Source organism: Opisthocomus hoazin, chromosome Z (assembly GCF_030867145.1).
Source record: "Opisthocomus hoazin isolate bOpiHoa1 chromosome Z, bOpiHoa1.hap1, whole genome shotgun sequence".
Taxonomy (NCBI): Eukaryota; Metazoa; Chordata; class Aves; order Opisthocomiformes; family Opisthocomidae; genus Opisthocomus; species Opisthocomus hoazin.
The window spans coordinates 71,331,239-71,403,327 of NC_134454.1; the positions used below are offsets into that span (position 1 = coordinate 71,331,239).

General features: G+C 37.8%; 1 protein-coding gene across 1 annotated transcript; it reads right to left on the bottom strand.

Annotated features, from left to right (window-relative positions):
- Positions 1-10,637: 10,637 nt before the first annotated feature.
- Positions 10,638-59,500, bottom strand: NDUFS4 (NADH:ubiquinone oxidoreductase subunit S4). Its single transcript, XM_075410988.1, has 5 exons — positions 59,115-59,500; positions 39,085-39,163; positions 19,256-19,428; positions 14,232-14,305; positions 10,638-10,848 (listed from the first exon to the last, which is right to left on the bottom strand). The coding sequence occupies exons 1-5, from the start codon at positions 59,483-59,485 to the stop codon at positions 10,745-10,747; spliced, it is 801 nt and encodes a 266-aa protein (XP_075267103.1). The 5' UTR covers positions 59,486-59,500; the 3' UTR covers positions 10,638-10,744.
- Positions 59,501-72,089: the final 12,589 nt, after the last annotated feature.

Below are 72,089 nucleotides of genomic sequence, written 5' to 3' on the forward strand. Positions count from 1 at the left end.
CATAGCGCATAGTCCAAAGATGGGAATATTTCCAAAAGAAGTTACAGAAGCTTTTATGAAGTAAATCTTTATCTGACTGGGGAGAAGGTTCTCATTTAGCTATCTGTTAACATAGAGTATTTGAGTTAGCAATCCATATGGATTTGTTTTGGGAGAAAATCTGCCACACTGCTTGCAAAATGGTGTGTTCTTTTACTCTTTCAACAAAGCCAGTCACCTCAATCAGGTTGTGAATGTTTTGGTAAGATGCGAGTCATCACAGTGTTCCAAAATATACAGTATGTGAAGACTCTTTTTTATGGTAATTAAGTGATGTGGAAAGCTAAAACTATTTTAAGGAGAAATTTTGCTTGGGGATTAAGGTAAGGTGGATGTCTATTGGTTCTGAAGAAGCAGAATTAAAATGATCACAAAAGGTCCTATATTCACACAAAGATAATTTAAGAAACAAAACTAAGGAGTCAAAACCCAGTCCCTCTTCATTTCACCTATGATGCTAGAAAGGAAGGGCTAAATAACTGCAGAGTACACATGCACAGCAATTTTTTGAGACTGTAACAAGCTGGGTGCATTGCTGCTAAGTTAAGTACAAAGAAATCTTGATACTTGATCAGTCTCCCCAGGTCTCAGGGAAGCAGGAGGAGAGCTTATTTGGATGAATGTAAGATTGCAAATTTTTTTATCAGCGTCACTGCAGGTGAAGGCTGTGAGAACAGCCTTACATATACTGTAACAGGATCCTTCCACCAGACACACTAGAATGTTTTAGTCTCTGAACCAGGATGCCAGGCCAGAAATTCTTGCATATGACACAGGTGAAATCTGGCTTCAAGAGAAATGGACATGCCCAATGGCACATGGCTAAGTATTCTGAGACTCACAGTTATTAATACCCAGGGATTTCTCTAAAATTGAAGCAAGCTTTACTGATTCCTGTTGATGCTCTGAAATCCAAAGTTTGCAAATTCTGTTCTGTACGATGGCATTAGAAATTATATTTCTTTGTCATTCTAAGCCAAAATTTGGCAGAGATTTGAGAGGCAGCATATTCTGTCTGTGCTTTGGCAAAGAAGATACTCTAAATTAACTAGAAGTGGGTGAGGAAATATTATCCCTGAGCATCTTGCTGGGAAATAAGACCTGGAGCTTTTGAAGTTCCTTGCAAAGAAAAACAGAAAAGAGCAACACAGAGCAAGTAACAGTCATAGCAGCTACCTAGGAGATGCAAGATCCAGACTGAAGTTCTCGTTCCAAACCAGACATCAGGGCCTGGGTGATTCGCACAAAAGATAAGCACCCTAACAGTTTCTGGAGTCCTTGCTTCAGTCACTTCTTTGGAGCAGTCCTATTCTGTGCAGATAACTGGGTATTGGTTGGGTCAGCAAAAAGGAGAGGAATTCCTTAGCCTAACAGTTAGAGGATTCACCTGGGATGTAGCAGCAGCAGGTGCCAGTCCCTCGACTGTGCTGTTCCAGACATCATACTTTCCTGCCATTAGCTACTCTCATGCAAGTTCAGTGGTTTTGATCTGAAGTTATGCCTGGCTGCAAAACACTTCAAAACTAATGTTTACTTAAGCCAGAATTTTCCCACAAATCACAATTATTCCAACAACTCAACATTTCCCAGTATTACTTCATTGTTTTAGAGAGTATTTGCAAGCTGCCAAGATTCAGAGAACTTTTTATGTTGCTGACAACTCAAACAGCAGGACACTAATAGGTTAAAAAAATTCAAAATGAAGCCTAAAAATAAAACCTTTTTGAGCTAGCATAGTACTAGATTAATGATATGCCACAGATAAAAAGAGTTAAGCACCTAGACACCACTAGTAATTCTAATCATAGATGAGACAGTTGGCTACACTCTACCACTTTACGCCCTCAGGAGATGGTGAAGGTCATTTAAGTGCACAGATGTAAGATGCTGAGCCTAGTGGCCAAAAAAGAAATTCCAAACTCCAGAAAATGTAGCACAAGGATGGAGCACACTTAACCACATCACTCAAAGACTGACTGTGAATCTTTAAGGCAATGCCTATGGAAAAGAATAAAAGGTCCAACAGGCGCCAGTAAGAACTGGATCTTTGTTGCTGTGACACCATTTGTTTTCTATTATGGATATTTGCGTCTTACGTTAACATTCCTCTGAGATAAGACCTCATACCTGATAACATTCATCCCCAGGCCAGGCCACGGATCTATGTCCCTGGCACCACAGAACTGTTTCTGTCTGGAATCCAAAATACTCCCAAGAACCACATCACTGTGTATTTAAGTTGGGTTTTTTTGTATAGAGACATGGTCAGAAAAATTGTCCAGGAAGAGAAAAATGAATCGTGATCCTGGAAAGAGACCCTGAGCACGTATGAAAGACCATATGGTAGCGATCAAAGTTGAGGAAAAACAAAAAGCTGCCTTCCACCTGCAAAACAGAATTGTCTGAAGATAGTGAAATGGGAATGCTTTGAAGATAAGCCATCATGTAGTGTGGGAAAAGGAGGCAAGAAGCGAAACCTGGTATTGAGACAATTTCCTAAGGTGCACTCTGTGATTGGTGAGTGGGGGAGCCAGGTGCTGAGTATTTTCTACCCTGTTCTAACATGTAAAAGTCATCAGAAGAAGTGCTAATTGCATTTGTTACCTGCTTTTCCTCATAACCTGCCTTCCAGTGGATAGAAAGCAGACAGGGGAGGAACTGAAAATTATCTCAGCTCGCTCTTTCAAAATACTTCAAGTATTCATCTGCCCTTCCTCAAATGGGATTCCTATATTGTCTTCCATGCTCTTCTCCCGGCTTTCTTCAGGAAGATAAAGGCTTAAGTTCAAACACGGGCTCTTCAATTTCTCTCTTCTGTGCTTCTAAATCAGTCTGAAATTGGAAGGTAGGCACTGTGAGGATGCCATTTTTGAGTTCACAGCAAGAGAAGTGAGTATACCTCTCTCTCTCCACTCATCTATTGCAGTCGCTGGTAGCATCTATGCCTCCTTTAGAAAGCATACGGAATCCCGAGACATAGGCAGGACTTTGATACTGAACCAAACTACTAGTCTGGAGAAAAGAAAAAGGCATTTCCTCATCATTCTTTGTAGCAGAGGTGGATGCTTCAGCCATCATTTTTAAAGGAGGCAGAAAGAAAAAACCTGAAGGAAGTTCAGATAACGTACCAAAATAAAAATCTGCAATTCCATCCTAAACTGTGCAAAGGAGACTCAAATACAGAGATATAAATGTAACAGTTTTAACATCCCTCAGTTAGATGATATTTTACTGACCATAAATTAATTCTCTCAGACATGAAGAGTACTATTGGTATTGAACTTCAGGTGTTTACAGTGGAGATGGCAGTAGCTCAACTAGCATCTGCTTACAGTTATATAAGTGGTTATACGAACTTTAAGGTGGTTATGGTGGCTCCGTCTGGCCCAGGTCCTGTTTCTGATGGGGAGCAAATGCAGACAGCTGTCTAGCTCTGTAGGGATGCCTGCCGCCTCATATACCTTTGAGTATTCTCACAGCCTCCAGCCATTTGTGCTTCAGGGACTTCTGCACTGGAGGTGGCTTCTCTATGTTTAATATCCCTTAATGATTTTTTTTCCCCAATAACTTGCTTAGTCTCTCTTTCGAGACATGAACATTTAGCATTCACATCACACCCACGGCAACAGACAAAAAAGTACTTCTACAGATCAGTGTATCTCACCTCTTCAGATTTCTCCACTAGCTAAATTAATCAAAATCCACCAGCTATTAAAGGAATCCAGTTTAAGTGTGGATATCCACGTTGACGACAGGTGGGTAGTTCTCACATCTGTCCACTTCAAAGCAGATCCTGCAAGATGTTGGCATTTGCAGCTTTACACCAAGTTACAGTGATGGGCTGCAGCAACATTGTTCCCAATTTAATGTTATTTTAAAAATTTCGATTATATTCACAGTGGCAGGTTTTGCTTTTTTATAGTCTAGTTATTTACAGTCATTTTGTTTAAATCATTTCATTTACATAGTTACTACACTTGTGCAAATGCAGCTCGTGAAATCTAGCTACCGCACATTCTCAGTGCTGTGGTTCAGTACTCCCTGTTGAGGCAAACGTACCTTTTGCTCCCAACCTCTGTTTTATGTGTCGCTCCAAAAAGCAGTTGCAAACTAAGGACTGTGAAAGTGGATATTAAGGAAACGTTATTTAGCTGAAGTGGTAAAATATTTAGTAATTTCCTTCACAGTGTCTCAATGAAGCTTCTTTTCTGTTATAAATGAGATTATCTGTTCTAGATATTGGTATTTTATACAGTTGAAGGCTATACTTTAGGATGTTGACTGGTAAATGAACTTTGCTATCAGTACCCCAATAACAAACTAGAACTGCCAGAGAGAGCGAAAATATGCGCTACCGGAAAGCTAAAACTTGAATGACCCATGCAATAGATTACTTAATAAGACAGTCTGGAATGTAAAGGACACTGTAACTGCAGCATTTCCCTCTCCATGTGTATCCTTCAAAAATATTTTCTCAAGCGCAGTGCAGACATCCGAAGTGAAGCAATAAGAGTGGTCAGGTGGGGGGAAGGGAAGGAAAGCAAAAATTAACTTCATTTCTGAGCAGCTTTGTAATTTTGACAAAACACCTATTTGGCAATAACATCAGATCCTATATAAACCAAAACAATGAAACATCCAAGAACTGATCAAAAGAGGTGCTGTAATAAGCAGAGAATTTATTAGGCACTGCTTGTAATAAGCTGTATGCTCTGGTTTTAAATTTACAGTATTTCTCAATTTGATGTTTTACTTCCCTTAGCTGGTTAAGGCAGAAGGTGGCAATGACAAGCTTGCATTCGATTAGAAAAATCATCTCAGTAGACTGACTACAACTGTGCATACATATTCCTGTAACAGACAACCAAGGCATGCTAAAAGACAACTGCTCTACTTGATAGACACGCTAAGAATTTTCTCATCCTCCCTACCTAACACAGAGATATTAAAATATCTTCCAGTATTTATAGGCACAATACCAGAATGGACAGTTTTCTTCAGTTCTTCTGACTCAGGGATACCTTTTTAAGAATAATTGTACTTATTTATTAAGGCAAACCATTGTTCTACTGGGATGTTTCAGGAGGGTAAACTATACATATAATACGGAAGTATTTGTTCTTCATTTAAATATTTCTGCAATCTTAGACGATAATTTTGAATCTGTGGAATTTAGCCATGTGTAGGCATACGAGTGTAATAACATGTTTTGAAAACATCCAATGGTCCGTGAAGGTCATCATGGTCTGTAGTGAATCTCCATCAGCTTCGAAGTGGAAATTGTGGTCATTTCTTCACTCTAAAGATCTATTCAATTAATCACAAAACAGTGACAAACATAACAGCATGAAATGATACTAAGAACAGCCATTCTGTGCCTGATCAGGCTATCCACCTGAACAAACCCAGCTTTGGCAGTGGCTAATAGTGACTGCCAAAGAACATAAAAACAAGGCTACTCCAAGGATATCCTTTCCCAGCTGTCAGCAGCCTTTAGCTCAGGGATTTTTCTAAACAGGATACTATTTCATGTTCAGTGAAAGCTTTTATTGTATGCATTTCTTGTGTTGAAATTGAGCAAGTGTATAGTTAGTTTAGGTAGCAAAATAGTTGCCAAAGAATTTCAAAATCTGTTACGTGAAAATGAACTCGTTTATTTTTAAGCTGCATCCTCATGAGTTTGTTGATCTGCCCCTGTATGAACAGTGAATAATTACACAGTATTCTCTGCACCACTTGTGATGTTAAAGGCCACTCCTGTAGACTGAACAGCTAATTCCACCCTACAGGTTTGCCCTCAGACAAAAGATACTTATGTCTAAGTATGCTGTTACATGTCTCTATGACTTGGTAGGAGACCTTTTTGAAAGCTCTGTAAATCCAAATGGACTACTCGAATCACCTTGTCCCCATATTCACCAACACCTCTGAAGAACACAAAAGTGAATGAAGTCTAAAATAGTATGACTTATCGTTTTCGTATCATAGCTGTTCACAGCAGTATTTACAGAGACTTTTTTTTTTTTTGCGGGGGGAAAAACCCCCCAGTAAACAAAAACCCAAAACCTGTTACTCAGGTATAGAGAGTTTCAAGCAAAATGCTTAAGCCACAGATAACATTTACGAAGTTTCAAATTTGAATTCCTTCAGGACTCTCACAAGACTACTGTCTGACCTTTGTATTTATTCTCATCAACTTGTCCAAAAAGGTTTTCATTCACATTTTCTCTGCAGGAAGGATTCAAGACAGGGACCTTTCTACCTTCCCTCATGATGAATGTGGATGTGAAGAATCAGTATTTTAAATCCAAATGAAATCCACATTTTAATAGCATTTCAAAATAATGTGCCTTTCTTTTCTATTAAGTTGCTGTAGGCACATTTATTTCAGCAGTCTTGTGATGTTGGTGATATACTCCAGCAGCTATCAAGTATACCAATTAAAAATAAATCCCTCTGAGGATGTAGGAATAAGAACAAGGACTTATCAAAGCAAGCTGTCTTACCAGACGTACCATAACTTACTATACAACCATCTAAATATTTTTGGTTTTTTTCAGGTTATATCAGGTTTATTTGCACTTTTTTTCTTTTTGGAATAACAAAATATGTTTGTATGCCCAGTAACCAATATAAGGTCAGATAACTGTATCTCTGGCAAAACCAAACTACACACGTTCCTGGTGTGAAATTACAAGCAGAAGCTAAAATTAGTCCAAATTGGATTCTTCTTTTCTACCATGACAAAACTTTGCAGATAAGGGTAATTAAGTTTTAGATTTCATAGTATCACTTAATAATCTGAATTGTTTTAAATTATCCATCAAACTGCAGTTAAGGAATATACTGCCAGAAGTCTGAAACTGTGCTTTCAGTTTCCTGACAGTCTTTAGGTTACATTACAACATCATGCTTTTGAGAGTTGCAGGGCCTTTGTTATAACACCCAAATTTTCGTTTTTTGTTGGAATTATGAATGCTGACAATCTTCAAAATAACCTGATATCCTGCAAATGTCATTTTATCACAACAGAACTATGCAAAATATATCCCAGTATTTGCAGGTATGCACCCACGTTTTGTAGGGAGTCCTATACTGCAAAGTAGATAGTGTTATCTGTAGTCAGCAACAGAATGGGGAACATTTATTCCCAGCATTTCAATTTGGCTTAGGTAAAAGAAATGCCATAAAATGTAACATTTATGACATTCTGAGCATTGAGAAGACAGCTAAACAGGGCTGGTTTGTGTTTTGTTTTTCGGTGGCTTATGACTGAATTGATGTAAGCGGGCATACAGTTAACAGAATAGGATTCATTGCAAAGAATTTGTCAAAAAAAGTATCAGGAAGGGGAAAATGCAAATGTGGGGTAAAATAAAAAAAAGGGGGTTTATCAGTAAAGTTAAAGTTTCACCAAAACATTGTTGGTTTTAAACCAGAGTGGCCAACCTTTCCAAACTCATGTACAAAAATTTTCGTGGAGGGACATTAAAAAAAAAAGAAAAAAAAAAGATCTGTGCCACACACCTTGTAGAACTGATGGGAGCAAAACTAGTAGCATATGGGAGGACAAAGATTATGATGTTGCTTCTTTCTTATAGGAAGGAACTTTCACCCGGACTTGACAGAAATAATCCAAATCTGAAGTTCTGGAGGCAGAACCCTGCTACTGGACAAAGTCCTTTCCCAGTTCTGGCAAATTAGATATGACATTGTGACCTGTAGCTGGCTGAGACAGCAATGACAGCTGATAAGCCTTTTTCAGAAAACTGGTGATACTGTGGACTAATTTGCTAGAACTGCGAAAGGACTTTGTCCATTAGCAGAGCTGTGCCTCCAGAACTTCACACAATGTATCCACACAAGTCCAACTGCAAACTACTTCAGATCAGCCCGTTGCTTATTTGCATTAAGACTTTTCACAACAATGGAAGCTGCAAAACTGTAAAGAAAGCCTCTCTTTACCTACACAGCTCAATGAAAGAATGTAAATATAACTTCTATGTAATGCTCCTCTGCAATGCTGGCATGCAACTGTCTTGTAATTCTTTAATACTCTCTTGGTTGTTATTGCCATGTAAGGCAGCAAGATACCTCAGTTGCAAGCAAATCGCACTAGGTAAAGAACATGTTCTATTTGGGGGCTTTAAACTTTTTCTTCTCCCACTAATGATTTTGATACTTCCAGAGGTTTGAAATATCACTGCCACAAAAAGCTTCGATTAGTTAGATGCAGCACAGCTACACCTATCACCAAGACGAATCTCTAATCTCATTCAGCATTTGTATTAGCCTTGAGCCCTCAAAAGCTCTTTACATTTCCATTTTCAGATCAATGGTTGAGGACACTAAAAAAACTAATTATGGTAGTTTACCTGTTATGCCTTTTGTTTTCACATATTCTGGATCTGGGAGCAATTTTACCTGTCATAACACACTGCAGAGCAGGTAGAAGCTGGAGTTCACCAATGAAACATTCACTTCTGAAGGTACTTAATTGAAGTCAGTCAGATCATCTTGTACAATTTCAGTTCCAGCCTAGTGCTGCAGTATTCTGCCAAGTTAATGGAAAGCGTAATGAAGTTTAGTATCTAGCAGATTTTTTGATCTCTAAAATATATTCCTGTTGGCATTGGTCATCTGCAAGGTCTTGCGCTCAACTTCACTTCTAGGGTTTGAAGACTATAACGATGACAATGAACTGTCTTCTACTGTCAGCATGCTCATTCCTAAGAAGCCATCCAACAGGAGGGAAAAAAAAACAAACCCCAAGTCCTAAGAGAGTGATCGCAGGAAAAGAAGGTCTGGGCTCAAACACAACTTAAAGACTTCAAGGTGGGGCACACAATACAGAATCATAATGCACATATGCATTTGAAAAAAAAAAAAAGCTTTCTTCCTTGTGAAGGAGACTTAACGAATTCTCCTTTGAATGTTTCCACTGTCTTAGAATGAAAAGAAACTGTGCTCTACGTGAAACTGATCCTAGTCATGAGAATGCAGCAATTTCATATATTAAGTGTCCAAGGATAATGTTAGGTGTCTAACATTTAACAGTTATTTCCCTGGACTATGTAATTTCAAAAACCAAGCTGTACACCTGCTGCATTAGATATTCAAGCACTTTTCAATTTTAATGTTGACAATCTTATAAAGCTTGAAGACCATTAAATTCAGAACTTGCTGCTCGTTACTTGTAAAAGACAGAAGAAAAAAACCTCAGTGAATGGCTTTTCTTATTACTAACTCCTTAGTAAGATCAGTGTGTTAAGCTTAGCCAAAAAAAAGAAAAAAAAAAAAAAAGAGGAGATGCAGTAGATTCTGGAGTGTTAAGATTCCAGTTTGGTGCGCTTTGGCATTCCTGGAGGACTTCAGGCTGCACTGCACAACACAGTGTTCAAAATTCAATAGAAAGATGAATTGGAGAACAGTTGTCTGTGATAGGAAAATAGCAACATCAGCCAACTGGTAGATTATAGTGAAACTGGGTCAAAACCAATGCTTTAAACAAGTGTTAGCCAGTTTATAGGGCAGCTGGTTAAAACTGCAACAAGAATATAATCAGATCTGGGCAACACAAGGTAGTTTTTTATGCCTTCTTTTAGCTAGATAACAGTGCATAGCACTTACACCATTCTTTAGATCTATGTGGAGAGAACTGTCTCAACTGTTTCTTTTGTGACAGTGGGGATAAAACTCTCAGTTGGATATGAAAAAGGTGTACCCTCCCCCATTTTGTAATAGATTTCACTGTCCATGCGTTGATATCTCATTGTTAAGTAAAAGTTAAAGTGAATAAATCAAAAGCTGTAGATATGTAACCAAGCATTCTAAACACAATATTGTGCATTACTAAAATTAATGACAATGTCATGTAAGACAAACTGAGTCAGGGCTATATACTCAATGTTAAGGCTGAGATGCTGTCACCACATCTTGTCAGTCAACCTCAATGCACACAAACATGTAACTAGCAATAAAGAAACAGAACTATAATTATATAATTAGTATATGCTGATGCTGTGTGAGGCACCCGACATTCTTCTGACTTAATTTGTGAATATTTAACTGACTTAGTTTCACTTTCAAAGAACATCACAGAGAAACAATTACAATCTCAATCTTTTGGACTAAACCTTCCCCATACCCAGCGCAAAACCCAGTACTTTCTGTTCCAATCATGAACGCTTCTGGCACAATGACAATATTAATTTGCACAGAAAGGAGGTTATATAATATACATTTACAGAGAATAGTTTAAGTTATACTCAAATGTATTAAGTTTTATATATCATACTTTGCTCTTAATTTAAGAAACTTCTCTTGTATAGAAAAAGAAAAAAACCCAGTTTCTATTGAGAGAATTTGTACATGCAAGGCTGATAATTTTAAACAAGACAGTGACTGTAAAATTACCATCTAAGATAAACCATAATCTTTCAAGTTGCTGTTGATTTCAAACATTCTTTTTGAGAAATTCCTACTACAGCCATTTTTTAGAAGTATGAACGCTCCAAATCTCCTCTATTTATAGGGAAGATTGCAACAGGTTCAGCTGAAGACATCAAAAACATTTTAAATAGACATCACAAGATGCATTTGTAGTTTAAAGGTCAAATTTATTATGAGATTAAGAGATGTATTATACATGGACTATAAATATTGCACAGCTGACTTTATTCACAGTCAGACAACCAATGCCAGCCTATTTTGTAGACACTCTTGTTCTTTTGTTCCAAGAAAAGTTGGCACCGTAAGACTTGGATTTAGGTTTTGGAATCTTCTTCTCTTCAACATCATAGCTCCAGCCTGGAGGTTACAGGGAGAATGGTGGGGGGAGACAGGAAACAAAGAGAATTCTAAATATTCTCAGCATACAATGTAGAACAAATGCAACTTAAACCTTTACACTTTAATATCTTTTTCCCCACGTAGGCATCCACTAATTTATTCCATTGTAGCTGGCAGCAGAGAATACTGAAATGCCATACATGTGACGTATGCCCATTCTCTCAGTTGATAAGACTTCATCATACTACGTATCTCCATTTTCTTTGCTCCTGCAAAAAACTTGACAGCTACCAGTGAAAAGCTCAACAGAGAATACTGACTGTCCTGCAAGTTTGTGGCTCCACAACTCAACAGCATCACAGAAGCACTAAGGCTCTGTGTATGCTGGGACAGGAAATTAAAATAAAGATAAGGAAACACGGAAGAAACCAGCACACAGAACATCAATCCCAAAGGCTGGGAGAGAATGGAGACCTTAGAAAGCTGGAGAAGATGGGTGGGAGGACCAGAGAAAGCAAGAGCAAAGATAAAACTTCAGCATCAGAAACGAGTTTAATACTTAACATTTTTATAAGAGCATAAAAAATCAGGAGTAAAAGAAAAGGGAATGAAGTGATAGAAGACAAGTAAATTATGTGATAGTTAAGCAAGAGAAATGCTAAAAAATGTCAGAAAAGAGGAGGTGGAGATATTAGTGTTTATGTAAATCAAAATGCAAATTGGTTGCAGCCTCCAGGTGCCTGGAAAGTTGCCAGGGCAGCACTCAGTATTCCAAAGTTTGGTCTCTTTAGCTGCAACATTTCACTTGAACTTGAGATACTTAAGTTGAAGCTAGAAGTGGTTAAGTACACAGTTTTAACAGATACTAGTAACATGATACTTTTCTTCCTTAGTTTTCAAACAAAAACTTCGTAAGTCCTAAAATGTTTAACATATATCCAAATTTTTACATTTAAGATGGTCACAGAAAACACTCAAGATACATCTACACATCAAAACATGGTTCATAAGATACACAAATTGTCATGTCACTGTGCCTTAATTTTGTATATTAACAAATGTCACACAAATATTATTGTCATTTTTATTAGGCTAAACTAATCTTAATTTCCAAGTTAGCTATCCTCTGTAAGAAATACTGGAATAGAGGTTTTAAAAACATACTCCTTCCATCTGTAAGAGCACTGGCTTTTGCATCCTGTTCTGAAAAAAAATATAAGCTTGAGTAAGCAGCCAGAACTAGATCCAGACACAGGCTTTGGTATTGTAACATCCAGCATTGTAACACCTAACTCTGAAGCACTTGGCTGCTGGAGTGGAATCTACAGCCCCGTTATTGCTTCATCTTTTTATACACTAGATAGAGAGGAGCTGAGTGCCTCCAAAAGAGATTCGCAACTACCAGCACAATGCCTTGGGCTGCCACAGCTACCCAAAATCCACAAAGTTAGTTATATCTAACTTTGGATTTCAAGGAACCACTATATGTGATAAGGTTTCACGCTCTGGAACAGTCTCCTTGAGGCACGCACCTTCAGTTGTCCATGACAAAGAGCAGAGATCACTTTTACAAAAACACTACAATGCTGCGCAAAGTCATTCTTGCCCAGAACCCTGCCATACAAGCCAAGTGGATACAAAGCAGATTTCATTGCCTCTGGAAGAACACTCTCATCACCTGACTAAAGGTTATTGTGGAGTGGAAAAACTCTTCATCTTTGTTACAAAAGCTGTATGTTTTTAAATAACTCTCTCGGTGATGTTGGACAGGACAAAAAAGAAATTAGGTTGATGGACTAAACTTTGAATTTCATCCCATTACAAGTGTCTCCTCCTTGCCTTGACTTCAGACCATCCTCAGCTGGACAGAGATCTCCCCCATTACTGTATTCAGTGCAGTTATTCCTACATCAGAAAACACATCAGATGGGGCAGGCAGAAAGATAGCTTGTCTCAAGTTCCTGAAGTTCTAAGGTGATAAAGAATTCTTAGGTTTCCCAATTGTATCAAAATACCTGCAATATCTAGGATTTGCAGAAGTCAAACCTGAGGTTCTTAACAATACAGTTTTTTTGGGTATACAACACAAGCCATGTAACAACTTTCCTCAATTTGGTCTGACCAAGAAACTTTACTATCTATTTACCCCAGACTAAACATAGTTGAAAGCTGTAGACCACACGGAAGACTTCTGAAGAGGCTTACACTCCATGTGCCTTATTCCTGGCTTTAACTCAGCGCAATCAATCTTCCTCACATCCAGGAGTCCTAAACATCAAGACTAGCTCTTTAAGGAAAATCAAACCGATTTTTCCAGAAATGTAGCAAAAAATTCATAGCAACACATAAAAGGACTGCTGAAAAGGCTGAGAATATGGATACTGCTTGCAGTGCCATAATTCTGTGAGACAATACAAGCCTAAATAAATAAATGACTTTACAGACACAGTCCTTCCGATACATCATCAACATTCAAAATATTAAATAATGATACTGGATTTTTTACTATCTTTTTCTGAAATATGAACAATCATCAAGTGTAAGGATTTAGACTTTAGTATGGTACTTGGGAAGAGTTAGGTACAACTTCCTCAATCTACAACTTCCTCAAGGGGAGCAGCGGACTAGAGCTGCTGATCTCTTCTCTCTGGTCATCAGTGACAGGACAAGAGGAAATGGAATGAAGCTGCATCAGAGGCAGTTCAGACTGGGCATTAGGACAAGGTTCTTCACCGAGAGGGTGGTTGGTCACTGGAACAGGCTCCCTGGGAGCAGTGGTCATGGCACCAAGCCTGTCAGACTTCAGGGAGCGTCCGGACAATGCTCTTCGTCATACGGTTTAGTTTTAGGTAGTCCTGCGAGAAACAGGGAGTTGGACTCAATGATCCTCCTGGGTCCCTTCCAACTTGAGATATTCTGTGATTCTATGATAAATCCATTCTGCAACATGACCAAAACTGAAGTCCAAAATGCTTACTTGGTAGTCACTTAATTTTAGTTTTTCTAATTATCAAACATTCACAAGGGTTCTGATAGTATTTCCTAACTACAATTCAGACGTTCATGTCAAGCCTTCAGCTAAAAATCCCACTGCCGTGTAGCTGGGACCCCCAGACCGGGACACTCATAAAGAATTAATTGCAAAAGCATTGCAACAGTAATGCTCAGAGGCTGAAACACTTTTCTAGAAAGTGGAAGGCCTAGATTCAACGTCTACAGCACCCTTGGAAATATTCTCCCTACCCATTTACCTCCTCCACAAGTACAGCGCTAATGGTTTACCAATTTCGTGGAACACAGGGAAGGCACTTTATCCTGTACTACTTCTGTTGTTAATACTTTGAGATCAAGATTGCCCATAGAAAGCTGAATCACTCATACTCAATACGTACAATACATACCGTTTTTTTCAGCAAAGGCAATGGCATCTTCTTTAGTTGAAAAAGTAAGAACCATGTTGGATAAAGGATCAGCCCTGTAAGAAATCAGATGACAAATTTTAAGGACATCTGAAATATAAAACAATTATATCTCTATCTCAGATGCTAACCAAATGCTGTATTACACAACTTTTTGTAGCACAACACCTCACAAGTCATTCAAAATCTCTATTTTTTCTTATTTACAGGTTTAACACCTACTTTCTGCAGAGTATTGTTTCACTCTTCAGTCTGTTAAAACTTCCCTCCCAACTCCTTCCAGAACTTAACATTTTAAGTTTTCTATTAGACAAATATGTCTAACCACCTGCTGAGGTTATAAAAAGTTATCTGCCTCAATATTTTTGATTTTTAAAGCTCTTTTTGCAAGATCAGGAGGCTTAATGTTATTTTGGACATTTCAAGGAGACCAGGAGTCTGCAAAGCAGCTAGGAGACGAATAATCTTATATAGAAAAGAGCAGCATATTGATAGAGAAGATTGTAAGAAACGTGAAACTATAAGAAAAAAACCTTAATATTTTCTAGTTTTTAGTAGTCTTTAGTACTGTAACTTGTATTTCTGCATGCATAGCGATCTAACGATGTAACTGTTACACTAATCCCTGTTTTCTCATTAAGGAATGTAGTGGAAGGACATGGGCACAAGCTATCACTTAGTTGTTAAGACAAAATAATTAGGTGAAACAAAAGTGGTCTTGGTTCTCAGCAAATAATTGGGATAACTGTGGGATAAAAGAGACTCCTAAATAATTCTACTCCAGACAGCTCGGCCTTGGGAGGGCAAATGCGCCAAGCTACAGAGATAAGGAGGCACCCAGAGAGCAACAAGACCGGAGCAAAACAACCTGAAGGACACGATATACGTGATGCTAGAACTGAGTTTGCGCAGAAACAAATGTCAATCAGTGAACAGCATGATGAAGAGGATGGGCCTTCATCTTGGGACCCCCAAAGACCACCCAAAGATGCTAACAGACATGCATGAAAGATATTTACATATGCTAATTAGTTCCTAGAAATATAATGAATATTTACATGTGTGATTGTATTTAACCTGAAGCAACAGGGTGTCTGGTGAGCACGTTTGGAGGAGAAATCCCCCGTGTGCCCAGCGCCGCAATAAAGAATACCTGCTTAACAGTATACATTGTACTGTTAAGTTTTTCCTACCGGATCTTCGAATCAATATCAAACTAAACAGAGCAGTAATTAATCAGAGAAAAAACGTAAAAAAATTCAAGAGTTCAGCTTTGGCTGAGGTCACATGACCTCCACAAATTATTCCAGTACAGCAAGATCGCAGGTCACCAGTGAAAACAAAGCTCAGAAACGCAAACTGCTAGCTAACTGAATAGACCCTGGTTAGTTTTAGATTATCAGCTATTCCTCAACTATGTGTCTGAAAGCAACTGTACAGCAAAAAGCCTTCTGAAACAAATTAAAATCTAAGTTAAAAAAAAACACCTGCCTTATTTGTTGCTATAAAAGTTCCAATTTAACAACTACAAAGGATGAACAAAAAATAGGGTTCTAAAAATTAATCTACAAAACTTTTAGAGAAATAACATACCAGTTGTAGCAGCACAATGATTAGATAATATTTCCCTGAGACAATAGTGCACACAAGCCTGGGAGACAACTGGGAAGACAAGACCAAATCGCAACAAACTACTGAGTGAGCTGCCTCTCAACTCTTCTCTCTTTGAAGCTAGAAGCGTAAATGAAGAGAAAAAGGAACCAAAGATACATTGACCTCTCTCCAATAAAGGACAATGACTGTGACTGGTGGAGGGGGAGGGGATCAGGAGGAATCTAGCTTCCAGCAAAGACAACAATGTAATTTTATCTGATGTACACATGGAAAAATGGAGTTCACCATATATCAAATATATTCCCCAATAAATAGAAAAAAACAGGATAAAAGCATAAATTACACTTTCACAAGCCACTAAGATGGGGTTTCTTACAGACATTTAAAGATTTCTCGTATAAAGGCAGTAAGGAGAATTAGAAACTAAGAATTAGCTCATGATGTGATCAGCAGAGAATCAAGTGACCCAAATATCTCTCAATACTGTGACAACTTTTGCTTATCATTCTTCTCTTCCACGACTGGTGTCGGAAAAATCTTCTCAACACTACTGAGTGGGAACAAAGAAGTTTAAGTCTGAAGTGTAGTGAGGGACTGGTGCCTCTTCAGCACTGCAAGTTTGATGAAAACCCTCCAGGACAGAGGCAGTCTGGAAATGAGGATTGTGGAGAAATGATTTGTTGTGTTTTCACGTGGGGATCATCTTTCATCCAATCTAAACACAGCTTTTTGGTTTCTTTCCATACATGAGCCATCCATGTGTTTAAGCTTGTGATAATCTGTGAGCTAACTGGAATTCAGGATGGCCAGCTATCAGGTGTCCTGACAGTGTCAGCAACAGCAGTGCTGCAGGATTTCCTATGCCTGCCCTAAACTGTGTTACCTATTGCTACAAACTGGGATTCCCAGATTTTGTTCTCTTATCAGATCTTGTACAATGGAAACCATGCATTTCCCATGTTTCTTTATTTGCAGCTTTATATTAAAAGATGTATTCAAGAACCAGCCATACACATTCCTGTGATGAAACCTCTCAATTGAAAAAAAAAAAAGGCCACAGGTCTATTTTATTTATATCTACAACTGGATAATTTTCACTGAAAAAAACCTATATCCAAGAAACAGCAAATGCAACCAAAAAGCAAGCAAGACTGTAAAATGACAGAAATATAGCAAAGACCTACAGGTGAATAAGTGTATCGAGTTCAGAGGAAAAGGGCTCTAATCCCTAGACCCTGAAGGGCTCTAATCCACTAATCCCATTACATTATTCAAAAGCAAATGGGAAAGCTTCTCAGAAAACTTCTGTTCTTTGCAGCAATTAAATCTGAGGAGAAGAAATTCTTCTTACATATTTCTGGGTGTTGAATGGTAATTTGAAATCACCAGAATGTCCACTAGTAGTTTTGTGAGAATTCCTTAAAAAATTAACAAATTAGTTTACCAAAACCTTAACCTAGCAGTGCCAATTCTCAGCACTTGCTTTTGGCCTACCCGGAGCTTGCTTACACAGGAAATATTCCTTTCTTTACCCCAAAATAAAAATGCATGTAGAGATGGATTCACTCAAAACAGCCATTCCTTTTTAAATTCCCACAATAAGCTCAGTTCAGAACAATTTAAAATACAGTTAAGCCCTTAATAACAGGGTTCATTTTTCTAGGTGGTTTATTCAGCACAAATGGTTGTAACTTAGAAAGGTTAAGAGCCGTTGTTTCAGCTGAGATCATGCAAAATCCCACTCAGAAAATAATTCATCTAGTGTGGTTAAAATCAGCTGAAAAGCAAAGGCGTATTATAAGAAAAGTTAAATTCAACCTGAACTAAAGCAGGCGTTCCTGTCACCTGCTACAGTGTTATAATCTGTGCAGTGGTACAAACAGACCATTCTTTAGCGGCTAGACACTTGGGGGGCACACATGCAGGAGGGAAAGGCATATTGCTGGTCTAGAGTCTATCACTTAATCCATTTAGGCCCCATGAAACAACCTGGTCACTACTTGCTAAATGTAGTAGCTACTTGCAGTAAGTCAAGTCATCCAAGGCATACATGCATTAAATCATTGAGATCTTATCCTCTGAAACAGCAGTTCAAATATGCTTAAAATGCAATGGTGAAAAACCCCAGTACGTGCTTCAGATGAGGTCACTATTATATACAGGCTTAAAGTTTTAAAACAGGTATTTTAACAGCCTATTTTAATACAAATAATATTTTAATTCATATTCAGTATTTTCTCGTGTCTAATGATAGTTGCGCTTGACATCCCTAATGCTTTGCAGTACCAACACAACCAAGATGTTACAGGTTGTGAGCCTCCTCAATTGTTTATGGGAAACCAATGTAACAGGAACACTTGATTTCAGAGTTATTTTGAACAAATATTTATGGATACATTTATTTTATAAATAAAGAAAAAAAAACCCAAAAAAATCCTGTGACCACATTTTGAATGTTAATAAATCTCAAAAAATGAGTCCTCAAATTATATCATATTTAAGTTTTAAGGTTTTTTTCACACTTTGATAGCAAGTGCTAATACAACTGCATCCAGAAATTTTCAGTACACATTATATCCCTTCTGAAGTTTGAAAAATAATCTCTAATGGCTGATTTTTGTCTATGTAGAATAATTTAACTTTTCTGACTATGCCTCAAACAAGACAGCTTCAGATCAAAATTACAGTTTTGTCAGAATAATTGCTGTTTTACAGTTTATAACAGGAATTCTAACCACACTGTAAAATGAAGGTAGTATATTCATATAGGGGAAAAAAGAAAAATTATCTGCATCCAAGTTATACTTACTTCTCCAAATTATAGCATATTTAGCTAAGATTGGTACTGTTTTGGATTTTGGCATATTTAAGAGTTTTTACTACTAATATTAGCAACATTGAAACAAACTAATATTTTAAGTAGGTTTGGTTTTGTTTTTTTAAATTAGTTATAGCTCCTCATTTGAGATCTTCACAGTATTTATAAAAATTCGTTAAAACAAAATCCGGCAGCTAAGTATTGTTACATTTATGTTTAATCAAATTTAGAAGATGCAATTGGGAGCTGAGAAGGATTTACTGCTTCAGGTAACAGATAACCTTCTTTCCCTGATCCTGCCATACAGTAACATCACCACAAATGTCACTGCTGAAAACGCTGGTTGTTAACACATTTTTCAAACTCTTCCAGAAGATAATGTTGTGAGCTAAAATCTGCTTTTAAACATAACAGATCATTAAACATATGACTAACAAATCCAACTACTTATTGTAAGTACTGTTAAAACACAAGTAGATTTACAGATCAAAAGGACATTTCAAACTTAAAATTTACATGACTAGTAAGAGTCAAATATAGAAGAAAAGTATTTCCAAATTCAGTAACTACTCACGTAGATGCCCAGCCCATTAAAGGGTTCTCCCAGCGCTCCCTGTTATCAAATTCCATCTTCCATTTCTTTGTATTGTTAACTCCTGCCTGCATTGCATTGCGTGCTGGAACAAAAATGTGAACTTTTCGGGTTTTGATGTGCTCATCTGGAACACCAGTTAAAGCAGTGATATCCTATGAAAAACACAATGGAACTTGTTAAAAAAGGGTTCACGTAAAAGGCTTGTAATATAATGCTGCTTATGCTTTTTACATAATATCATGCTTTATTTTTACTTTTTAAGTTACAAAAAAGAAAAAAAAAATTGAGAAAAGTATGGTATGAATCTGGCTGTATAAAAGTGAGGCTGTTGTATGTTGGGGCTGCTATCATCTTGCTTCCCCTGGCTGAATCAGATTTTGCACAGGCCAATTTCCTGAACCTGCTCATCTCCCAGCTACAGAACTGCTAGTGCCAGAGGAGGGACAGGACATTCCCTCCCACCCTCTGACTGCAGCTGCAAAGTCAGGACTGCTCCAACTCGCACCAACTAAAGAAAATGTGGAAATGTATAAACTCCTTTGCTCTCCCTTAAAGAAAATATCAGAGCACAGACTGAAACATTGACTAATCTCAAAATTTTATGCTACCATTAGGAACCTAAACTTCCTATGAACAGAACTATCCACCCAAATCCTAGCCAGACAGCTATGTGCTGCAGTGTAAGTGCTTTCACTTGGACTTAAGTCCGTATATAATTAAGCTGCACCAACATCCACGTTGACTCAAGAAGCTATGCTTAGCACGAAGGAAGAGGTAGGAGGTTATCTTTCGCACAATAACCAACTGATTGCTTGAGACTGCAGAGCAGGTACTAGAATTCAGCTCTCATTTCTCTAACCATTAGGTATTACATAAAATTGACCCCCTCATCATGTTTAAGGCTATAAATATCAGCTTTTGAGAGTCAATTTTTCTGTTGATGTTCAAGATCAAGAGAGCAACATTTGATACTGGCAATATTCTTCGGTATTCTTGTGCAGGACAATAGGATTCAGGAGATTCCAGCCTCCAAATTGAAAAAAAAGGCTTGTAACATCATATATAGCTAGTAGTAGGATGTCCACCTCTACCAAGGCTTGGCTTGTGAGGCCTCAGCAAATAAAACTAACAAAGATAAAAACTGGAGGATCACAAAACCAGCCTAAAAATACTGACTTTAACAAAGAAGAAGATAGGAAAAATCTCACAAGAATTGCTGTGAAAAATTACCCTCAGTAGCATCTGAAATAATCAAAGTGAACTTTCTCACTAAAAACTAAACAGTAATTACATAAAATTAACCTGTCAGTTCACCCTAGCAGAGAGTGAAATGAAACATCGAATCCATCTCTAAGGATGCTAAACTGCTCCTGCTCCTTACATACTTTAAAGGCTACTGGAAGCTCCTCAGTCTTCCTTCCTGCCCTCCCTTCCTCTCCCCAGGAATAAACAGTAAACTGGTAAAAGTCCAAAACAGTGCAGCAAAACTTTGGGCATATTGAACTCATCTTGCCAGTACGGCCATGAGCTTGAATTAAAAGACAAACAACTTTAAATAAAATACTGTGGCTTTACATGTCTGTAGCTACTAACTTTGTGGGATTTTGTTTTGTGGTAAACTTAAAAGCTCTTGGTGCTGTCACCAGATCATCCTCAAGTCTCATTTTTTTTGTTTTACTTCAGAAACTAGATTTTGGGAGATCAGTCCCTCAAATCTACATTTGACTTGTATTTGCAATTAGAACAGCAGGGGAAACAAACAAGCATGCACACTAATTTCCCAGCTTCTGACATTTCTACCCAGACTACCAAAAGAAACTGTCAAAATATCTTAACAATTCCATTGCAAATGCTTTCATTAGGACCAAGTAATGTTTATTTTTAATATGAGTCTAGCAGTGATTTGAAAAAGAAATGCTACCAATCACTGGAATGTTGCAACACGAAAGTAAAACACCTTCTGACAGACTGGCATTTCTGCTGAAGCTTAAACCACAGTTTTAGAAGGAAATGGCTTAAAGTTTTCTTATTTGAATTGGCAAAGTGCTTTGTTTAACAAAAATGCTTTTTTAGCTGCAGTAAAGTTTGGTGGGGCTTCAATGTTTTAGCTTGCCTGTTTATAGCAATAGGCTACTATATTAGCCTTTATTTATGTATTTAACAAACATGCCTACTGAGAAAATATATGAATATTCACAAAAAATTTCTTTTCCCCCTCTGAAATAGTCTGTTACATGCTAAAATTCTGGGTTTGTTATCATCAAATACCTCCAAATACGCAAGCTTCAAAACAACTCAAAATGACGTGTTTTGGGTTTTTTTTTACTATTATTATTCTCAGCAACTCATAAGTACATTATGAGTTTAAGCTTCATATTTAGAGGTTTTTGAATTGTTCCAGAATTATGTGGAATTATTACAACAAGATACAATGTTAAATAACATTGTGGAATTATAAAATTTCCTTGTTTGAAATCTCCACACCAGAGAATCATAAAAGTACTATACATTAGTTGCATACAGAACACAATCTAAAAACAGTATTAAAAATCAGCAAATGCTTTATTTATGAGGTAACCATAGTAAAGAAATGCCTAGACTTGTTCAACTGGATGAAAGTAAAACCAAAAACCCAGACAAACCATAAGCTCCTTCAAGCCATGTTTTTTGGGGGATTTAGTTGGCTCCAAATCAAAGTTATTTCACTTATAACATGGGATTCGTCCCACAAAAATCTTTTCAAGGTGAAAACTAAAACCTGCCTACTTTCCGAAACTAAAATACCTACATGATGTTGCTAGCTCTTCATACTTTGATTCATTATAGCTAAACTTTCCATGCCTTCTGGGAATCTAGCAATTGTTTATTGGTATCTTCCCCATTTTAAAGCTGGCAATTGAACAGACAGTTGTTAGGACAATGAGTTTCTGGCTTCTGAAGCCCAAGTCATCCTGACATAAAATCACTGTTTTTGCTTGCTGTAGACATGTAAGGTACTGTAGCATAGCTGAGCTGTTGCCAAAGATATGGAATAAAAAGGCTTAGCATCTATCACATACTTGACACCTAAAGAGCACAGAAGCTCTAAAATTCCTATTCCCTGTAGGCGCACTCTTAGTCTAGACAAACTGATTTCTCACACTTTTAAAATGCATTACAACACTCTATTGTGATCATTTCATCCACACAGCTCCAGCTAGTGACAGAAGAACCTGTCCTTTAAGCGACATTTCAATGGGCTAAAGCTCCCGCTCCAAGATGCCATTAAAACAATATAATACTTGAAAAGAACTATGCTGCACTGGGTTGAACTCTTTACTGTGTCTTCAGTGCTTTGTTCTGAGTTCAAGTTCTCATTGAAACTACCTGTGAACCAACTTTCCAAAACAAAGATGTTTTTGACAGCTGGCTTCACGTTACTATCTTTTTTTTTCTAAGTGTTCCCCACAGAATTTTGCTATATATTAGCATATTAAAATATCAGTGAGGTGTTTAGCATTCAATATTCTAAATAATAAGGTGACAATATAAAAGACTTGAGATTTGAACTGTATAGGTTTGCTTTACTAAAAATTAACAATCGTGTTTCACATCTTTAACACAGGCTATCATCCTGTTTTTCTCAATATACGTATAGAGGAGATTCTTTTTTTAAGAGCAACCTCTAAATTTTTTTGCAATTAAAAACATTTAAAAGCTCATTTTGAGGCATTTTGGCTCTTGGAATAAGCTGAGAGGGACAAAACTCTCACTATTTTTTGAACAGTAAAAATCATATCAAATTGCTTACAAATGAACAGGAGGTTTTGTCTTTATTATAACTTCCACTATTTAAGAACACCTGTCATGGTGAAAAGCCTGGTAAAGCTGTTCTGCAAAGAGTAATAAGAAACAATAAATGTGCTATACAGCATGGAGAAAAGCTGGTTCACAGAGGCAGTGTCACTGAAAGTAGTATTAGGCACAAAAATGACTTTTAAAGGAAACAAGAATTTTCTCCTTTTAAGTACTCCACTAATAGCACAAATTCCAAAGGGGACAAGAAATGGAACTCTGTAATTCAAGTGAAAGAGATTAAATGATTGAGCGTATCTCTGGAAACAAGTGTTTTTGAATAGGTGGGTCAGGTGTGCATAAAGGTGTGGTGTTCCTCCTATGACACTTGTTTCCATGCATAGACAAAAACTGTAGATAACCACTATCAACTATCTACTGTTTAGCACACCACCTCTTTTTTTTTTTTTTTAAATAAAGGAAACAGGGAACAAGCAATGGGAAGTTGATGTCAAAACACAGAAAAACCTCCCAGCAAGCTTCCAGCAACCACCCAGGATTTAGAGTCTTGCTAGCTGCTCTCTTTTCAATACCAGAATTTCACACATTTCAATGACCATTATGACTTCAAAGAATCAAATTTTCATCATTGTCCGTCATCTGCCGGTTGATTTGTATAAAGGAGTTCTTCTGCATACACTCCAGACAAAGGGCTCCTTACTTTCGTGGCTATATATCAAGTTTAAAAGTTCTGTTTGTGACAGTTGTGTCTGTGGTAAATTAGGGTAACACTGAAGGAGTGCAGCTGCTCTGCAGGAACCTCCTTTTTGGCATCATTTCACTTAAATAAAAACTGAATAATTAGCTTCTGTCTTTATTAAACCGCAAAAATGCCACTGGCCTTAGTAATTACTTCCGGTTGCCCCACCTACTTAACCTCAATAGTTTACACTTGTTAGAAAAGAGGGAAAGTAGAAGTTTTCTGTACTTTATAGGTGTTCACAACAGCTTGCTCTCTTTCCCACCCCCAACACGTTTCACCAGACTAAGTGCATAAATTGTTACTAGAAATTCATATTGAAATACACTTTTTTTAGGAGCTGTTGTATCAAAGCACAGAACATCTTGCATAATACCCGCAAAATAGCTGCTGTGAAAGGAGCTTTTTATTTAGCATGCTCAGCTGCTCAGGCTTTAAGTCAGACAACAACATACACATTTCTACACTTCAATACGGTATTTTTGAAACATATATTAAGAGAACAGAATCTACTATGCAAATTTTAAGTGGAAAAATGGAGCAGAATCAACTAAACATGGTCAGACATTTGTCTAACAGCTACACGCAACAAGGGGAAAAAAAGCATATTTGCCCTTAGGAAACACTGTATCACACAATACAGTTTTCTTTCAGGCTTCACAACCATTTTGCATTATCACAGTAATCTGTGAACAACATGGTGTTACCCGTAACATGTTCTCCCATCTAACCACCCTGCAGAACGATTAATAAAGAAGTTGAGAAAAGCAGTGAAAGCGCTATATTTTAAGAAAGAAAACCAAACCTTGTAAACAGGATTAAATAATAATAATGATGCATACAGAGCTTCTACTTAAAGAAAATCTCTTTCCATAGGCAATTTTGCAAAAAACACTAAAGAGAAACTGGATATGGAGAAAAGCATATGCTGAAAAGTGAGTCCAACAGAAGCAGAAATTGTCACACTGCTGGAATCAACCTAAGTCCATTGTAACACTTTATAGTCTACTGCCTGCCACTATGCAAAGGAGATGTCAGTATCCAAAAAAGTCCAACATTTCCAACTGCTGTTAGCTTCAGCAAACACTATTCATCAGTTTGTAATTCACAGCTGAGGAGATACTACTCCAGCTGCCACGAAGGCTAGGCATTTTGCTGTTGTGACAAAACCTCCTTGACGACTTACCTGCTGTCCCACTGTACAACATTATAAACTATAATCAAAATCACGAATTAATTCAAAGTGACCTCGCTCCACTTTCCCAATATTTTGTATGTGCAATATTATTGCATGCTGCTTGCATGAGATACTACAAACATAAAGGTATAACAGATCCCACACACCATTAAACCAATGTCACTTGGACTTGTTCAGAGAGAACATGATGAACAAATAAACAGGAACTAGACTTCTAAAAATCCCAGGTGCCCTCTATAAACTGGAACATGACTTCACACTAGTAAGTAGAAAACTTCCCCCTCACCAACCAGTTTATTTCTAGCCTGCATCACATTCCCAAATTTTGTATTCACATTTGTCTCCTGCAAAAGTCACAGAAAGATTGCATTTATAAAAGTGATTAATGGTAAAAGTTACGGTGAAAGATGTTGAGTTGTGCTTTTGTTAAACCATAATACTAAAAATAAAACAAAAAATCTCAGATTTTGCACCTCTCAGTGCCCTAACAAGCCTCAAAACAGAGACGCATTTTTCTAGACAAACATGCAAAAAATACCTATCATCCAGCCTGCGTTCTTGATAGGCAGGTAAACAACATTTTAGAAATTTAAAAATGAAACATTCAAAACACGTAAGTCTCACTTTCAGCACAAATAGATATTTTATGCTCAGTACAGTTTTTCTGCCAAGAAAGAATCAAAGAACAAGACAAAATGATTATTTAATTATTAATAATGTTTTTTTTTTTTCCTGTAACAGCATGTCTTAGTTTTGTAAAAGTTGTCTGGGTAAGTATAATGAAATTAGAGAGAGGAGGAATCAAATATCCAGGTTTACATTTTGCAGTTTCTCCATATGACTGAAATTAAGAAAATCGTTATTAAATGGAAGAAAGTAGGGGCAGTCAGGGGAGAATATAGTTCATAAAAATAGACTGATGTTGCTACCAGTAGTCATCAGAGACTAAAGTGTGGTCATGACTTTCTTCAAACTGAGGAAATGATAAACTGTGCTTATCTCAAACAAGGGGGGGAAAAAGTCTGAATCACTTACAGCAGGTTTTGTAAACTACTTTTTATTGTAATACAGCAAGATTTAGAGAGAACATAGTTTCTAGAGCTCATTCAAAGCACATGTAAGCATATCTTTTGCTCCACCCCCCACAAATGGCTGGGGTTTTTTTATTACCTTCGAGGCATTTAAAGAGAATTTTCTACAGCACTCAACTTTCAAGCACTATACAAGAATTTCACAATCCTCAGACTAAAAAACATGCAAAAATTCAAGTAGTTAAGAATAAGATTACAGTAACTATTTTAGACCATAAACTTCCAAATAAAAAGAGAAGCAGTCTTAGTTTACCTCAAGAAAGGATAACAGAACAACTGAAATAACCTGATTCCTCTTAAAATAATTTAGTTATGGCAACACTCTACTGCTTTACTACCATAAGTATCTTACAGATACTATTTCTCAGCTGGAAAACAAAACAGGCAGGAAGGAAGGAGCTTTAAAGGAAAGACAAGAGAAGTATTAGCAGCTAAAGCCCACCTAGAACAGACAGCTTCGTACTGATTCCCCAGATTAGTTTAATTTTGCATATACTTTTAAATAAGTAGTATATTCTAGTTCACTGGTAGTTCAGTGATGGTATATTCTTTCAAACAAAATTTATTCAGTTTGCACTTCCGATTATTTATGCTATACTACTCCTAGTCTAAGTCACAATAAGCAGACTGGCTTGCAAAGCTAAACATAATAGTTCAAGAATATCTTGGTGAATTATTCACTAAAGATGACTTTTGAGCTTACAGTCTATAAAATGTAGTTTTGATCATGGACACCTAAGGCCCCAACCGGCAGCTCAGGGTGGGGTTATGTTAAGCAAGAGCCAAAATTCAGGCTACTCTTGCACATTGGAAATAACTTCTGTATTTTTTGTGTGTTTCTGATGCCATTTTAGTAAAGTTGTCATTGTTATTTTTAACATTTATTAAAAGTTAACTGTATTTAGAAAATAGATCATAAATATATGACCGAAGTGAATTTTATAAAGTTGCTATTTTTCAGGAATTTTGTCAGAAACAAGAAAAGTAACAATTCTGATCTGCTTTACAGGCATACGAAAACCTTACAAAACTTCTTTTAAAGTACCCATCAAGATATTTTCAAAGTAAGTCCCAGGTAGAGTTCCCAAACAGAAGCACCACTTGTTTCATCATGTTCAGCCTTTGGAGGAGAAGGGGTCTAATTTACGTTCTTTGTGTGGCTTGGGTGCCTTTTCTCAGTTTTGCGGAAAGCTCCCTTACCAGTTCAAACTGCAAAAGACCCAAGGGAGAATGACGTTCAGAGCCTGGCAGTGAACTGGGACACTACTTACACATCAGCAGCGCAATTGCTGCTGTGAAGCAGGAACACCTTGGTCAATTCACACGCTAATCTGGACAGCATATATCCTAAGGTCTGAGCTGCTGAGTTCAAACTTGGATGTACAGCAAAGTTTTAAGACTTGGTAACTCTAGCGATGAAGTCATAGGAAAGATTATCACTACAGTACATGAAACATCCACTGTGGATACAGTTTTAACTAGCTAACAATCTCCCTGGGCAATCAGCGAGAGCAAAGAATACTCAAATACTATTTTTTCAATTTCATTATCGTGCATACTGGTGCTCTTTTCCTTTCATCTCCCAACTACATATTAATTTCCTATTCAATGGTAGCTGCAGAACACCATTCAACCTTGAGGGTTAAAATTTAACAAACTATTTAGGCTTTTGTTTATTAAAAAAGACATTCATCAAAGGTGGGGGTGGAAAACCAGCAAAAAGTAGTGGTTTAAAGTTTAACTTGTCACACTCGTGCATGGTCTGCTACTAAGAACACAAGAAATCCTGAGTTCGTGTAAACCAACACCTGCCTTCACTGCAATGCATGTTCTCTATTCTTTACACCTCCTTTATACAGAAAGTGATTTGTGTAACAGATCTTTGCCACATAGAAACAAGTGGTGTGAGGCACAGGGGAGAAAAACAGAAGCAAATGCCCAATCAAGAAATGCAAATTTAGAGCAAAATCCCTGCTGGCCCACGCTTTTTAGAAGAAAAGTTGCATTTAAGACATCACAAGGAAGCCGGACCTGTTAAAAGCTGTCCCCTACCCTAATGCAAGATGTAATGCTTCTATGTAATATGCATGGACTTTAAAAGTTGAAAGCAAGTGCTAAATAGTATACATAATTTCCATACACAGCAGGTAGTGAAGCAAGAAAAGAACTGACACAGTTACTCTCGTTAAAGACATGCACAATAGAGAATTGTTATGCAGTGTTAGTATACTGAAGGTCTATGCATCACGGATGTTGCGGCTATTAACAGCTTAAATGTTCACTGTACTTTGTTAATTAGTGCATACAGCTTTTAAGCCTTAAATGTGATTTAGAAGGTTCTTTTTTAAAAGTAATGCAGTCATTATTCCCTTGTGAGGATGGGAAGGCTTGATGGGGCTTCAACTGTTTCAACACCATCAATAAAATATGCAGCTTAATACCACTGGACAAAACCAGTGTCTTAAAAGTTATCTATATGGTTGGTTAAAATAGAAGCTTTCTACAATCTCTCCCTAAAAAGCTGAATCATAACTAGAATGTATTAGTGTTACTTAACAAACTGGTTTTGGCTTCTTCTAGCTAGAATCTGTCCCTGTAATTTGTGTTTTGGCCTTTATATGCTTGGCCTTTGAGGTTATTTATAAGACAGAAATCATGGTCTTATCCTCTCAGATGCAACAGCGAGAAATCCATCATTAACTAAATTCAGTAATTCAACTTGATACACTACATCTTTCCTTTCAGTCTTCTCTTACTGTGGGGAAAAAAAAAAATCGAAGGAGAGTAAAATGTACAATTGTGTTTACTAAACAGTGATAAAAAAGTAAGAATTTGTATCGGAAACAGACATTACAGAAGAAGATATTCAACTTCTTTGTCAACAGAACCAGAATTAGTTGACCCAAGAATGCTTTCAAATGGAGTAGACATGGCAACAAAAATCTGGTCCTAAGAAAACGCACCTAAGAAAAAATACAAAATACAACAATAAAGAATAAAATACTAGTGCAAACTACAATTTTAATCTTAAAAAACATCTGCCTGGTTAACGTGATACTCAGTGAAAACTTTAAAATACATGACTTCCGATGATGTTGCCCCATATAGAAAAATACTGTTATTTATTTTTATACATAAATATATGTGCACATCTATAAAATGAATCTGTAAGGAAAAACTATCAACTTCTTCAGATGTTTGTAATTAGAATTACTCACCATACTCTTAATTTAAAAAAAAATACTTGCAACACAATTATAACATAAAAATACTGTATTTGGTATGCCTTATGAGCATTTTGTAGAAATTCCTTATAGCTCAGGTTGTCGCTTGCTAACCCAGTTTTCAGGCAAACAAGTAACAGGATAAAAGTTATTTCCCCATCAAGCAAAGATGTTCTTTAGCACTAAATGTGAGCCTATGGGCTTTACAGAGTGAACAGAACTGAATATGCTCAATCTCTTAAGTATCTGTTTGGTAATTTCTCTACAGTGCATGGTTCACAACACAAAAACTAAACTGCATATTAAAACTCTGGATCCGAACATCAGATGTACTATCCATGGTCCACAACCCCACTTAACACAGATTAACATTTCTAATTTGAGAAAGCAGTCATGAAAGTAGTTCAAAGATACCTCATAAAAAAGCCATCAAGAACGGGAAGAGCATCTCGTTCCATTTCATCGCTGATCTTCTGCATAGCAAGAGGTAGTACTGAAGAAGCACCAAGCTCTCCCGCTGCACGAGCAAGATGTTGAAGGATTCCCACAGGACTACTGGGCTTTCCGAACAAGCAAAGCTTTTCCTTTCTGACTGATGAAATGATTCAGCTAGAGCTTCATGACTAGAAACAGCTTTCCAGTCTGTACACAGAACTTTGTTTGCTGGGCTAGGATTTGTGTCTCAAATCTACAACTTAGATATACTACAAAAATGCAGAAAGACCGATGTGATTGAACAGAAAAGCAAGTGCTCTACAAGGTATTGTTTATTCACAGTTCCTGACAGAACAAGAATAATTTGTGTCATCTAAGAAATACTTCATAAGGGGGGACAGTAACTTAGGTGTTCCAGAAAAGGTTCAGATAATGGTATTGTTTTATGAGAACACAAAAATACTATTGAGTCTTTAAAAAGCAAAACTACTAAGCAAAACAACTCCAGAAATGAAGTTAGTTCTTACTCCTGTTGATTACTAGACTGTATCAATGGCTTACTTTTATTCTTTCTAGCAGATTAGAAACATTGCTTACATATTCAGACTTACAAAACCAAACAAGTATTTGCATATTGAATAACTATTTGGAAGCCAGACAAACTAAACATGGCATAGTGATACTCCTTTAATTTGTTCTGAGAAGCCACCATAGCAAGCTCTTCAAAACCAGTATTCTTCAACAGAAAATGCAATACTATGTAATGAAACAACAACAACAAAATTCGCCTGCGTACCCTTCAAAGAGACATATTCTTTGACCCAGTGCTCCAGACTAAAGCCTTGAAATTTTTACTCAAGAATGCTGCATGAAGGAAGCCCAGACAAAACAGATATTTCAGATGTTAGAAGGTTGTGTAACCTCAATTTCAGGCATTCCTTCCAATACCCAGCAGAGATAGCAGCACCATGCACCAAAAGAAGAGGCTCTCAAACAAAGAAATCCAAATCCTTTACCCTATCCTAAAACCAAAATAAACCTCCATACGGATGAGAGTGCAATTGCTCTCACTGATACAACTATATAACACTTTATATGAGGTTCTGGACTACTTGCAAAACGCGTAGTTTTCTAAACTGAAAAACAAAATTATCTCAAGCTGACATTTAGTAATACAGCAATACTTCTGCTCTTAAAAGACAGTTAAAGGTAATGTCAATTTCTTTACTTGGACTGTGATAGCTATAGACAGCTTCTTTATCATGGGGAGTAACTTGTTGCCCGCAAACATTCTTCCAAAAAGCTCTTTATCGATATCCGGCCAACTGGGTCTTCTAAACCAACACAAGCTTCACGATACTACAATTGCTTACGAAAACGAGTTGTAGCAAGCAGTATAGGCTGAATTGAGCTAGGATGTTGCAACTGAAGACGGATTTAATTGCCAAACAGCAAAATATAGTGAATTTGCAGTACTGAAAATGTGTACATAGGTAGGTAATTTGGTAACTACACACACAGCTACACCTGAGCTTATACTGTATTTAAGACCAAATGCAACTACCAGCCAAAACCCTAAAAAAGAAACTGCCAAATTATTTAAATTAAAAACAAAACAAAAAAATTGTTTAGAAATAAATATATGCTCTGGCAGACCAGCGTGGTGTACATGAAGTCAGAAGGATTATCATCATCTCCACAATAAGTAAAACCTTGAAATATTAAATTTTGCATTAGCTGTTTGTCAAACTTATTCAAGACAGTTTTTTTTTTGCTTTCCAGAGCAGTATTTCTTAAGTATTCACTGGGGTAAAAAAAAAAAAAAAAAAAATAGAAGAACTTTTTAATAGATCATGTTTTCCAGCAAAAATGCAGATTCACAAATAAACTATCAGTGACCACACAAAGGCTAAGTATTTAACTCTATGCAAGTCCACTTTTAAATTAGACACTTTTATTAAAGTAGATGTATATATATATCTATTTTTGCTTGCAAACAGTCTTCTCTCGAATATTTCAGGTTTATTCAAATAATGCATTTAATTTTGAAATTATTCTAGAATGTGGTTTTACACCTTAAACACCTTCTGCACTGGAAACTAGTATCATTCAAGCGTCAAATACCACAACTGCAGATGACCAAACACAAACCAAACACCAAGTATTGCACATGAAGTGAAACAAGAGGACATTAAATATTTTATAAACCACCAGCAAACAACTTTTCATTTATCTTGAATCCCAAGTACAACACAGTTCAAATAAGCTGGTCACCTGCTTACTTGACACAACTGTGATGGAAGTAAGTACTTCTCCAAATCACAGGCGTCATATACAAGGCCATTTTGACCAAAGCTACAAACTGTTTCTCAAAACTCATCTGCAAAGTAAATGGTGGAAAAAGCAGTTTTATTAACCCCATTTTACATAACAGGTTTATTAATTTTTATCCATTTTTCATTATTCTGAAGCAAAATGCAAGCTGCTGATCTGAGAGAAAAAAATAAGTAGAAGTAATACAACCTACAAGCAAGAAATCTGGGGCTAAAGGGAGAGAATGCATAACTCTCTGAACTCCCACACAGATTTTCATCCTGGCACCTTGTACCCTTTGAATATGACAACTGCCTGTCACAGAGCCATACATATAAGGCATACAAAAATTTTTAAGTTCCATTCCTCATCCAAAGCAAAATACTATCCTGAACCAAATCCTTTACGGTAACCAGTTGAATAAATACTGCAGCTAGAGTGGATTAAACTAAGAAAAGATTATTCTAAATTCTTTTATCCCACTAAGTTACTTTGGGAACAGCCTCAACTCACCCTCAAGGAATAACCCCCAAGGAGTTAACAGCATTTTGGAAAACCAAAACACAGAGCATCCACTACATCCTTGTTATTTAACACAGTGGTAATGCTTGGAGAATTCTTGGCTGAACAGCAGCTTCGAGAAAATGAAATCTAGTAAGCCTGTCTTTAATAAATGCATACTTTGCCAAGTGTTTCTCTTCAAGTTGCAAAAACAGCTCCTATATGGAGTCTTCAACTGCTATGTCACACTGTCTCACACATAATTTTATGACACGTTATTGCTTTGGTCTTCAGAGTAAAGTATATTACATACTCTTGGTTCTTGGGAAAGGCTGCTAGCAATTATCACACTTTAAAAAGCGTGTTAAAGCTTGATTTGCTATGTCCTTTGTTTCACAGCACTGCAGACTATCACACTGAGATTTGAAGAAGTTTCATTATTCCAGGCTATTTTTCACCTGTTTGAGTTGCATTATTATCACTGTATTACAGTAAAGTCTATGCTTTTCTAATCAAAGAAAGATTATACAATTTTACTAATTTCTAAGCCTAGCCAAAATTGGGATTTGGATGAAGGTGAACAAACTATGACTCCATCCTGCAAACACTGTTTAGTGTTTACTAGTAATACAGTCTTCTACAAAAAACGGACTGGAGTGTTTCCTCAACTTTTTTGATGAAGAGGTTCATGTTCTGACAATCCTATTAATACAATGCTACTCCTGGATTATCCAGTAGTATACACTTGCAACATACACTAACTGCTTCCCGTGGACAGCCAAGAGGAAGCTGCCTAAGATTCTGGATATGTATTTCACAACAGTTTTCAGAATCACAGAATCCTTTAGGCTGGAAAAGACCCTTAAGATCATTGAGTCCAACTGTAAACCTAACACTACCAAGTTACCACGTCTGCCACTAAACCACGTCCCTAAGTGCCATGTCTACACATCTTTTGAATACCTCCAGGCATGGTCACTCCACCACTTCCCTGGGCAGCATGTTCCAGTGCTTAACAACCCTTTTCGTGTAGAAATTTTTCCTAATACCCAACCCACTTTCTCTTGTCCTATCACTTGCTACTTGGGAGAAGAGACTGACACCCACCTCGCTACAACCTCCCTTCAGGTAGTTGTAGAGAGCAGTAAGGTCTCCCCTCAGCCTCCTTTTCTCCAGGCTAAATAAGCCCAGTTCCCTCAGCCGCTCCTCAGAAGACTTGTTCTCCAGACCCTTCACCAGCTTTGCTGCCCTTCTCTGGACAGGCTCCAGCAACTCAATGTCTTTCTTGTAGTGTAGGGTCCCAAACTGAACATGGTACTCGAGGTGCGGCCTCACCAGTGCTGAGTACAGGGGCACGATCACCTCCCTACTCCTGCTGGCCACACCATTTCTGATATAAGCCAGGATGCCGTTGGCCTTCTTGGCCACCTGGGCACACTGCTGGCTCACGTTCAGCTGGCTGTCAACCAACACCCCAAGGTCCTTTTCCGCTGGGCAGCTTTCCAGCCACTCCTCCCCAAGCCTGTAGCGTTGCATGAAGTTGTGACCGAAGTGCAGGACCCGGCCCTTGGCCTTGCTGAACTTCACGCATCTGCCCTCAGCCCATCGATCCAGTCTGCCCAGATCCCTCTGCAGAGCCTTCCTACTCTCACGCAGACCAACACTCCTGCCCAACTTGATGTCATCTGCAAAGTTACTGAGGGCGCACTTAACCCTCTTGTCCAGTTAATTAAAAAAAAATTACACAGATGTGGCCCCAACACTGAACCCTGGGGAATACCACTTGTGACCGTCCGACAACTGGATTGAACTCCATTCACCACCACTCTTTGGGCCCAGCCATCCAGTCAGTTTTTTTACCAAGCAAACAGTACGCACACCCAAGCCATGAGCAGCCAGTCTCTCCAGGAGAATGCTGTGTGAAACGGTAGCAAAGGCTTTACCAAAGTCCAGGAAAGCAACATCCACAGCCTTTCACTTATCCACGAAGTCCATTTATTAATCCACTTTGGCCTAGGCTGCTGCAGTATACGGCATTTACTGCTCCTCTAGAATATCATCTGGAAAGTATGAACTGGTCATCCTCAAAAAAGGGCTCAGCTATTCCGCGCCCAATTTGGTGTATGCAAGTTATCTTTAGTGAGTTATGTAGAGTTTGTTTACAACCAGAAGGAAACTGTCCCTCTGCTGAGGTTCAGTACTGAGATTTCTGAATAAACGGTTAATTAACAGTATAGACAAAACAAAACAATTTCAGGACAGGTGCTGAAATGTCAACAGCATCACTGTAGTTAGCCTGTCATGCTTGTAATAGAGTCTGTCCCCACATGTTCTCACGATGCTGCAAAAATGACTTTAGTACCATTCCAATTGCACTTCATAGCACTGTTTTTGAATACTTAACTCTGTGTAGCAATTCATCCTATTTTAGCTTGGCCTGATACAAAATAAAAACATCTGTGGGATGGCTGCAACTAACAGCTGATCCTTAATTACAGTTCCACAATGTTTCTAACATCTCCAGAGTGACCAAACCCTACAACTGCTCTCGCAATGATTTTTGCTTTGAGCTACAGCATATACATTATCAGTGAAAGTGAAATACTCTGATTTAGAGATGCAAATAATATTAGCTGTTCTAATCTTGAAACATTCTTGCAACACTGGTATCATTTAACCACTACAAAAGTCCTTTTACTGGTGAATATTTGGGGGTACCTTCCAAATGCCGACAGCAACTTTTGTAACAGTGCCTAGCCTGCAGAAACTCCAGGCTAGACATCCACAATGCAGCATTACCAGCACTGGCTGGGAAGCCTGCTTAAAGCACACATGCTGAACTGGATGACTTTTTGCTACAACAGTATTGATGCACCCTACTTAGAACAACTGAAACAAATCACAGTAATTTAAAACAGTTCAAACTCCAATTACAGACAAAACCACTGAAGCTTTTTATAATGATTATGGAAGCTATGTTATTGCATATGCACAAACAGTTAAATCATTTGGGACACTACCTGAGGGAGATTTGCTGCCGACAGCCTTTGTCCTCTATAGCCCAAATTTCCTAATGCAAGCAGGGTCTTGAGAGACTATTTTTCACACAGCTATTTGTCCAGACTCTTGGAATATGACCTAATTGGTGGCCAGAGATTCAAAATGTGATGCAAGAACTGTATTTCTGTTTAGCTTTGTTCATTTTGTACATTATTTTCTTCAGATGTAACTGTCTGTTCAAAGTTATTTTATTCAATATTCACTGAAAACGGCTAGTAACTGAGACAAAGGTATAATTTCTTGGATGTGTTCTATACAAGCTGAACATTCAAATCCTTTTACATTTAAGAGTCCCACTTTTTTCTGATAAATCAATGTGGCCTAAACTACTGTGTTTTCTACTGTTTCATCGGAACTCGTTTTTCTGTTGCATTCAACACATGGTAGGATGCAGTAAGCAGGTGATTGACTACTGCCTAGTAATTCAGTTTCAGGATGGTCTTTCTCCTTCTACTTCATTTGTGTTTCCCAAGATAAGGAATATTTTAGTATTCACAAAACCAAATGGGACTCTAGATAATTGACAGGAATACCTGTTGATCGAGTTCTAGCATATGCATACACACATAGGAATGCAAGGTCTACAAAAGCACGGGAAATAAATTAATTCAACTGCAATATGCAGTTAAAAGTTCTCAATAACCACAGCGTTAGTCTACTAGCCTTGTAAACACCGGTTCACAGCAGTGTTCAGCTTCAAAATAAGTTACAAGAGGAATAAGGCAAACAAGGATAACCATATCTCATTTTCCACCTGTTCTTGCTTCTTCTTTCTGATCTGCACATAAAAACCACCCACAAGGTGATGACAGGCTTCAGAAAAAAAAAAGTATGATAAAGCCAACAAATCCATCAAAACATGACTCAGTGATTTCTAACAGAAAGATGCATATATGTGGCAGTAACACAAGAATAGGGGTCTTTTTTAATTAAAAGTTAAGCACCAACTTCTGGAATACAAGTTAGAATCACAGAATCATTTAGGTTGGAAAAGACCCTTCAGATCAAGAAGCTCAAGCGCTAACCTACCACTGCCAAGCCCACCACTAAACCATGCCCCTAACTGCCACATCTACACATCTTTTAAATACCTCTAGGGACGATGACTCAACCATTTCCCTGAGAAGCCTGTTGCAATGCTTGACAACCCTTCTGGTGAAGAAATTTTTCCTAATATCCAATATAAATCTCCCCTGGCACAACTTGAGGCCGTTTCCTCTTGTTCTATCACTTGTTACTTGGGAAAAGAGATCAACACCCACCCCGCTACAACCTCCTTTGAAGTAGCTGTAGAGAGCAACAAGGTGTCCCCTTGCACAGAAATAATAGCTTTGCTAAGCTTCGCAACATTATTTAAAAAAAAGAAAATTCATGTCATATGTTAATTTAGTTTTAATGGGTTGTAATTAATCCTGCTTTAAATTAGGAAATATACTGCAACAACATGAAATAAGTTAACACAGTACTCTACTTTCCATGAGGTTTAACAGGTGTCCAGAGAACTTCTCCTAATCCTGAGAGTTGAAAATCGTATCAAACCTCTTCATGAAGATTTTCCTTGCTAATGGGATATAAATTTTTGCCCATTAACAGAACATCAATTATTGGATATTTTATGGCATTATGGAAACTTCTCCAAAAACTTAGCTAAATCTACACATGAAAATTTTAAAATAATATTCTAATTTTCTGTAATTTTGTTTCTGGTCCTACAATAATACGGAAAAAAATATGCATCTAGAATGTCCACCTATATGCACAACATTCTAGGAAAATACTGTTCAGTCTGACGTTTAACCTAATATTTGAAAGACCTGGGGAGAATCATTTAGATACATTACATGTATCAAAATTAAACAAAATTGTTCAATGGTTGCTACTGTAAGATCTCAAAAAAACCCCCGGCAACTATGATAAAAATATCTTCAGCTTGATGAGAACATATAATGACATTAGAAATAACCACTTCACTTACAATTCATTTACATTAACACTAAGAGAATTGTTGTATTTCAAATTAGTATAGCCAGACAGCATAATGTACAACCCTAACTTAGGATAAGGCACATTTAAATACAAAATGGAAGACAGAATAGTGTTTATTTTATGGGTTTGTCTTCACACTGTAGTGTCTTTCAGAGCTATGTATCCATTACCCAAGGTCACAGTAGCGAAATGTGATACTGTAAAATCAGGCATTATAAAAACTCTATTTAGATTTTTTAAGTGTTGCAGAACGGTGCTATAATAATCACATGCAATTCATAATTCGCTTAGGGAAATGCAGGTCTCTTGACTTGGTGAATCTTATTTACATAGTGACTCCTGAACTCTCGTACATTAAATTTCCTGAATTCCAAGTGATGCAACTAGATTAGCAAGATAATCGTGTTTGCTAGAACACAGTATTGATTTTTTCCCTAATTTTTAAACCTAAAATTATAGTATTACTTTTTAAGTTCAGAAAAAAGTTTACAAAAAAATAAATTTTGTTACCTATGAGTAGATTATTACTGCTACATCTATATTACAAACAATAAGGAAAAAAGCCCTAAAGAGTTGTTAAAGTAGGTGCATTTATTCCAATAGCTTGTTAAACTTCAGCTGTCTCAACTTGTAGCTATCATTACAAATGCTCAATTTATAAATATACATTCCTAATATTTCTTAAGTAGTTAATGTAGGTTCAGGGATATAAGAAAGTACCTACAATACGAACTGTCTGGTACATATGATGGGAATTTTTTTCCTTCCTGAAGATCCAAAAGCAATATGAAAACCAATGAAAAGCATGCTTCTGCTGTGACGCATTCCCCTACAAGTCTTACAAAAATTATACTATTGAATAATGTAAACATAAGTGTCAGGTTGCATCTAGAGTAACAGACCACACATTATGGAAGAACTTACAAGAAAAGATTGCCAAATTTCTGATCTGCTACTGATTAGCAGAAGAATGTTATGCATTTGTTCCTAGTTGTAATCTAACCTTCATGCATATTCAAAAGCTAGAGTGTATGTGCATAGTAACAACAATGTTGCATGATGCTTCTTTACACAGTTTCTTTAGCTAACATGGGTCCTAACGAAGATAATGTCACGAAGCTGGTGAATTCTGTATGATTTCACTACACAGAAAACATACCCCAAAAAATATACCCTTCAAAAAGAACAAACTTGTTATAAATTGCAGCTCATACCGGTCCTTGGACATAATGGAATAAAAAAGGTACTTATCATTTTATATTGCTTAACACTTTGAATGCCATATTCCATTCACATACTTCTGTTTCACTAATTTTCCCCTTTTAAAAATGTATGAAGTATTGTTGCTTTGTAGTTCACATTTATACGACTTTCCTAGAAGAACGCAGAATACCATACTGAATGCCTATTGTACCAAAATAACCCTGAAGGCTGTATCATAGCAGTATGCAGTAGAAAACCCTTACCAATTTTTCATCAACTGTGATGAGTTGCGTGTCTCGAGTTTGGTCCTGTGCCAGCCGCCATGTGGAAGTGCTCAGTGACCTGCGGTGCAAGACTTGAAGTTAAAAAATGATTCATGCAATGAGAAAATAGAGGCAGACAAATCTTACATAAACAAGTTACTTTAACAATATCCGTCTTGTAAAAAAAATTGAAGAGGGAGAGATGAGGGCACAAAAATCCTTTTTCTCCCCAATTAGTTCTGTCTGCTGAGTTTTTGGCAGGCTCCCATTTAGCAGTTCACAACAGGCTGCACTTTATGTCAGCCTACAGGCTCTCTGTCACACAGAGACTGCCAGTGGCAAGGACTGTACTGCTCTATATGAATGTACAGTAGCTGGTTTGTCACGAACAGACAGAAAAATACAAGGCTGCTGCAAGCATTCTGAAACTCTGATCCTTAAAACGCTCGCATCAGAAGAAAAAAATCCTAAATCTACTTGTAATGGTAAAGCTCCAGTTCTACAATTTAAAACCAAAATATTAACAAATTAAAAAAAAAAAACCACACACAAACAAAACAACAAAACCCCGTCACAAAAAAAACCACAACAAAACAAACCCTAAGATGATAATTCAAACAAAATTTTCTGGTTTTGAGTGGGCACAGCTCACAACTATTTTGCTTCATTTCCAAATCAGTATAGGTCAGCTTATTCATTTCTGAGAAATATGATTAATCTTTTTGTGTAACTACTAAACCTGTAAGGTACAGATGGAAACACAGAACCTAATTCCACATCACTCAATTAAAATTAAAATTTGCCCTTACTTTGCATTATGTCACTAATGCCAGGATTGGGCTCTTTGAGTACAAATCATCTTTTGGCAAAATAATGCAATAGCAAGTACAACAAGCCATAAAGTTCAATTCTGTAAGCTAATGGTGTGCTTCACATTTAATTAAGGTCATTTTAAATAAATGAGGCACAAAAATGCAAGAATATAGACAACTGAACAATAAGAGGGACTAAGCCACTTCCATTTCAACTGTTCTTCACAAGATTACCTAATTTGGGAAGCCAGTTATGCTTGCAGATGCAAATGAACTTTGAGATTTAGCCTATGGGATACTTACTACCATACTACTAGTAATTTAACACTACTGGTAATACTTTATTTTTGAGGAAACCATTCATAAGTGCCTTTAAAAGCACCACAGCTTTTAAAGACAAATTCCAAGACTTTGAGAAAACCTGCAATATTATCCAAACTAACCCCTCCCCACATAAACTGTGACTGTTAAATACTCAATAGCATGAAAGGTGTCTCAGGACCAGATGACTTCCACACAATCATTCACAACCTGTACAATTAAAAGAGCACATTTTGCATTGCATTCTAAACCATGGAAACGTGGAGGACCTAACTGGAGGAACAGTCTCCATAACACATATGTCTATCATGTTTTCTAATCTCAAATCCCTCCTAATTTTTGTTGATGCCGGTGAGAATGCATTTGAAGATATCAACTTGATCATCTAATTAATCCAGCTGCACTAAATAAGCATTCAATTTTCAGATAATATTGGCAAGGTGAAGTTTTTAGGAGGTAAAACCTACACTAGAAAGGAATTTTAAATTAGTGACTATAATGAAAGCCACAAGTAGATTCCAGCAAATCTACACTTCTAACACAGATTATATTCCACTAAATTACCTTCCATTTGCCAACAAAACTTCAACAAACCTCCACATCACAAAAAACAAACTCAAAGGACAGAATTTATAGAATCATCCAACTTTTGTGACGTGGACAGACACATCTATTCCTACTTGAAATGACAAAATCTGTCTGGAAGGGTACTTTGATGAACAAGATGAAGTTTTGAAGTGCAAGGGAGCACAACAATTTCATAATAAAAATTATAACTACTCTGTTAGCTCAAAATCTCTGTCCCAGAGAGCTTCTAGCTCAACACAGCTCTAATTTTTTAATTTGTACAGGTAAAACAAGACATCATAAAAACCAAATAGACAGATAATGCAGCATGTTACAAGAAATGGCTCTTAGATGGTCCTTTTTCAAAAACACACCAAGCGAGAAGTCATCCTAAACATCTTCATAACAGCAGCATTACACTTGAGTTCCTTTGGTACATAGCTGAAGCCACAAAATTTCAAAGTTTAAACAAGGCAAAAACATTGTAACAGGAAAATTAGTTTCTCCCCGCTTCAGGAATTTTAGTATTAAAATAGTAATCTGCAGATATTCTAGAACTTGATGTGATACAGTGTTCACTACACTACTTAATACATGGCCAAAAAGGACATTGGATTATGCTATCAAATTGGTCCTTTCTGGATAGAAAATAATCTGAACTATGAATCAAGAAGTTCTCCGAACCTTGCTCTGTGGAGAGGTCTGATGCAAATGTAAAGATTTGAGTACACCAGGATTTAAGTAATAAGGCTAATCAGAATCACACTTCTGCTTGTAATATACATGCAGTTTGGAACAAAATATAGCACAACTCAGTTTAAATTAGGTTTGTGGTTTTTGTTGGTTTTTTTGTTGTTGTTGCTTTTTCTAATTTGGAAAAGCATTAATCAGCTTTGAAACGTATAAATGTCATTCCCTTCCACTCAGCATTACATCATTTGACACCATTTTTACTCCAATTGTATTTCGGAAATTTCTGTATTTGCAGAAAAAACAATTAAACAATTAAAGACATTTCATGCCATCATAGTTAATAGGGAAGAGCAGGGTAAAAATCCCACCAGATTAAAGGCGAGCAGAATCTGAGATGCTTCTGCACTGCATATAGAGGGAGTTGATTTTTTTTGCACAAGATCTCTCCGTCAACTGCGATGAATTGTAAGGCATCACACCTTACAGCTCTCCATGATGTTTTTAGCTCTTCTTCTACAGAAGAAGACAGACTGTTTACTAATGTAAGCGAACTTCTGCTTCTCTTCATTGTTTTTCAAAGCCATTTTTCTTGACTATACCACCCTGGGAAAAGCCCCACTGTTACTGGCATTTGCAACGTTGTACATTTCTTAAATGCCCACCCTTCTGTCCATTCCTGGACTGCAATGAGGTAATAGAATGTACTTTCCTTAAGAACTTCCTATCTGAAAAGTGGTTGAAAACTAGCATTTTGATTAAACCAGAAATGTGAACCATAAATCCATGTAGTTGTTTGTAAAAATACACAAAACACTAGTTTTGCTTTAAAGATGCCAGGCTGTTGATATTTCCAATTGCTGTATCTCTCACAGGAAAGTAACCTGGAGCTTAGAAATACCAGCAACTCTGAAACACTACTATTTAAAAGTTAATAGAAAGTGTTACTTTATTCCTAGAGAGCTTGTTTAATTTTCAACAGGTTTCATTGCAAGTTTGTCCCTAATGTCAGGCACTTAACTGAGGAGGTAACAAGGAAACAGACCTCTTTCACACAATCCTCTCTTCTCAAACTCCCACAACAAGAAGTATCCTCACTCAAGTTTTCACGTAGAAATTGCATAAACTTAACAATATTTATTTTACCTTCAAATGAAATGAATATACAATCTAGATCACTTAAGTGACCACTCAATTTAAACCTTTTATTCTGTCCTCAACGGCAAAGTAATTCTCATAAAATTCACAATTAATACTTGCCTCTGTCCACATCCACCTTGACCTTTAGGTAGCTTTTGTGATGGATAAATGTGCAGAAGTATAAAACATACTTTTTACTGTTCTGTTCTCACAAGGTTCTCTTCCTTTCTTCTACTACTGACCTCCAGAGAGGTAATGTGCTTTTTTCCTTTCTCTTTATAAGCAATACGGGTCCACATTATCCCGTTTTGCCTCTTTTTGACTGCTTCTGCATTTGGTTTTCCTGTCGAAACATCTTGAGATGAGGTGTTAACAGTAGGAAGTTCTATTTCTTACCCTGTTCTAAGACTAACCAAACTCTCCTTTAAAACTTCTGTACACAGAATACTTTGAATAAAAATAAACAGACCAGCAATATAATTCCAAAGTTCAGAAACTATACAGAAAGGTTTACATGCAATAGCTAGCAACAATAAACCCTGCTATCTTCTGGTCTCATCGATGTCCCATTCAAATCACAGATCAGACAAATTTCCTTCACAATTACTATCTAATAAACAAAGTGTGACCAGACTCCAAGCTGGCCACAGCTCCACTGTGGATCTGCCCAAATGTTTATTTCATAGTGAGCTCCTTAGTGATGAACAAGCAAGTTTTTAAATGTAAAAGCCTGGGTTTATTAGAATAGTTATCCTTTTAAAACAAAAACCCTTCAGAATTACTCAGACAAAAGTAACGTTAAGGTTTATAAAAAAAGTCACCCGTGTCCTTTATGATCTTGCAGATACTTTCTCACAGTATCCCACATTAATTTATGTGGCTAATCCAATTGCAGTCTCTTGGATTATAACCAACACTTCCAAAGGTCTTACAGTCCCTAAAAAGTTTTTCTTTTATTAAGGATGCCTGGCTCTATGGCTGGTGAAGATGCCACACTTAGTCCATAGGGATTTAGACAGCAAAATTCTCCTCTTGTTGAAGTTTGTCTTTGTGGGCTTCCTCCTTCAGATGCATCCTCCCCAAGCAGATTCCCTCTCTCATATCTCCTACTCACTCTCTTAATGGAAGACTCCTCTGTTCTCTACATGTTAGTGTGTCACACAAATATGCAGACATCTTTGTGTTTCCAAAACATGGATAACTTGGTGTGAACATACAGCAGGTCCTTTGGCTACCGAGACCACCACTCAAACTGCCATCTGATTTCCAGTTATGAAAGTGGTATCTTCTCCCCGTGCCGTGCCATTGTGTTGGGCATTTAAAGTCCTTACACTTGATCTATATGATCCTGTATCATCATTTTACACTATTATAATTTAATCATTTCTATCATTTATAATTTCATTATACTCATTTTTACAGCTCACTTAAAATGTAAATCTGTGTAATACAATTTTGTCTTTACCATCCATCCGATCATGGTCCGGCTTCAGCATGAACTCTGCTTTTAGCTTTAATATCTACTACAAAACAATACACTTTAATGATGTTTCTGGGTTTCAGTGTTAGGAATTTAAAAAAGGCTAAGGTCACTTTTTCTTCCACAGCACACACTTAAGAGGGGCATTATAGACCTGAACATTGCATCTACACCGGGTTATGGCTACAATCTACATGTCTTTTATATTGTGTAGAGAGACAAGAGTAAAAATTTTGCAAAGACTACACTACACGGTCTTCTTATTAAATACTTGTAAAAATACTCTTATGTTAGCTCAGTAACATGGAATGAATTAATGATGACTACTAGAGCAAACATGAGCTTGTAGAGTTCAAAATCTTCTATTTGTAACACATATTCTGGGAAAACAAATGCTGTAATCATCTAACCATGTGTTTTCCATGAGAAGCATGTACTCCCACCATCATCTGCTGTGCCAGCAAAGTCACAAATGAGTTGCACATCTCTGCTACACAAACGGAGGGGTCTACTAAGAAGCAACTGCAAGTTCTCCAGTCTGCACTACAATATTCACACCAGCATCAGGTCTCTCAACCATCTTATCCCTCTTGTTTCAGGGGACATATACGTCTCCTCTTCCTTTCCTACATCAGAGGCCCCAGCTCTGTTGACGCCATTAACCAGTTTTGTTGAACTGGAGAAACGAAATGCTGAAAAAACGGACAGCGAAAGTTTCTTGTGATATGAAGGTGAGGGATATTATGGTATTCTACTTGAATATTTATCTTGGTAGTTTTGGCTATCTGTATTCAATCTCTAAAATTCAACAAACTTTAACTTCTTAGACATCTGCTAAATAACCTATGCTTAACCCCTATATGCTTTTGGGTTTTAACAGCATAAATGGAAAAATAAATGGAAGTCTTACAGAAGAGAATGCCTGCCACAAAGCCCGTGGAATCCCCCACAAACATAGTGGAACTGAGAAGCAGCCATATTTACAAGGCATGAATTTGCCTTCCACGAACACTTATGCTGTGACCAGCATATTACACAACACCCAGATGCAAAAACTTGTATTCACCTCATCAAATTCAGTAGCCAAGATTTAATTCATGGCACAAAAAAACGCTCCTGAACCTCTTTATGCCACACATCTGACTGTTTGATCTATTAGCACCCCCTTTTGGTCAACTATTGGAGATATGTTAAAGAAAACCAGATACCACAGCACAGGTAATCAGATCTCAACACAGAGATGGAACAAAGTCTTGAAGAAAATCTCATGTGTGCCTCATGAAAAACAAGGGCAGTCATTAAGTCTAAATAGTGTTTTAAGTACCCTGATACTGAATCACCAGGGTACCAGGAGATGTGAATATACACGTATGCAGAAGATATGATGAACCATTCAATACACTGAACAGATAATCATTCTTAGAAAACCAACTTTTTTTAACATTATGACATTTATCAGGAATAAGATAAGCTTCACAGTGTACAGCCACCATGAAGACAGTAAATTTTGAAAAAAACAAGAACATGGAAACACTGCCAGCTCAGAACTTCCACAGCATCCAACCTAGTCTCTCACTACTATTAAGTAGACTGAAACCATATCAGTGTAATGTTGTCTCATATAAAATACACACATTAACGACTGCCTGTTATACGGTGTCAAATACATTATAGATCACCATATTCAGCCTCAGTATAACGACAGCTTGCAAAGTTGAACTTGTGAGAGATGAACTTAAACAGAGTGGGATAACCCTTTTTGGTATTAGATTCACTATTGTAATTAAAGTGATAAAGACTTCACAGCGTCAATGGTGGTTTATTTTTACCAAGATACATTTACCATTTTTATTACTTCCCAACACAAACAAAATACAGAATCTAATGCCAAACACCACCTCTGGAGACCATGTAGTTCTATTTTGTAATATGAACTGCATGAGTAACTTCAGGGTTTGGAGGAAAAGCAAGATCCCCATTTATAAATAGTTATGTTCTCAGACAATATTGGCACATCATAATTTTTCTTTTGCCTATAAAATAATGTTAAATTATAAACACACTAAATAATGTTCCTGAATGGATAAAAGGAATACCAGTTCATTTAACTTAAACTACTGAAATTTCTGTATTAAGTGGCAAAAAAGATCAAAACTGAAATATAAATATATAAACACTGCTTCTACTTATTAAAAAAATCATATGCTAAATATAGATATATATTTTTTCCAGGTGTCTGTTTGGAAAACACGGCAGGAACTGATTCCACTCCTCTATTAGGCAAATATGCATTATGAAAAGAAGCAACTGTCACCTAAATGTACTGAATAAACACGAAAATAACTTTAAGCATTTAACTTACGGCTTGTAACTTAGTGTGCACCTCCAAAGCTAAATGTTAAGTTCACCTGTCTTTAGAAATACTAAACAAGTTAAATTTTCAAGCAATAAATACTTTATTAAGTAGAAAACAATCAAATTTTAGTTATTTTAGGTTCTACTTCAATTACCCACAGACAGGAAAATGATATTCACATATCTACAGACAACCAAAGCATCAGTTGAACCACAGCACTATGCAAAACACATAGTCTTTCCAGAACTACTGTAGGACCAGAGAACTGTAACTACTCCTGGCACTCCAGTTAAGTCCCTGGGACAAAATTCAGCTCTGTTAAGACATGGCTTGAGTTGCCCACCACCGGTTTCCTCATTTAAACGGCCTTCTCCGGGCCAACAAGAAATGAGGAAGGTTACCTCTGACTTAATGCCAAGCCTGCACAGCCCCTTATTCAAACAGGGTGTATCGGAGCTGCTCTCTAGACAGCAAAATGAGCTGACACCACTGGGCACAAAACAAGTATGAGCACAACCCTTCAGAAGGCTCCGCAACGGCCACATAGTCATCACAGGAAGGCTCAGCCTACTCCTGCAGGGCTACATAGGTGTCTCCACCATGCTTTTGAGCGCTATGCCTTGTAGGAGCATTAACTAGGAGGGTACATGCATGGCACAAGCATACACACAATGTAAACAGTTTGACCTGAGGAACAGTTCAGGAAAAAATCCACAGAGCTAGCTTGGATGCAAGTCAGCACACCAGCAAGAGTTCTCTGCAAGTCCATGACTGATACTAGACTGTTTCTCAACGTGCTTGGACATAAACTCAGTCATTATTTGCAACTGAACTTCTGAACAAAGTCATGCTAGTGCTTCTAGACCCCCACATGCATGTGACTCAAGTATGCCAGTGGTCTCTTCCAGAACAGAGCAAACAGACTAGAAATCCTTGTGAGAGAAAGGCTTAACACGTTAAAAATAACAGGACCCAAAATTATTTAAATATTTTTGTAGTAGGAATCACCAAACTCATTATGAAAGGAGATCTGGTGTACTGCTCTTACAGGAACAGAATACATAATTTGTAAGATGTCCAATTGCTGTCGGGTGACAAAGGAGCTCTGAACTACCGCCACCTGTACAGCTGCTGATCAGAAACTTCATTCTGTTACATTTCATTACATTGCTCTCCAAACCAGCAGACCTAATCTTAGAAATTAAACTCAGATCACAATCTGAGAACAGCAGGTTCCCTTTGAAACCAGTGGAAACTCCTTGTAGGCAAGTCAGATGAAAGGCAAATATTAGAAATGCTGCACAGCCCATATCAACTATCAACTGAATTTTACATTATCTAACTAGAAAGGCTGATAAAAAGGAAGAAGGAAAAGTTATGTAGGGAGTAAAGACAAAAATACACAGGTGACATATTTGCTCTGTTTGTGCTTTCTAAATGTCAAACTTCTCCCCACACATACACATTCAGGCATTCATGCAACTGGACAATAACTAAAAACTGTGCTCTCTTTATAGCAAGAACAACAAAAGTCAAAGGGTTTAATTCCAAAACCGCGAGGAATGAAACTAATGTTCCACAACCCACCTCTGTCTTAGGGAAGTTTATGCATTTTGAACAAGAGCCTTTGAATCACGCAAAATTAAACAAAAATATGAGTAAAGATTCCTTTGTGTTTGCGAACTGGTTTATGGCATAGTACGGTCCTGTATTTCATCCCTATCCTTCCCTACTTGTTTAGCCTTTCTATTTGACTGCACTTACAGGCTTAAGTAACACTCACTTTAACAATCTAAGGTAATAGCAATGTCTATAAAACATGGCATATATAAAAAAAGGCAACTTCTTTCTTATTTAATGCCCTCAAACACTTGTACTGTAAACTTCTGAACTAAACTATAGTACAAAAAGTCCTATAAAGTGTTACTGGAAAACTACATCCTGGTTTGTAATGGTTCACGGAAGTCAACGAAGCTATTTGGCCAGTAAGCCTCCGTTGTCAGGCAGCTATGAAAAAGTGTATTTAACAGCTATTCATTTATGTTTGTAGTACTCTGTAAAAGCTAGAGACAACCAAATGTCTCACAAATGGAATGTGACATACAGAGAAGCAGCTTTTTCACAACTGCATGCTCTCAGCAGTTTTTCTAGACGAGAATGGGAAAATCTAGCTAGTATTATTACATATGACTTCATTTCACCCTTGCCTTGTCAACTTTACCTTGTCTCAGTCACCTTACTCCTCAATTTCCTTTCTGACATCAAATCAGCTACCTTAGCTACTTTCCATTATATCCTACACTTTAATCACACCACAGCCCAGTTTTTAATTCTTCTGCCTGTCCACATCATTCCTTTGTTGACACACGCACGATATTTCAATAAATCTTTGCCTACTGAGTTGCATGCAGAGAAGACACACCAACAGTGCCATCTTACATGTAAGCAAGAATATAAGTAGAGTTTTCAAGTCAACTTGTGCTCTAATACGAATGGTCTGAAGACAAACTGTCAGACCATGCATCAGGAACTCTAAGGCCCTTGTTAACAGGTCTTAATGGCCATGACCAGTCACACTCAGGACCTCCATGAACAGCCCCTGCCTGTGCCCCTGGAGCTCCATTTAAGCTCAGCTCCGGGTCTTCAGCCTTTGCCTGAGCAACGTCATTAAGCGTACTTGCCTCCAGCCCTTGCTCTGGCTCCCGTCTGAGAGCCTGGCCAGATCCCTTACCCAAGCTGCAGTACGACTCCAGTTTCTTCCAGTGTATGCAATGTATTTGTACTTGTCTTTCAGCCTCATTACTTTGCAACCAAAGCACAGAGCTTAATTTTTATGTAGTCTCTCTGTAATGACCATTTTTAAATCTTATCTCTTTTTAAAAAGATACTAATGACAGTTTTTTTGTTGTAACAGTGTGATAAATTAGCTTCTACAATACACATCTGTTTTTAGCTTAAAACAAATGGTTGCCTGCAATGTAAGCAACCTATGCCAGTGCCTCCAACAGAAGTTTTAAAAAAATTATCACATCAAAACTTTAATTGCTATTCTACATGCAAGTGCAAGTAACAATTGCGTGGCACCAGTTTAGGAAAAAGAAGTCCTTTCTTCTAAAGAGTGCTGTACCAGCATCTGCAGTCTTAGGACAACAACTCTTTAAATTGATGAAGGATAGAGTATTGTATGTTACAATAGTAACATAATAAAACTGCCAAGCTACTTAAATGAAGTTTACTTTAACAGAAAGCTTGAGTGCCCTGTTGCTCCATAATTATCTTGCTTCATTTTCTTCCCATTTACTGCTATTTATTAATGTAAACACATCTTACAAGCATTTTTTGAAAACTCGCCTTTGAGAACAAAAATAACCTCATCAGCTACCCTATTTATGTGTTCTCTTGTACTCTTACTTACATACTGATCTCCTCCACTAGCACTACTCTTTTCTTTTGCTAGTCTCTTTTCATATTCTTACTATCTGAGCAGCTGTTCGTTGTCTGAAAGGAGACTGCTGGTCTTGTTTGCTCACTCTTTTCTAAAGTGGAATAAACCCTTAAGGCAAAACTGGTGCTTCAAATGCAAACCTTATTCTCGAATTCCAGTTCAGACAACAACATTCAGATTACTTGTCTCTTTCTCTGGTAGGCACAATCAACACTGATGTATGACAAAACATCACTGCTGCAGAATTACTCTTCAGGTGACTTACAGCAGCACATACAAATACTCCTTGCATACATGACAGAACAGTCAAAGCTACTGCATGAAGAGCTCTGCGTTTTTTTCCTTCCTGTAAAATATAGTGGTTCTACTGAAAGTAGTAAGCTATCTGCTTATTTGTAAGTCTTTAAATAGCCACAAAATACATCTCTGGTTTCATAATAAAAGATGGTACTTCTGAACATTATTGACTTCAGATGTAATAGCCATAAAAATCTCTACTTAAAACTACAGAAATACATACAAAAGATGAAAAATTAAAGTCGTCCTCCGCAATAAAATTTTTGCTTGGACTTTAATATAAATGACATCACTAACATTTACCAGAACATTACTTCATTAGACTGGTAGCAAGTGACAACATCAGAAGTATTTACATATAAAGTATATATTCATAAAAGACAGGTCTTCAAATATTTTTTACAAAATTCATCAAATCTGATTTTTTAAAAATAATTAGTGGAAGCTGTTTATGAAACCTTCCATGTTAACACTCCAAGAATAAGCAGCTGCAAGAATCGTTTGCCTACACACATTCTAGAGCTGCCTACAGTCTGTCTAGCTGAGTCAGAAGTCAATTTACTTCCTCAACATCAGTCACAGGTCAAGGGACAATTAAGACAGAAATTACTGCAGCTACAAAGTGCCTCGTTGACAAAATGGTACCTAAACATACTGCTACACTGCCAGGAGGGAACAACTGCACTTTTAAACTCTGACAGAAATATGCCATTCATTTCTTTGAAAATATGGAAATAAGCATTATAATAAAAGGTAGTGCTAACTGTTCAGCTTGCCTCATGCTAGTTTAACAATATCTTTTATCAGAAACAATAAAGGATATGATCTTAAGACAGTTTGGAGGTATACTTTGTAACACACTCTGAATCAAACTCTTACAACAGAATTTTAAAAGCTTATCAAAATCCACTCTGTTGCGAGAAGGAAAACATGTACATGGATAAAATGTATAAAACTATAAGCTCTTAAGGATTGTACAAATCACTGAAACTATTAGTATAAAAGAAGATTTTTATTAAACCTGGGATTTTTTAAAACTATTTGTGAGTAGGTTCGAGCTTCTCTGCTAAATATATGAGCCTCTCAGCATTATGATCTCTTACAACAGACAGTTCCATCTACAACAGACAATTTGGCAGAAAAATCAACAGCTGCCTGGCAGGGTGGGATATCTTTAATTTCTAGTTTTTCTCAAAATGCTAAAAGTTTAATTTCAGACCCTATAGTAACAAAAAAAATTGCAGTCAGACATAATTTACTCTCAAAGAACCAAAAATGCACAAGTTTAAGAACACATATTTTCTTGCATCACAAAGAATCGCGTAAAACAGAACTATGAACAAGACTCTGTGTTAGTCCCGCACAGAACTAAATAGTGACATTGCCTCTGTATCTCCACAAATATACCTTATGCCTAACACTGTTTTCAAGTATGCTTAAAGTTCACAAATTCCTTTAAAAGAAAAAAAATTTAGAGTCACAAAGTTGGTGATGACAAGAAATTATTATCACACTAAGTAGATGATTTGTCCACAGAGTAAACCATACAATGATATCAGTAAAAGCAATATTCAAAATTGAGAATGAAGACAGAAATTAAAAATATCAACTATGTTCGCAGTGTTTCCATTCTCGCTGGTCATCAGTATGACCTTAACAATAGGCAAAATTTCCCACAGTGCCATAGGGAAGACCCATTATATTGGTCTAATACTTTGAGAATTACACATCAGTCTAATAACTCCTACTGTTGATTTGATTTGCATTTATTTCGTCCCTAAAAAAAAAATACCAGATACTGATTTTGCTTGTGTCTCGTTGTGAGTGAAACACCAAAGCAGCATGTTATTGAGGTAGATGGTACCAATTAAATTCTCAAGTTACTTTGGGTTTTGGAACTTAACTTCTTATGAATCTCATTGGCGCATTTTGATAGCGCCTGTGTTTTGTGAAGAACAGCTTTGAAAGTGACAGTTCCCATCAGTCAGAAATACAACCCAACTGTCTTCTGGGCTTTTCCAATGATATACAAGTATTGCATCAACTTGAGATGTGTAATGGAATAACAAGGTTAATTGAGTCATAATGCTCAAACCTACATTAAAGCAACACCAAGGTCATTTCTGTAAGCCGAAAAAGTTGTATTTTTCCAGTATGAGTTAAACCCACTGAACAGTATATATTAAACCACCACCACTAAATCAAATTTTTTTATTTTGTTAACATAGTTTTGAAATTCTATCTATTGACAGCTGGCATTTGAATTCCCCTTCTTCATGTATCCATATGGCATTTCATAATCTTTCTATCAATTTCTTATTTATTTGACAAAAAAAATGTGCTTGAAGTCATTGTAAAAAGTTCTGCAAATACATGTCTCAAATTTCGAGATACCAAATATTTGGTACTAGGAAATACCAACAGGAAAGACTTCTCCATAAAAAGGTTAGGGGGTTTGTTTTGAGAACAAAGGAAGTGTCATTCTCAAACGCAGCCTCAGAACCTATTTTAAATTGTTTAGTCCCTCAAGGAAAGTATTATGTCCTTCTGTTTCAGGAAACTAGCGCCAAGAAACTTCACCTCTACCCTCCAAGGCTTTTTTGTTTGTTTTTGCTTGTTTGTTTTGGTGGGATTTGGGGTTTTTACTTGTATCTCCACTCCTCTTCGAATCTTCGAAGTAGAGAGAAGATTATTAGGTTCTCACCTCAGTAGATTTAAGGAAAAAGTTATTCTAACATGTAATAATGCTTTTTTTAAAGATACGTCAAACTTCAGACAAGTGACCTGCGGTTCTGAGCCCAGGTCAGACTAATTGCCACAGAGCTGGTAAGAAGAGTTTTCAGCTGTTCTAGTGCAGTAGCAAGCACACTGCTTATTTACTAGTTTTCTTTCAACACAAACACACCTTAAATGTCTGTCTGCTTGTCTCTGTTAAACCCTCGTTTGCTGAAAAGGCTGTCATTGCTCCCCCTTTTGGCTTCCAATTCCAAAAGTGAAGGAACCAAACAGAATTAAAGTAAGTCACTCCAAGTTATATGCCCAATAATGAACTGCAATTTAAGAAGCTTCATCAGCAACATCTCTCTGTCATAATGCCTGCTCTACTTCTCCACAACTACATCACAAAAACACCCATTTCCAGAATAACACACCTCTCCCTCGCCCCTATTCTCAAACTCTGGCTCTCCCAATCTCTTTTCCCCTTCTGCTCCTCTTCCTTTCACATCTTTCTACCCATCCTCTTCCTCACCTAGACCAGAAAGTACTTGAATGATAAGAAACACTATGGGAATCCCATACAACTTTAAGTATATGAATTATTACGATCACAGCTCACCAGGAGACAAATTGAGCATTAGAAGGCAGCTAAACTACATGCTATGTGGTATTCTATGATAAAATTCTTTGGTTTGACAGCAAAGTCCTACTGCTCTAATATTTTATAACATCCAACATCCTCATTCCTCCATGGCAGCGTTCCAAAGCTTCCTCTTTTCATTTTAAAGGAAACAGGCAGCACTCCTACACCCTACTTCCCGTAATGCCAAACAGAGCAGCCAAAAGCAGGAAATCTAAAACATTCTGGTTCACCAGAGCCACTCTGACCTAGTTACAAAGACTCGTATCTGTGAACAACACACTAGTCGTGAGTAAGATACCATGTTGTTGTCCCATCAGCTCTTAGATAAGAAGCAAGTAGTGATGGATTACCAACTTTGAGTTCCACGTAAGGTACTGCAAAAGGACTTAAGTCCTCCTACTTGTCAGAAATCTCCTTCTCCCTCCCTCAAAGTATGCAAAACTGATGAGAAAAGAGGGCCTGCCTTCAAAAGAACCAGGCACTAGGTCATCATCTAAGGGCATGTGACTACAAAAAATAACCACTGATGATGCTTTCAGTCACAGTGAATATTCCAGATTTGGCTGCTAAACCCTTTCTTATCCACACAATCATTATTTGAATAGTGTGGACAAAGTTGAAGGGAATGGGTTTTGAATGAATTATACACTTAGATATATTGAACATCTACTTCTCCCAAACTACTGTTTCAGGCTGTCTGCAAGATCAGACAAACACTCACTGCTGCCTGGAGTCTTGTTTTCAAACTTATGCTCATTAAGTGTACAAACTGCAGTGTTTTTCATCTTTTTCTCCCCCTGCTATGTCCATTTGTTTCTCCACATCTTTCACCTCGAGTCTGCTACCAACCTCCACATCACCACATTCTTATGACCAAAAAAACTCCCTAAAGATTTAGCCGCATTTCAGTTTACAGTTGTACTATTCTGTTGCAAGATACTCTGATTCACTGTACTTTCTCTGATATGCATTAAAACCAAAACAGATATTTTTTTATTCAAGGTACTGTTTGCAGATGCAGCTAGCCATTGGAATTAATTTTGATAAAGTTAATTGCTGCAGACCTATTTCTTTAATTAATGAAAACCAAAGCTTCTGATGTGTCTGAATCTGACAACACCACACGTACACTATCCTGCACAGTATATGAGGGTAAGGAGCAGAGACATTACAGCTGGATGAAATAACAAGTAATATAACTGCTGCAACATGCTACTTATTCCAAACTTGGCAAAAATGTCACACTGTCTAGAACGAATGCTGGCTAAACAGTGCTTCTATTAACCAGATGCATACAGGGCTTTGTGCATCTTTGTGCAGCTCTCTGGTCTACACAGATCTAGATCCAGGAAGTCTTTTAAACCCTATTTTAACATACAGCAACAAGAAAACCAACACTATTTTGAAGAAAGAAAACAAACAATCATCAAAACCAGTAACACCACAAAAGAGTAAGCTAGTTATCTTGAGAGGAAAAAAAATTTTTGAAAAGTTAATAAACATTTTCTGTATTATTCATGAAAGAGCAAGACAAAAAATGAAACAGATTTCTTCCATATCTTATAAGTCCTTTATTTTCCCACAAAAATGGCTTCCCCCTCTTTTTACCAAGGGTGAAGCTTGCTTATGTATACGAAAACTGAAGAATAAGATTTAAATTGCATCCCAGGTTTCCTCATTCTCTTGAGCGTATAGCATGAACTGAGTGAACAACAGGCTTTCTACTACACAAATGTCCATAATTCTTTGCTTTTATAACCTCAGGTATCCATTTATTATGAAATAGAAAAACTTTTGCTACCATGCTCAGAGTCTTTACACCAGAATTAAAGGAGTAAGGTAATACATTTTGAAGAACCATCATCTATCATTGAAAAGTGATAAGAACAATCCATTATCATGAAATCTCTGAAATACTCACTGGTTTTCGAACAAACAGCTGATTCCCAGCTCAGCAGAAATCTGTTTGAAGTTTTCTTTTCCCAGCTCCACCTACCCGTATTTTCTAATGCAAGGAGACACTGCAGTCTTTCCCAAGACAAAGGCATTTAAGAGTACCTCCTCTGCTTTCCTCCAATTCACATAAAACTTACAGAAATGTAACTGTATTATTTAAATTATACCACTTAATCAAATTTTGGCTGCAGACAACCAGGAGCTAAAATTGGAAGTAATGATGTAAGACAAACAAGGTACAACCTTCCTCCTGAAGAGGTCAAACTCAGAAAAGCACGTTCAACATAATTTCAAGCTCCTGAAACCTTGACAGTATGAAAGCTTCAAAACTGTGATCTAAGCAAAAGAGGCACTTCTACTTTCTGTATCAGCTCAGGCCATCTGCTGATGGTCTGTTAGGCTCACCACCGGACAGAATAATGATGGACTCAGTAATCACTGCTTCAGTGATTTAAACTAGGCACACAGAACTTCATAAAGATGCAAGGAATGTTGCTGCATGTTCTGTTAACTTCAGCCTGAACGCTCATTTCCTTGTTGTGTTACCAGTAACCAGTTCAGAATAACCAAGCAGCTTGGGTATGAATATTCTGAAGTGCTTAAATATGCACTGATAAATTCAATCTTTGCATTAGAGGATGTTATAATATTTGTAAGAACCAAATATAACTCCTGAAAATCATAATAGAATCTCTCTTGTGACTACTGGAAAGTGATCTTGGGAATAATTTTCAACATCAGAGGGCAGCTATATTATTCTGTAATTGAAGTTTTGAAAACTGGAGAACTACCAGTAGTTTCACATACAAAAATCTGCAAAAACCAATGCAAATAAAACTACTGCTTGAAGGTTTTAACTTTAATCCCACAGTGCTCCAACAATAAGCTATATTATTCTCATAACCTAAATTAGGCAAATAACATGAAACTGTAATTTAACCAAGTTGTACCAGACCTGACCACACTTCACTCTGAACCTGAGTAAACTAAAGCTGAAGTGACAGAAGAATCATTCAAATGCCCTCACAGCTGACAATTCCAGCACCTTCTTCGGTCATCTCCTAAGGACAGTGTTAACTTTTCTTATCAGTAATTCTAACACCTTCACTTACTTTAAGACACACATCTAGCATACTAGTATAGGACATTCTTTCTACAGACTGACAAATACACAGATTACTCCAATAATAAATTAGACAGACAAAGACTTTAAATATACTCTGAAACTGTTGTAACAAAGAAGCTACTTGCACCAAACTGTATCTGTCAAAATACTTTTCTGAAAGGAAACCAGTATCGCAGGTTCTGTACATTCAGTTGCAAGATATGCTGCAAACCACTGGCTTCTCAAAAAAGCAGGCTTTTGGATAGCTGCTCATCATTGTAACTGGAAAATAAGCTTAAGTGGTTTGTATTATACGACCATTCACAATTCTGTGAGGTGGGAAAGTTCCTTTATCCTCTTTTTATAAAATGAGACATGTGATACTAAAGCCAGAAATGGGACTTGTATACTGTCAAGCTTTGAGGCGTCTACCTGTCTTATGAAATTTATTATACGGGAGTCATTTAGACTTCTGGTAAAATACAAAGCATTATATACCATATAAGAAAAGTATCCACAAACGAAAACAAACCAAACAGCTGCTTTCAAGAAGCAACAGAAAGTACAGAAGCGAAAGATACACTTTCTTCCAAGTACCTCTAATTTTATTACCTCACTGTGAGCTGCAGGAAGACATCTTGAATTCAAAATTTAGAGCCCTGAATCCTTTTCTGTAACTTTGTACCTTGATTTTCCCTTCCAAGCAGGCAGACTGCAGAAACTTCTTAACAATACTTTTCACATGAAACAGGAACTGAGAAGAGGGAAAATGCAAGTTTCAGTGCCTACTTCACCAAGAAAATAGTTAACTACTTCACAAAAATCACGTAGTGAATGACAGCCTTAACTGTTGCTTCATACTGCCAAAACTATCTTATTCTGAAACATCCTTTCCTTGTTCCATGGCAAATTTTATTCTCACTCTTCCAATATGCAATGATTGCAAAGAAGTATACAACTTCAGATAAGAGAGACTGATAGTGCTCCTCCCTGCCTCTTCACCAAGAAACCTGCAGATTTATGATCAGGCCACTCTCCTACAGAACATGAAGCTCCAGTTAACCTCAAGCAACTATCTTCAGCTTCCCTCTTATTGAAAATACTAAGGGACACTAATTCTTCAGCCTCCCCCTGTGGCCAGGAAGGAACCTAAGGCACTATTTCAAAGAAGAAATTTCCTGGAAGAAATGCCAACTTGAGTCCCTACCTCACATTTCCATGCTGTTCATTCCCCTGCTACATCCTACTATTTGTTCTGGAATAACTGCTTAAAAAATGGAGTGGTAAAACTTTAAAACAAACAAACAAGACTATTTTTAACCTGAATCAGTTGACTGATCTAATTTACCACATGGTACAGGCAACAGTTGTGTCACCACCACAGAAGACTACAAGAATGGCACAAACAAGCAGTCAAACGTGAACTGTAAGCTTCTGCATTAGCACAGAGGAATTCCTAAATTCATATTCGCAAATTCCAAACCATTTTTATGAGACTGAGGATTAATCTTCAGCACTGTAAAACAGGTGCCATTCCAAGAGGGAGGAAGCAGCGGTAAGCAATGGGAGTGTCAGAACATAAAAACTGAGAAAATATAGTATGGCCATAGTCCTTCTTTCTCTACATATGTGTCCACGTACAGCTGTGTGTGTTTATATATATACAAACACATATAAAGACCCCACCGATTTTTAAAAAATTACTGAAACTACCTTGCATATATGTTTATATGTAAAGATTCAAGCAGCACGGAGAGCAAACCCTCCAAACCCCAGTTAATGGCACTGAACTGTATTTTTTCTCCTGACTAGAAGGGAGTCTTACAAAAACCTAAGTCCTGTGATGTGCCAGAAGTAAACACATGCACACATCCTCAACTAGAGGTTAGGTCATGTACTGGACTTTCAATACAGCTCCCTGCATTAAAGAAACAAACAGCAAAGCGCCACCAAAAATTATAAAGCGATTTCCAGCATTATTTCGAGGAATCGGTGAAAGAGTAGCTACGTATCCCCCGAAAAGAGTAGCAGATCTTGGGGAGGGAACAGAGAGGAGAACCTACAGGGTACAGAACAGGCCAAAGGGGTGCGAATCTCTGGGAAGGGCGTGCCGGCGATGGAAGGAGCCGTCGCCCTCTCCGGCTCCCTGGCAGGGAGGGAAAGGCTGCCCGCCACGGCGGGGCTGCTCTGCCGTTTCGACCGGCTCCCGACCTCCGGGCGCCGCAAGGACACCGGGCGGGCGGTCACGGCGAGGAAGACAACGAGGGCAGACAGGGACGGACAAACGCAGCCCCGGAGGAAGGCCTCGGCGCAGCCCAGCCGCCCCCCGCTCGCGGTGGGGCCCTGCGCGGCCCCCCCGCCCCCCGGCCTAGCGCCCGAGGCGGGTGCGGCGAAGCCCTAGGCCCGGGTCGGCCTCGTCGGCAGCGCGGCCGCCCCCCCGGGCCTCGGGCCCCTGGCTGCGGCGGTGCCGGGCGGGCGGAGCGCCCGCGGTGCCCGTTACCTTGCCGGCGACAGGCGGGCTGCGGCGGCCCCGCTCCTCGCAACAAGGTGCCTCAGAGCCGCTGACATTGAGAAAGCCGCCGCCATGACGCTCGCCTCAGCCGCTGGGAGACGGCGGCGTCGCAAGGCCAAACCTCCTCCGCCCACACAGGAAACGCGAAGGCGAGGGCGGAAAGAGAGAGCGGGAGGGGCGGAGAGGGGGCTGAGGAAGGGGAGAGGGGGAAGGCGGGCAGGCTGCTGGTACCCCGTCGCCAGCGCTGCGGAGGTCCGGCCTGATGGTGGGCAGCCTCGTGGAGGAGCCATGCGCGCCTTTCCCCCAGCTACGCGTTCGGCCCAGAGGCGTCTTCTGGCAGCTTTGGGGCGTGACGCCATCTTCTCGGTGGCAGCGGACGAGGGCCTGGGAGGGATGGCGCCGGGGCAGCGGCCTCCCCCCGGGGCAGCGGGCTGTGCGGCCGGCCGGCTGGGCTGGCCGCTGTGTGTGTCCCTGGGGCAGGCCGGCAAGGACTGGAGGGCACGGCGGCCTGCGGGTCTTGGTGTGCCCAGCGCCTGGAGACCCTCCTGCTTGGGCGCAAAAGCTGTGGGGTGGGTGTTTCTGACCCCGTTCTTTCCCGTTACGTTTCACAGGCAAAGTGCTGAAGTCTGCACAAAGACTTCGAAGTTTTGCCGTATCTTCTTGCCCCTGTTTTTTGACCTACTTCTTAGTCCTGCCATAGAAAACAGGTCCACATTCTTGGTTCACTACGACAAGCAAGTCTAACGTGCTGCAGCACTTTGAGGAGCTCTGTTCTGCTTTTTAACCCATTCCAGCCTTATTTCCTATGTTAAAGCAAGCAACACTGCCGAGACCCCTGTTCTCTTAAAGTGCGGTCATATTTTTAATACATTAACTGTAAAAGGGGAGTCAATATCTGTACTTGTGCTCTGGAAGCATTATGATGGTGTGTTATTGGTTAAAGAAGACAGACTGCTGTACATCAAAAGTCAAATACAATCATGTTCAGTGCCAAACCCTTAAAAGACACAAGTTTCTAAAAATGGGTGGTGCAAAAGTACAGTGTTATAGTAAGATCTCTAATATTGTGAAGGACTGGTAAGTTTTTGGTTCTGGGTGGGAAAAAGGTGGTATTCTTATAAATACTCTATATTAAAAATCTGTTGACATTTGGAAAAAAACTTCAGCATCAATTTTGCTGAAAAACAGAAAAATATTAAGAAGTTTGTTAAACAAAAAAAAGAAGATTAAATTCCTACAGCAGGAGATACTGGTTTTGACTGTTTCTGTGTTGGTCCAGGAGAAGCTGGCCTTAATTTTGACACCAAAAACAGGGTCAGATACAAAAATTCTGCACAAGCAAGTAAATTCAGCATTTCCCTGCCCCAAATAAAGGAAGATGGAAGAACAGTTCTAATGAAAATTTAAAAAAAAAACTTTCAACGGATGTCTTCTGCAGTTATCAAATCAACAGAACATGAATTTCCAATGAGAATAAACAAACAACACGCTTGTATTATGTAATCCTAGTTAAGTATCAGACCAAGAGCCATTCTTTCATAGTATTTGTATTAGGCTAATGTTGCAAACAGCTTTGTATTGTAAATCATCCTATTAGAACTTTGCACTCTCAAATGTGTAATTTTCTGTGCTTTCTTCCTGTCAAATATTTCTGAATTGTGGTGAAATGAAAATGTATATTGTTTTTCCCTTTCAAAACAGCAATAACATGCAGAAAAAGAAGAAAGGTGAAAAATCTTCCAAGCATAACACAGAGAAGTAGTAAGGACCGTGATTTACAAATTTGGTGCTTTTACAGATAGGAGTATTTAAAATTAATTTTTACATCATTAGTGAATGTATTCAAAGTCAGGTGTGGTAAGACAGAGAGCAGGAGTAATTCTGTAGCAATGATGAACTGAAATGACCTATGTGGGGAAGTTGATACGCTTTCTTAAATGCAGGTGGGAAATACCCCAAACTTTTGAATTTACCAGGTTTTTTTTCAAGGATTTTGAGAGAAAGACCTGAAAAACCCGGTTCGCCCAAGTTTTCTGTGATTTTTTTTCAAATGTATCAAGTGTCAGCCTAATAATGCATGTAATCTCTTGCACCGAACCTCCAGTCACATGCAGATAGACATAGTAAGAGTATCTGCATCTCAGGAAATTAATAAATTTTTCTCTCTCTTCCAAGATCTTTTTCCAAGGCATGAGTGATGGTCGGTTAGGGGAGGCATTCACACCAACTCAGATTTACTTCAGCTAATCTGAGCTTGTCCGGTTTGTGGTGCTTCAGTGAAAAGAAATGTTGTGTCATTTCTGGAAGCAGCGGAAGATTTTGTAGCTATTTAAAGGCACCAGTGGTTTGGTGAGGCCAGGTGCCCTCGAGGGCTCTACTGTAAACTGAGGCAAGTTGTTTGGAGTCTGTCTGCTTTGCAACAGCTGGCAGATCATCAGTAGCTCAGCAGAAGACCTTTGAGGTAGACCCAGCTTTCTATGTGGGGTCTTGTTTTGGTATCAGAGATGGAGCGGGTGGTTTGGGCAGCATGTGCAGGCTCCTCTGCTTCACGTGGTTCAGTTCTTTGAACTCCTGCTTTCCCAGCTACCTCTTTTTTGGGTCGGGGAAAGACACAGGTAGCACCCAGCAGCAGAATTCGGAGCTGCCACCTGATTAACCAAACCTGTCAAAGGAGAGTGCCAAATTCAGGAGCTGCCTTTGGCAGCTGCAGAGGCAGCACCGTCTTGTGTTAGATCACAGCGACTGATGGGCTTGAGCATGTGTACAAGTGAACGTGCTGCTAATTGCTAGCACAGTCCCCGGAACTGTTTTGGCCCTGGCCAATTAGCACCGTCCACAACAATGTCTGAGCGCAGTCTGGGAACTGGCCTGGGCCTGGGACTGTTCCTGATAAGCCGTGTGGATGAGGCCGTTCTGGGTTTTGAATTGTTTTTTTGGAGCAGGGGGGAAGAGGGGAAAGAGTTTAGCTCCATGGATGTGAGTGGTGCCACGTAAGCTGTGCTGCATCAGGGGTACAAAAGGGTCTTTGGACTGTTTATTTACTAATATAAATGTAACCATAGCATTTGTTGCTGAAGTATTATTGTATAGTAGTCACAAACACATGAGAGACTATTTCAAGACAAATAACCGTAGCTCTCCAGAGACAGCATGTGTGGCAATTCCAAGTACACAGTTTACCGTGAAATTAATGTGCACCAACAGTCTCTCGCAGTCCGGTGCCTGAGAAAGGGAGAGATACGAATTTTTCTGTCTCCCACTATTTTCCTCAAGTTTAGAAGTAGACCTGTAAGATACTCCTACATAGGTTTATGTTGAATGTATACTGTTTTATCTGATTGGCATAAATTTGTGGAAATGTATTCACACATGTAGTACAACACCTTTTTAAATCGTCATGTCTTAGGTTAAACCAATGAATTTATGTGCATAACAGTCTTAGAAAATGAAGTGTTAAATGCTATATTCCCCAAATTAATTCAATGCATCAACTTTTGAGGTGATTGCAGAAGAATCAATTGTAAGTCCATAATTTCATGAAGGCTTAAACTTTTCATTCATAATTCTGGCTGCAAGCTGGTCTTCTGTCACTGATGTACTGTGAAACATTGTCCCTCAAGACTGAAACAGTTCATGTGCCAGCACTTATTGTGCTGTACAGTATGCTCACAGATCCTATTGTCTCACTCTATGAGAAACCTTATTAGCTTAACTGTGCAGAGTTAGAGTCATATTTTCTCTTCACATATGTGAGCTGCACACATTGTGAGAACTGGAGAGGAAAATCTAACCTTTTACTTTTTTCCTGCAAACATGAGGTTGCACAGCTTTACTCTTTGGCCAAGCAGATCGATTCTGGTACAAATAATTTCATAGTCTTGAATAAACCACAGTTAGCCGTGACAAGCAGAATTCTAGAGCTATTCCTTAACGTATTGTTGCTTTGAATTGGTTTGTTTTCTTCTGGGTGGTGTAGTGGAAGTATATAGGAAACAATAGCATCAGTCTTAAAGATCTTGACAGTCTAATGCGTCGAAGAACTGATAGAAAAGGGGTACAACATACAAGCAAACTGATTATACTGGCTGCCTGTATTGCCAGTTCCATTTTGTTTGTTGGTTGTATTGCTTTTACATACAGAAGCTGTGATTTCAATGTTGGATAGCTCTCAGATTCTGACCCTTCAGATGTCTTATGCATGACAGCTTAACATACACCAAGTAATTCACATTAATTAACTTTTATAGGACTGGAACTTAATTTTCAAATACTAAATTTTAGTTTGAAAATTTAATCTTTGTAAGAGCTTACTCTAAGTAGTGACTCTTTTGGCTCCATTCTATCCAAAATAATTTATTTTGCTGATGAAATATCAGCTGCAGTTATGCTTGCGGGTTTTTTGAGCATTTGCAGTGGGACAAAGACTGTTCTTCTTACATTGTCCTTTGCAAACCTTACTGTGCTTCAGGTCTCAGGATAAATTTAAAGGCAGAATTTGTCCCAAATGTCAATTTCTGCATTAGAAGATGAGTTAGTGTAAGAACATGGTGTTTTGGGATTTTAGTATTTATTTACATTCTCTATATGGCAGCCAGGTTGGTACGGAAGCTGACAATATTTTCAAAGTCTGTTTCATTGCATATGAAATTTAAAGTGCAGTTGGAGCTGTCTGGATTTAATCCCCCCCCCCCCCCCCTTTGGTGTGGGGGAATAAAACATCTCAGCTCATATGGGAGAAAAAATTAAAACCAGGCAGAGACAGCCCCATTGTAAGCTTCGCATGCAATCAAACGGCCTCACAGGGAAACTCCCCTTCCTGGCTGCACTGCTGCCACTGGTGAACCACAATTTAAAAAAAAAAAAAATCACTTTTTATACTCCCTGCTTTCAAGCTAGACATTGACATGTGAACTAAAATCTTCTTTTTAACTATTGCCCGGGAGGCCACCAAAGAATCCTAGCTGACCCCCTGCCATCAGAGTGAGTGATGGTCGGCTGCTGGTGTTGCAGCTCACTTCCCCCAGGCTGCCACCCTGAGAGATCCCACCATCCACCGTCGGTGTGAGTGACATTAGCCCACTGGGCTTTGAAAACACTTTTCAGGTCGGTCATCGCGGAGAGATAGCTTCCTTCACACACACCATCAGGGTGAGTGACGTCAGGCCACTGGGGTTTAAAATACAGACCCTCAGGCTTGCTAAGCTGACACTGCTGAGAAAACTGCTTTTATTGTTTTACATCAGCAGGGACCTCTTTGTCTTTTTTTGCATTGTTTACTTAGAAGCCAGCCTCCCCCTTCCCCGACTCCCACCCCAGACAATTATTAACATCTGTAGGGTAATTTCTACTTCTTTTTTTTTTTTTTTTAACTGGAGGTAAAGCAGATTTTAGTCTTAGAATTTTTATAGCCATCTGCTTTTTCATATGATTTCTGAAAAAATCCTGGCTGTGCCTGAGTATTTGTTAGTGGGAGAGTTTTAGAAGAATAAAAGTAGAGCAATTCTCAGAGATTCTAGTCCTTTTAACTGTCCAGGTCAGACACTCCTTGATCGATAATGCTAAGTCATTCTTCCTTCTTAGCTTTTCATGAGGTTCCTCGAAAATTAAGACTTCAGGAAATGTTTCTTTCCAGTCTTGACAGACTGTGAATCTGGGTGATGCTTGGTCTTCCAGTTGATGCTGCAAAAATTAAAAGGCTCCTCTCTAGCCAACCATTATAGAAATCTATACCTGACATTTTGAGCCCTAAATTCAGATGGTGAGACTTTAGGAGCTCTGTGAAATAATACATGGAATTTAGGATAAAAAAACCCTAAACTTGTTAATATGGAATAAAAATATTTTAAACTGCCATTCTGTAATATTGCTGAAAACACTATATCGTAGAATCGAATGTAGTGCAGTAGAAGCACCATTTTTCTGAATTCTGTTTCCTGTCCATTCAAAATTAGGAAATATTTCTTGATATATTACTGAAAAATAGGGATTTTTTTTCAAATATTTGTATCTAAACAATTCTCATTCGTTATCAAAACAGCGAACATAGGTAAGCTAAAATAAACGCATTTGAGAATTTAGGAAAACAAGTTCTGAGAAAGATTACTTCATTAATTGTTAATTTATGTAAAGGTATAGAATAGTATTGAAACTAACATTTTTTTGTCTGATTTGCAACTTTATTTTCTTTTTCTTTGTTCTGTGCAGTTTGAAGCTTTCACTTATCTGATCATCATTTGGATGCATGGACTCATTTTGGAGTCATATTTTGCAAGAGGTATTGTGCAGAGTACCATTGCTCTTTAAGAGATATTTGATTGCTTTAAACAGTCTCTGACTTCTTCTTCAGCTTGCCTATTTTTTGAATGGTATCAGCTACAGGTAAATACTGAATGGTACCAGTTTCATTGAAGTAAGAGGCTTTTTCATGTTTTTGAGAGATTAGCAGGAAATTATTAAAAATATGTAACAAAAATGTATTTTGATGAAGCAGCTGGGCTGTCCAGTAAATACATTTGAAAAGAATTTACTTTAGCCCTGTAAGAACAGAAATACAGAACAGAAATATGCTGACAGTGCGATACTAGACCAGACTGAAGTCCTTTCACGTCAGCTTGAAAGTAGCCCCTAGTAGTTACTACGATGAGATGCTTCTGAGGACACTGCAGGCGAGCATGACACTGAGTCTTCCACAGCAAAGTTCTCATCCTAAGTAATGTCTTTAAACATTGAAGTTTTTCCTACTCATAAAAGTTCTTTTAAAGTTGCAGTTTTAATGAGCTTGATAATATTCTGTGGTGGTAAACATCACAAGCCATTTATGTATTGTGTGAGGTTTTTAAAATTAATGTCCTAGGTTTTGAATAAGCCCCACTGCACTTTCATAGAAATGAGACTTTCAAGGCCAACCGCTTTACAAACTGAAGCGAGAACTGGACCTTAGGCTTCTGCAGTTCAGAACTACAGACAAGACTGGTAATGTAACTGCTATGCTATAAAATTTGCAAGAGGTTTCAAGGAGTGCTTTCACTTCTCCTGGCTGCAGCAATCTGTATGCAATTGGCCATTGTGCTCCTGTTTTCTTGATCAGACTGAAGAAAGCACTATTTCTGGTTGCTCTGAGCATGCTGGTGTGCAGGCTCTCGTACTAGCAGCACACCCCAACCAGCTTCCCTGTCCGGTGTGATCTGGGAAAGGGCAGCGTATATGCAGCACTGTGCAGTTTTGGGATTCCTCTACTGTGGAAATCCCCAGGTCTCCATCTGGTCAAAAGGCTGACCATAGTATGCCTTGTGTGAGGACTGATTAATTTGTGTGATACCTTGTGTGACGGTTCATTCACGATAGACCTAGCATTGTAAAACCTGTCTGTTCAGAAATGAGAAGTTGGCCCGAATGTCATGAGTTTGTTAAAAAATTTAAAAAAAAAAAAGTATTGCCTCCAGGCACCTGGGCTTTTTTGGTTTAGTCAATTTGCATATTAAAGTTGTCCTGGAGAATCATGAACATGATTTTGGATCTTTGTTGTAAAATGAAAATTAAGTTTTCTCTTAAGTGCACAGCTTGAGAGTCTAAGATTCACTAGAGCCGCCAGAAAGTCTGCAGTATCTGACTGTCCATATAGAAATGAAAGATGGATGTCCCTATAGCAACTGGAATCTGAAATAAAGAAATTGCAGAAAGGAAGGCAACAACCAGTTGGGTTATGCTTGCTTTGGCTCTGAGTACTTTGGATAAGGAATTACAAGTTCTGTATCTGTCTGCCTTATGCACTGGCTTGCTGGATCTGGAAGAGACCACACATGTATTTCTGCACCTTCTGTATTTGAATGGAAGACATCAAAATCTTCTACTAAAATGCAGCATGCTATATAGTACTTTAAATATTGATTGTGACCATCACTGTATTAACTGCACCAGGAATGTTGGTTTTGGAGACACAATTAGTTTCTGCAAAAGGATGGTGAGGCCAGGAAATAATACGTTTTCTGTAAAGCAGCTGCTGGAATTCTTAAGGATTAATAATTCTGTTTCCGTGAAAGTAAATACTGAAATATATATTGGCAGAATATTTTCTAAATAGAATACTTAAAAAATATCCAGAGGAAAAAAATCTGAGTTGTTTATAAGAGAAGATGTTGAAGAATGTGCTGGTTTTACTCAATACACTGGTGAAACAACACTATGCCCTCCTCAAAATAACCACCAGTCAGGTTACGCGCTGTAGGAATACATTTTTTTAGTACAAGATGCTTGGCAATGGCAACTTTAGCTTGACCACCACAACTTTCCCAAAATATGGTGTTATTTTTATTAATTAAGGCACCCAATTGCTAATTCATATTAATTATCTCTTTTCTCTTCTTCTCTAAATGGCTTTCTATAAGCTCTTTTTTTACTGGTTAAATTACAGTGACACCAGTGATGCACATTATTTTTATGCTTGCTAAGATACTATAGCTTGCATGAGACTAGTCACAAAAAGGAAATTCTGGAAAAGGTTGTCTACTTACCAATGTTTCTCAATATGGTTTTGTTCTAAAGGCCTGAATTCTGCTTTGTCATTAGCAGTGTACACAATTAATTACAAGATTATAATTCTGATAGTCATGCAATTTCTATTGGATACCATAATTTGCCTCAACAATTTTAAAAAGTGCTGTGAATTAGTAATTTCACTCCATTTGCATTGTGTAATTAAAGAAGATTAGGACTACAAATGCCACAAGATTTCTGCTTACAAGAAATAGTTATGTTCTTAATTTTGGAGAGTACAGCTTGATGTGTTACCAAGTGAAACATCAGAGTCTTAAAATTAAATGATAAATTGTAGGCCTGTTTCAACATCTGGGAAGAACAGGATGGTTCTGCCCTGTGCCACTAAAAGACTTAGCATATGACTGTGCTTGCCACTATCAGCCATTCAGCTGCAGGACAGTGTCATACTGAGGAACAGATGACTCACATCCAACAGGGAAGTGGCAAAGCAAAAATGACATTAATTCCCTGTTAAATGAAAATGAACTATTATTTTGCAATAAATAATTAAAACAATTCCCTAAACATATAATTTAAATAAAATGATAATAGAAAATAGTTCATGCAGTCCTTTTTTAATTTAGGGTCACTTTTTATTCCATTTTCTATGACATTTTCTTGACTAAATTGTTGTTGTTTTGGTTTTGTATCAGATTTAGTTTTCACCAAAAGCAGTTGTATTGCAACACAACAAAAAACCGCAGAAATAAATTTATATTTCATCTGAAACATAAACTGTTAGACACAAATAGGTCTTTTCCACCCAGTTCGGTATTCATGGTGAGTTAAATGTTAGCTAATACGAATAGTATAGTTATTCATAGTTGTACCTTTTAACTTGGATATTAACATGTCAGGATTAAATCAGGGAGGATCTAATTCATCCACATGTTGTAAAGGCAAGGCTCTTTCATACAAAAGGCTGTATGATCATTACTTCTCCTGCTCTTCAGTGAAACATTTAAGCATTTGCTAGATTAATTGGTTTGTGAAATTACCTCATCTTGATACTTTTCTAATTTTATCTATATATTTATTATTCCTCTCCTTACCTTTCTTCCCACATTTGTTCTGACCCCTAAACCTTACATAGCAATTACCTCTCTTTGAGTCATTTTTTTCAAAAAAATACTCCTTTTGGAGTGATTATGTCATTCCATGAAGAAAGCAGAAGCAAGTTTAAATGAGACAGGCTTCATCAAAGAGAGCTGTAATCCCTGTAGTGTCTGTGTATTCTTTTGAGACTACTTTTCTCATATATTTTCCATTTTATACTGTTGAAGTGCAGTGGAAAAACAGACAGAAAACTAATAATGTAATTTAAATTAGACTTTTCCTCCCATTTCATAAACAACAGGCTAAATACTACTGTACCTCTCATATTTATTTCATTGTACTCTGTTTGGCATGTGAGACTTTGGAGACCCTTCCTTGTTCTCGTTTTCTATTTTCCTCATAAGAGGGTGAAGGGTAGTAATATTACAAGGGGGTAATAAATTCCCTGTACACATGTACATGTCAGTGGTCACAGAAATTGTGACTGAAATGACAGATACAAGAAGTATTCTTCAGGGTCTTTTGTTAGTTTAGAGTGAGGTCACAAAGTGCGTTTCCCAGGGTGGCATTCTAAGATGAGCCTGTCTGACAACGTAAATGTTGTTTTTAGCTTTTTCAGAGCATTGGCTTTGTAGCAACATTGAATTAAGAGTTTTCAGAACTTATGCAGTGTTCCTAACAATCCACATTAAGCCATAAAGATTAATTTTTAAACAGTACTTTTCCTGCTCAAATCGTCTGCCTGTGTTTCCATATGGTTTCATTTTAATGCCTGTGAATCCATACTTCTGTTATTGCTTGCCCCTTTTACTGGAATTCACTGGAGGAAAGTGCTCTTAGGGTTTGTCCTTTTTTTGCAGAAGCGGGCATATGTTCTGAAAAAAGAGCAGAAGATGAAATGAAAGGGTATGTCTATGAACAAAATGTACATAATTATCAAGCTTTTCTGTTGAATCTTTGTGGTCTAGAGACGATCACTGGCATTCTGAATGAGAACAAGGTCTCTCAGAAAAAATTAAGAAATTAGTAACGTTTTCTGGAAGCTTAGGTTTGGTCTTATGCCTTATGTCTCTTTCTAATCTGATGAATCTTAGAAATGGAAAAAAAATTTGTATCTATTCACAAAGATTATTTTTTGTTAGGGTGTGTCTGACAGGTTCAGACAATTTCAGGGGAACTCTTCAGCCTCATGTTGTTAATTATGTTACCTGATTAGAAAAGCATAATCAAAACCAAATGCATTTGGAGCATGTTTTAACCTAAAATACTTTATAAGGTCTTCTCAGATTTGTTTAAAACCCATCTCTATTTCTCACATTCATGTAGAGTCCTTGATGCATTCAATGCAGATATGCGTGGCCCTAAAGAAATTTGGAACATGCTAATATACTTTGCTGAACCAAGACCTCCAAATCCAATGAATTGAAAAAAACCAAACCTCTCAGATAACTAGGAAACAACTGCAAAAACTGTACAACTTGCATACGAAGCTTTAAAAAAAGCTTGTCAGATTTTTCTTTGTGGATAAAAACAAATGCAAAATTTTGCAGTGACTTGAAATACCCTCTTTATTCACAAACTTGGAATTTGCACTTCAGAAGAACAACTAGCATCATAAAGTAAAGACAGAGAAGGAGTTTTCCCTTTTGTTAGTTTTCTGCCTGTAAGAACACAGACAACAATGCTGAAACTTGTTTTTACATGTTTCTGAATTTCAACTTCTAGGGATATTTCTTGAAAAATGTCCAACTTATGAAGTCCATACACAACATTCACAATTTCTCTAGTTAAATAATGAGAAGTGTTTTATTTGCTAGCAGGAAAATTATATATGCAGCAAAACTCCAGAATTTTCAACATTGATATTAAACTTTATTTAATTGCTACTGATTTGCTATAAACTTAAGGGAAATTTCAGGAATGCTCATGTAAATTATTTTGAACTTTGCCTTGAATAATTATCTTTATGACCTTCTCCATCACAGTCTTCAGTCTTAAGGTCTCCCTACAAAGGCAAAGCCCATGCTTTCTTTCCTATGTTTATTATGGTTTGACTGTTGTCTCATCAGGTTAGTAGTTTTCCACCACAACTTGAATTTCTGTATTCAGATTTTTTTCTTGAATGGCTGAAGGGTTTTGCAGTGATGGCTTCTCAACATGAAGAACTGAAACAAGAAAATAAATTTTAATAGAAAATTGTTGAATGCACGTTATTGTGCTCGTAACTCACATTTCTAGAAATAGTGGCAAGGTGTTTTGGTCTTTTTAACCAAGAATATATAGGGACAGAAAGGGATCTGCTGGCTCATCCAGTCTTTTATTTCAGGCAACCATATCATATAACCTTTTCAAAAAATTGATACAGTTCCATCTAAAGAGGATCTGGGCTAATTTTGCCCCATTGCTTCTTCTGGAAGACTATTCAAGAGCTTCATTGCTCTTTCTATCCTGTCTTGGAATTGTGTCTGACTTGAGGTATGTCCATAGCACACAATTGTCTTGTATCATTGTTAGCAGTCTTTCAGTCTGGAGATTCATTCTTTTCTATGTTGTAACTAACCAATGATCAATGCCATCCAGCTCTTCCTGGGTAGTATCTGTATCTTCATCTGTACTAGCCATGTATCCTAACGCTTGTTATCAACATGTGTATGCTTGGATTTTGTCTCAAGGTTGAGTTAGCAAATCTGTTAAACAAAATGTTTAGGGAGTTTTCTGGTCTGATACTTCATTTCTCAGGACTGCTTGTGATCATCTCCTTTTTCCTCTTCCTGGACATTTTTTTACCTACCTTACCATTTTTTCAGTAATTCCCACCTTCTTCTAGCAAACTGAGAATTTCCTTTATGGTGTTGTTACACATTGTTTGCTGATGACCAAGTGGATTATCTCTATTGCATTTCCTTTTTCTAAAAAAAATGTTATCTGGTCGAAGAATGCCAGCACCTGACCACACAACGTCAGTATGACAAAATTTATGTCTAGCATTTTACTAATCTCTTCTTGTCTTCCCCACTTGTTTTTTTTTCATTTATTCTTGCATTCTACAATGAACTTTCACACATTCTTAGAGTCATTCTAGCAAACCCATAGCTGCTTGTGTCACTTTCCTGGCCCTTCTCAAAAACAGATGCAATGCAATGTATTCTCTGATCAGAGGGTGTGATTGTAGATAATCATCTTATCTATAGGGCAGCCTCATGGAACCTGAAGCTTTTTCTGCCAGAGCTTTAAGAACCAAGAATTACAAGCTAGAGATTTCCCAGAATGTCACTCACTTCTGCTGTTTGCTATGTCAACCTGCTGAAATACGTAAGACAGAAACTAAACTTTGCTTACTAATGGAAAAAGACAGTGTTCAGGTGTCTGCAA

What these genes read in the sequence shown, in the direction of transcription:
- NDUFS4 (XM_075410988.1), bottom strand. Translation starts at nt 59,485, where the DNA reads ATGGCGTCACGCCCCAAAGCTGCCAGAAGACGCCTCTGGGCCGAACGC. An exon ending in GCCCGCCTGTCGCCGGCAAG is followed by an intron (nt 39,164 to 59,114) that starts GTAACGGGCACC and finishes CTTGCACCGCAG; the next exon opens with GTCACTGAGCACTTCCACAT. An exon ending in TCACAGTTGATGAAAAATTG is followed by an intron (nt 19,429 to 39,084) that starts GTAAGGGTTTTC and finishes TGTTTTTCATAG; the next exon opens with GATATCACTGCTTTAACTGG.